We start from the raw sequence: 72089 nt of genomic DNA on the forward strand, positions 1-72089 counted from the left end.
ATTTTACTCCCTGGTCCCAGGCAAACAATGGAACTATTAGCAAGAACACATTACTATGCTGGGCGATATTTCATATGGTATTTGACAATCCATAGGGGCTACTTCTCCTTCTCCATAAATAAGATATATAATTTAATGGGTCTCTTTTATCTTACACATCATAGCAAATCTACAAGAACATCACTTAACCTCCTCTAGCCATCTTTCACCTGCCATATTCTCACAGACATGAATAAACCAAAATTATAATACTTTAGATTTTTGTATTATGAATATGTATTTTCACATGTTAAACGTTGTCCCATCCACAGCAGATTTCAGACTGTCAAATACATTAAAACTACTGATTTGAAGAATGTTTAAGACTTCCAAACATCTTGGGGATATGTAAAACATTATGAAATGGAGTGACTGTGAGCTATGACCCACATACTTCAGCTGTAAATTTCCAAAGTCAAATGTGTACTGGAAATGTTATGCTAATAATTTCTTGCCCCTTCTCATGTAACTGCCTCAGCAGATCAACATGACAGGTGTCACATGCCATGTTTTGTGAGCCACAGCATTGCTGACAGCAAGAAAATGTCAATCGGGCAATTGATCACCTATTTCTTATTGATGACTACACAAAAACCCAACCATCCCACATCCTTAATTCTTTCCAAACTTTAATATCAGTTAGCCTCAGAACTGATGTAAGCCCTTCCCTCTTTCTTAGGAATTTGAAAAACATAAGGAAAGCTCCTAAGTGGGTGTAGTTTGGCATAGGTTTTAAAAATGACATTTTTACAAATGGCATCCGTGTCAAGTTTTATTACTTGAGAACCTGGTTCTCATTTTTAAAAACACAGAATGCTTAGATAAATTACAGCCATTTGCTTAGCTGATATTTTTTCTGACACTATATGATTATTTGTGACTTTTTGAAAGAATCAATCCTCTTTGTTATACTAGGCAAGAAAATGATGAATGCTTTAAAAATATGAACTTGTATAAAGCCATGAAAAGTGGGAAAAAACTGAATAGTTGTATTCTGCTTTCAAGGCTATTGTAAAGCAAGGCTTTACTTGAAATCTTACAAAAAAAAGACTTTTCCCTATGATTTCTTTTCTGCACACCCTTCAGACATACACCTGAGGTTATGGATGGTTGCTCAGAGAAACTTCAAAAATCTAAATCTTATGATTTTACTTACTTGGTAAAGTACTTATTTTATGATTTATTGCTATTCATTTTCCAAAACTGCAGCATTTTATGTGTGATTTCTATTGTGATAATGATGAGAAACACCAGCCAAGATGCTATGTGAATGCAGAACAAGGAAGCTGGTCTCAAGAAGTAGACATCTGTACAAAATAATTTCTCTTCCCATTGCAGCTGTTCAGTATCATACAGATGCCAATTCTAAGACACTGAGAATTGTGATGATCACGTTTTGCAGGTGCTCAAAATGGACACAGCTGCTTTTAAAAGACATGGATATTTTCAAATTATCTGTGTTTCCTAGTATGTTTTACAGCTTTCCAGTCTCCCACATCTGTGCTCTCCACTTAAATTGCAAACTATTTGGTGCTGTTGCAAAAGAGCACTGCATATTTGCCCAGCATATGGGTTATTGGATTGTCCCTTAGCCCTTCTATAGTAACCAATCAAACAGAAATTTTGTCTTAATGGTGTTATGACAGAGAAATATTTGTCAAGATATGGTTGGTTAAATGAACCTTATAACATCAGTGTGCCATAGCAATACCTAAAAGTCAGAAAATTCTCTCTCCAAATTCTTTTTTGAGAGCAGAGCCAGCTAAACCTGTGTTACTCCTGAGATGTGTGTGCCTAGTGTGCTCCTGAAGACTTTCACTTCGGAGAAGCTGCTGTCTTTCCCACAGATATGTTCTACCTTAGGAATATTGCTCATAATACCCAATCTGACTGTCCTTTGCTGTGATTTTAATGAATTGCTTTCCTTCAATTCTTCAACAGAGAGTAATTCCATTTTTTTTTCTGTTTGCTCTGGTAAAACATGCTTCCTAAATCTTGTATCACTCTTTCTCTTGTCTAGATTGCCCCGAGGATTCATCCCTTTCTTGACTGTGGGACCAAACTCACACAGTACCAATTAAAAGAAAAGAATTATTTTATGTGTCTAGCTTGTGCTTTCTATGACATTCCCCTTTTTTAGTTGTGCTATGCTGTTCTTAACACTGGTTTGTCATAACTATCCACACTAAATTTATTCCTGCAAAACATTCTTACAACATAGCTATTTATTCTCTCTTTATGAGTTAGTATTCCAGCATAACTAGATATGCTGTTGCCCAAAATCTGCTCTCTGTTTCTGGAGAATCTTTCTCCTTGCAATGCAGTTGTATTTTAATGCATTCCTGACTTGCCACTTCTCTCTTAACACAGGATTTGATGGCACTTCCTAATTTTCATGGCCTTTGATAGATTCACTGCAGGTGAAATTCCTTGTGGCCAAAAGGTCTCCTTCCCAACTTCTTGACTCCTTGTTCTCACATCAGGGTGATTTATAGAACAAGCAGTATGTTCTGCTTGTATTGTCTTGCTGCCTGCAGTGGGATTTTTGAACAATATGCTCAAGTACTTCTTATTCACTGTTCTCACAAGCAAACAACCTTAAATCTCAGAGTATTATGAAGTCTTAGAAAACATAATATGCCTGACAGAACTGGCACTGCAGACTCACAAGTCTTTTAGGTACCTTTACTTCAAAACTTGTTCATATAGTTGAGCAGCACACATTTTCTGGGTTTTTTATTCTAACAGAGAAGACAACCATGACCTTCCTTTAATTTACCAAGATTTTCCATTTGATGCAGGAGTATATTCCTGTTAAAAATAATCTTGAAGATTTATGGCATTTTCCTCTAAATTCAGAGGCCAGCCTAGAGATGGTTTCAGACTGACTTTTCTGCCCCAGATGATTAAATGCTTTCTACATTTATCAAAAATGTATATATATAGATATGTATATATGCACTCCATAAAATATCCAGATGAAACAAAAACATTAATAAATCATTCATTAAAGCTCAGAGGTTATACTTATAATCAATAGGCACCAAAATATATTCATTGAGGAACAATAAACTGTAAAAGGAAAAGATATGTAAAATATTTATTGGGCATAATGAACCATAGATTTTTCACTTCTCTAAATGTAGATCATATATACAACTTTCCAGGATGGCTTCAGGATGAGCAGGAAGATTAATGGATAGTTGGAAAACCATGATACTGCTCTAACTTGGACAACAGGATGATGAGAAAAAGCCATGTTTTGGATAGCACAGCATTTATTAGAGCAGGAGAAAAATGCTCAGATGAACAAAAGAATGTTGGGCAGAAAAGTATAAATCTGTATTTATAGTCCAGTATAGTTAGCTTTGAATCTGGTCTATTAAAAAAAAAAAAAAAAAAAAAAAAAAAAAAAAAAAAAAAAAAAGTAGGTACAAAACTATCAATAAAATTTTGAGTTCCTAACCATCAAACTGAGTAGGATTCCATCAGACTCCCCACACCATATTAAAAAAATAATTTTATCTCCCTTATGGTTTGAAAATAAAAAATATGAGCTTGCAAACAGCCTGAAACAATGATTAATAGTGATTTGTGTTGCCCTAAACATTTCACTTAATTTTGCATCTGACATAAAAAAGGCAATTGGAAAAGCACTTTGTATGTGACACAAGGAGAAACCCATAATATGTCAGTCTTCAGGTGTGTGCTCTCTTACTGTGCTTCCTGTTCTACATATATGACAAAGGAGTTTGCTTTTTGCCTCTGATACACCAGGGTGGAGGAAGGAGCAGGGGACAGACATATGCCCCCCCTCACATCTCTTCACAAGGGCAGAGGTAAGCTAGTACTGAACTGAAAATTAGGCTGGGGCCAAATATTAGGATGGGGTTGACATAGACATAATTGCAAGGAATTAACTGCAGAAAAAAAAAAAAATAATTCTTTTCCTTCTTTATAGAATATCAACAGATGTACCATGAATCACACTGCAGTAGTTAAATATGTAGTTTTTCTGTCTCTATGCTTAGCAAACAATTTTTTACTGCAATCAAGGTTTTTATAAAATGCATGTTGACATGCAGTTAGTTATCAAGGTCCATGTGACAAGTCATAACCTAAAACTCAAAAGGGAAATAGACATGTAACAAAAAATACCAAAATGTTTTTACACAGCATATACACCTGAAACCATTTGGAAAAGCAAAAATCCACTGATTGGGGCAAATAAATGGAAATGCACTTATATGAACAGATACATGATTTTTAATGGCTCATTCTTTGTGGGCAAAACTATGCCCTAACTGTAAATGTATATTTCTATATACATAATACATCATGCAGAGAAATTTATGAAATGCTGTCTGCTCCTTGAAAAACTGGGTGGGGGTATCTACTCAGTCTGGTTTTCTCCTTTCATACCTTCTGTTCTGGATTTTCATTTGCTCCCCTGTATGCACTGTGAATAAAGGCCTCAATATTTCTAGAGTAAGCTAATTTTTCTAGCATCTATAAAAGGGATACCATTTGCTAGATGATTCATTAAAAAAACCCCACAGAATGGTTTATACAACATTTTTAACTAATTTCCTAATGTAATATATACATCCCACAATTTCAGTTTATCTTCATTAGGAAAGAAATGATAATATATAAAATTGCCCATGATTTTGTTTTGCTGAAGGCCTGGAATTGCAGCATGTATGAGACTTGCACATGCTGCATCAAGGTACAATAACTGAAAGAGCAATACCCATCTTGAACATTGCCACATTGACTTACAGAATTGTGCCCTTGAGAAAAAGACTGTGAGAAAAATGGAGAGCCATGCAGTGACAAAAATGAAATAGAACTGTCATCTGGCAGTTCTTCATAGTCCATCACATAAACTATTACAGATATAAGAAGAGCCACAGAGTGCTTGGGCAAAGGTTGTTAAACCACTACTCCAAGGTCAGGTCACTGCACATTGCTAAGATTGTTAGTAAAAGATAAACCAGTTTTCACTATGAAACTTGACATTGCCAGTTTTCACCCTCACCTATAATACTATATGCTAGCAGCTAGGGACACAGCTGGGTAAACTAATAATACAAGAGTTTACAAGAATAGTTCTCACTGATGCTAAGAGCATTTAATATTAAAGAACCAGAGTTTTCTTATCAAATAATGTGAATGTGCTTTTCATGTTGCCTACCTACATTTATATTCTGTTAATACATTCTTTGCTAATTCTGTGTCTATCTTTAAAAGAGTCTCTTTCATAGTGAGATTATTTCTTTGGAAGGTAGAAACTAAAAGGTCAGCCCAAGATGTAATTGACCCCCAATGACCAAAGTTTAGATCCAGATCAAGGGACTATCTTTAAAAAATAGGACCTATTAAAATTTAGTATATTTGAGTTCTTTTTATTTGCCATTTTATTTTTCAAGCATTTTGGGTAACCTTGATAATGATTCTCAATTTTCTTTGTAAGGGTAGGGATTGGAAGCTTATTTAAACAAAGATGAAAGTACTCCCCTGTCTCAAAGAGCTAGTCATTTCAGTTAGTATGAGCCAATATGAGACACATGATTAAATCATGAGAGATAGCAACACAGACAATGTGCAGATGCCTCTGATCTCAGTGAAGAAGGAGAGATGCTGGTCAGCCTTTTCCTGACACAAGTAAAATCCAACAAATACAAAACAGAGATGCAGAAACTCTTGCCTTTAAGCCATACATGAATCAGAATTGCCAAATGCAGGCAGGACCCTAATTTTCAGAAATCCAGTGCTCTTCTAGTTACAAATGAAGCTATTGAGTTTCAGCAGCTCTAAAAATTCAATCCCTTAGAATTTTACAGGGGCACTGATAGATGTTAATGTAAAACAAAGTACTTGGTCTATTGCCATAATAGAAAATGAAGTGCTGAAAACTATGTCTGGTTATTAAATACCTTAGCATTCTCAAAATGTTGGTTAATTTAACCACTGTTCTGTCTAAACATAAATGTGCTTGTGGTTGCTTGCCAGTTATTCCTGGCTAGTGCTTTGAACCTCAGGCATACTTTAAGAAACCAAAGAAGGATTATGAAGGGTTCTGTTCATTTTTTTATCATTAAATAGAATAGGAATAAAGCATGCTGCTAATCTGACTACAGAAATTGATATGTCCCTATGTACTGTACCCCCAGAGAGCAAGCATGAGATAAACAGATATGAAGAGAGGTACACAGCAGAGGCTGCTTGCATGCATACAGCAAATCTCTGCTTTCAGTTCATTTGTGGTTTTCTTTGTTGCTTTTGAGTTCGGGGGTTTTTTCCTCTAAGAGAAAATCATTGACCAAGAAATCTGCCATAGGTAGTGTGGAATGTTTATCAGAAAAAAAAATAAATTATCTACCTGAAGCAAGAAGCAAGGGATGCAAATATCTTATCAATCTGATCAGTCTCTCTAGTGCTCAAATTCCAGTGTGCCAACTAGCTATTATGTCATTAGTATTTAACACACATACTTAAAACCAAAAGATAAATATCCCTGGATTATTGTCTGTAAGGGAGACTTTCAGCTGCTTAGCAATGTTCTTGTTACTATCCTATCTTTGAGTCTCCACTCTATCATTCATAGTGAGCAGGTCACACCACCATTAGTGTTTCAACATTGTCTGAATTAAATCAGATAAGTGCTTTAGCTAGAGTCTAACTGTTGCCTTCTACAGAGTCCATGAACCTTAATAAGGCTGCTAGCTAGCATAATTCTTTTTCCTCACCTGTTAGAGGATAAATTTTCAGAAGTTGGTACAGTTGAGGTCTGTTTTTCCCTTCCCCAAATACTTTCATTTACAGCCATCTTTATATATGTGTTGAGAGGGGTTTTTTTTCAAAATTTCTCTTGTGCAGTTGTTCAGATCCACTTGAAGTTTCAAGTAAAATAATATCCTGAATATTATAGCACAATAAAGCATGCATTTTAGTTGCCATAAAAGCTTGATTTTAATACTGCAAACTTTCAGAAATGGTTAATATAAAATGTTTAACATGAGGACATTGTAAATATTGACAGATCGAGTCTCTATTGCCCTACACTCTTTTTCTACCAGCATGATATCATGATAAAAAACAGAGAAGACAACTCAGCCTCTGAGAAAGAAACTCCACTGGATTTTTGACAACTCAGAGCTCTTCTGCATGAACAGTGGACATAAGCACTGGCAGTTTGATATTCAGTGCATTATATTGAGCAAGGAAGTTTTTGAGAGATGTGCATAATGTAAAATATATGAGCAGCCCAGAAGACAGTCTGGAATATCTGTGAGCACCCTCAAAGATAGAAGCTAAAAGTCCTATAGTAGGTCACTTTTTTGCTTTCTCTCTTTGCAAGTAACTACTGGATTATTCCAGACAACACATCAGATTCTTTATCAATGGAAAGCCTTTCCTGTTGGCCAGCTCCAAGAGGTGACATGCAGAGGACTTTGGGTGACACCAGTTCTACTCTGAGGCTCCTAAATTTTCTAGTGTTCCATATAGCTAAACTCCTATAAAATACTGGTCTTGTTATCCTTGTAAAATCAATCATGTCTCAGGCCTGCTACTTCTGCTAATCAGAAAAGGACTATGGGAAAGTGACCCAGCTGAAGTGGAGGTAGAAAAACAAGTTATATAACCATTACATGCTCACATCGTGGTTTATGGTGGTTGGTTGAATTATATTTGTTATACTTAAATGGAATGCAGCTGATAATGGGCTAACTGCTTTAAAAAGCCTGGTTTTTGCAATATATTGACTCTCCTTTGCATCTGCCTGAGGACTTTGAGTTGATTTACTTCCTACATTCTAGCACATTACAGAATAATTTACCACAAAAGCCTGTTCTGTAATCTGAAAATTATCTAAAGTTAAGAAGGGCAATATTTTCATTATATTTAAAATGAAAATTACGTTTACTCTGGTTTATGTTTGGAATCTTCCTGTTGCTGGCTCTGCTATATTTAGAATATCTTGCATCAACATACCAGCCAAAACACAGGTCACGGGGAAAAGATTCAACATAAAGTTTGCACATGATGTTTATTCTGGATATGTGGACAACTATGTGTTAATTTCTGTCAGAAGTCACCCACTCATAATCCTGGAGTCAGTCCCTGGATGCCACATGATTTCTCCTTTTATTCAAAGACCTAATTTTATTTTAAACTTTTTGTTTTATTTCATTTCATTTCATTTCATTTCATTTCATTTCATTGCTTCTAGTTTGGCACAAATTTTATTTTTAAATTTTTAAATTTTAATTTTTTTAAAAAATTATGAATTTTGAATTTTAAGAGTGCTTTGATAGTTTCTTTCTATTTTAAATAAAAAAAATCATGAGGCAAATCACTGAACCTCCAAGAAAAACTAGGACAAAAATTTCGTATTTATAGGCAGTTTCTTTGAACAATTAAAGGTACATTCTTAATGAACTGGCTTACTGGTTTGAAACTTTAAGACATAAATTGTTAGGAGCTTTTCAATTTATTTGCCTTCATCTAGCTGGGGAAAACATAGGCCTTGCATTTACACTGTTCTTTTTTCTTCCTTGAATTTTGTGTTTTAGTCTTTAATAATTTATTATAATGTTATGCTGCTTCTGTATGTTGCCTATAGGTGGAATAATTTAATATTATCTTTCCTTAAACATTTCCCTATTATTTATACAAGTAGCTTTGGCTCTGTCACATAAAAACAATCACTGTGGTTTTGCATCCTTTTATAGTTCCCATAGCTTCATCACCTGCATCATTTCTGCTTCTATCTTGCCCTTTACATACCTATTTGACAGTGATTGAGTGTTTCAGTAGGGGATGAGTTCTTTGGATTATTTAAAGATGAGATTTTATCTGATCTTTTAAGGGTTTTACCAACACATGTTTCTAATGGCCTTGCTCAATTTCCTTGTATTAGGTAAAGTAATGTAAGGTGCAAGTCGTTCAAACCTCCTTTATTCAATAGAGTAACCATTCCACTAATTAGGAATCACAGTTCTTCTCAGCCATAATGTGTTCCATCTATCACTCAGCCCCTGCACCTTACTAAAAAAGTAAGGAAGATCTTGCTCCATGAAGAGAGCAAGAAGTCAGAGCTGGATGTGTCAATTTAGCTGTTCAAGGGTTGTTATTCCCATTTGGGGATGAAGCTGGCTGCCAGTGGTCCTTCAGTCAACATAAAGCCTAAGCTCTCCTGGAGAAGCTCCAGCCCAGCCTCTTGCTATTATCCAGGTTATCTCACTCAGGGCATCAAGTGTTTAAATTTGGTTTTGTCATTGTATTCTTCTAAGACTAGCCAGAGGATATGTTGATAGTATCTTAAGGAAAGCATTTACCCAGGCCAAAGACTAACCTTAATCTTCTTGGATCTTTCTGAGGGACAAGCAAAGAGTTTAGGAGCCAAGAAGTTTATTTCCTCTGGCTAAAAGCATAAAAGAAGTTTCCAAGATGTAATCACTTCTTGTCAGATACTCAAATGCCTGTGTCTGAGTTTTGCAGTGCAGTATTGATTGTGCAAAAACACCCTTGTGTGGCTTGTTTCTATATAAGTAAATGGTAAGAGGCCAATTAAGATCTTCTCACATTTGCATTGCAGGTTAAAATAATATAATTTATCCAAACAAGTTTTCATACTGACAAAGTAAAAAGCTGGGCTATTTGTTTAAGGAAGGGTAAGGATGAAGGAAAAAAAGAAGTTTACCTTTGAAATAATTTTGCTCCTTTAGTAACATATATATGACCACATCTTTTTGGCACAATCAGATACTGCACAGTTAACTACATTATCTTGTTAGGACAGTTATATTCTCTCATATGACAATGACTTGCAGTATGTAGTCACTGCCTTCTGGGGAAAGGAAAAAAACCCAGCAATTACTGTGCAGTACTCGAATCTGCCTGCCAACAGCAGAACAGTGATTTGTGAGACACATCAAGAGCTTCTGGCAAGATCAATCTAGTGAGATCCCTCTGATAGAGGAATAATGAGTTGACAAAGACCAATGTTCAGTTGGGCCCAAGTCCAATAAGATTACTGTACAGCATCATCAATATTGTCTGTGTTTGGAACTGACACAATCAGAATGGAATCAATTGTATTTTCCACAGCACTGTCACACATGATTTTTAACTTTGGCTCACAACACTGCAGAGAAGCTTGCAGATGTTGGCAGATTTTTGCTAACTTATGGGATGTCATTATTAAGTAGGAACTGTGCATTACAGTAATTTGTGGTTCTGTGTGTTCCATCATATGGTCTCTGTGTTTAGGAGGGAGGGGAAGGAAAAGATGCAGTAGCCGGAGGGATTTGTCTGTTATCATCCTCATTTTACTGTGATTGTTGAAAATATCATGTGATCCTAAAGATGTAGATTGTTTTTCAGAGAAGGACTAATTTGGGCTGTTCAGCAAAGTGATTTTGCTCAAGCATGAGAGAATGTCTCTCTTTAAAAAAAAATATATATATAAAAAATTAAGAATGTTTTGATTATCTGACAAAAGATTTAGGAGAGAGATTACCCCATTCGTGAATAATTGATGCTATCCAAGGCACTGCAATATATATTTTAAAAAAATATTTTTGAAAACAATTTTTTCTGGTCTTGTGGCTACTAGATTCTGTCACAGAAATCTGTCACCTGTACTTGCTGAGTAATCCACTTACATATCTCGGCATTTCTGCATACAGTGTAGCTCAGCATACTCCATAATAGGTAATAATACAGTAGCCTGTGAATTAGTTTAAATTAGACTTTTAGTTATGAAATTAAGATATTAATCTTACTAGTCATTAGCCACATATGAAATTTCAATTTAATATTTTTGAAAAATGAAGAGACAGTGAAAAGATCAGGTTTCCTCTACAAATATGTAGGTTTCTTTGGATGCTAAAATCTTTCTTTTTTCCCCTTTGTTCATATCATTATCTTCATTACTTGTTTCTGTGCAGTGTGTATGCTTCTTTTGGAGAATGGGATTTTAATTTTCATTAAAAGAAAATTTGAAAGGCCTGAAGACAGAAGTCACATTTTGATTTGTAAAATACAATAACGCAGACATCACAAGAATAATTTCCATATAAGTCTGTGCAGTAGAATTTATTGATGTTCACATAAAGTTGTTTTGATACATTTCAGTGTTTGTCTAATAAGAATTACTGCTTCAGACAGAAGACTTGATTAGTGTTAATGAATATTGTATTTGATTTCACTGTAGTCAAGAGTTTGATTTTGAAGACAAGAGATTAATGGCTTTGCATTACACTTACTAGAAGCTAAAGGACAGCAAACTATTCCAGAGATATCATTCAAGAGAAGTCAAACAATAGTAAGCTTTAACCATCACTTATTTGCTCAGAACTTGATTCAGTGTACTGAAAATGAACTTTGGGATACCCATTGTGTCAAATAATTTCTCTTGTATCTATCTGGCTTGATAACATTACTTATCATATCAGACAATTTTTTTGTGGCATTGCTTCTGTGGTTTATACTGTTTTATATGAAAATAAGGGAATTCCCTCCTGAGGAAATTCCATTTGAACAACAAAATGAGAAACTTCCCGTCCAAGGCAATTACAAAATTGGGCTAAAATGAATTTATACTTAGTAGTGTGGTGTAACTTTTAATGTAAATATATCTTTATCTGAAACCTCAGACGTTCACTGGGATATCTCCAAAAGTAGAGGGAGGCAGCTGGAATACACAGCTGTATCACTTACATGCTTTCTTACTTACTGCATAATTTTTTTCTGACTTCCCCTCTTTTTACAAGGTTTGACTGAAAGATTGCTTAGAAGATCAGATAGTTAAAGACACATCGTGTTTTCTGAAAAGTGTAATATACACTTTAATACAGTAATATAAGCACATAACCTATTCAGAATTTCTAAGTATGGAAGGTTTTCCAAATCTATCAATAGCTATTTTCATCCAATGAAGCTTTTCAATTAAAAACAAAAACTAAATATCAGCTTAATTTTTAAAAACACAGCTAAATATAAACATATTGAAGAAATACATAAAGATAAAATATATAAAATATATAAAGGAAATACTATTCTAAAACAACCTGTTTTTGCCAGAACATTGCAGAAATTGTTATGCATGAGAAGCAGATAGGCAAACTCACTAGAAATCAGGACTAAACTCCCTTATTTCCCATCACAGCAAATCTTTTATATGATCACTCTTTTTTTTTGGTTAATTAAATTTTAGTGCTACAGAAGCTAGTCAAAACAGAATATGCACTACTTTCCATATATTGTATTATGCAACTTAATAATCATAGCATTAATGTATTCTGTACTTAATGTACTCGTTGGTATCTGTTTATTTCTCAGCAGCTGTAAATGAAGTTTTGTCACATACTGAATCTTCCTGATACAAAAGACATCACAATTATTTCACTGAACGTGGAGGTTATGCAAAGTTTTAACAGATCTGAAGGAATAAAGACTTCACTTATGTCTATCTGCCTGAAACACAAGCCAAACAAGTAAACATTAGAGTGACAAAAATAGTATGTGCCCTTTGGGAAACACTTGCTCAAAGTGCCTCGAGAGTCAGGGGTTGTTTATGTGTGTGGGGGTTTTTGCTGTTTTTTTTTCCTTCTTTTCTGTATCTTGTGACCATTCCTTTTAGCCAAAGGTGTTTCATGCCTCATGGTTGGTATTCACCCCCTGGCTGGGTTATTAAGAACAGCTCCTGTGCTACCTCAGATTCCTTTTGAGAAGGAACAAATCACCAAGTTTTTAAGCAGTCCATATAAATTAAAGGATGACTGCTCATTCTGGGGATGGTTAGGGATGTTGATGTCACTTGCTGCACAGGGACCTAATTGTGATTTTAAATGACAATAATTTATTAAGTTTATTTTTTATAGGCTGCACGTGGCCCTAAATAATAATAAATTTATGAATAGTGATTGCATGCCACAAATAACTCTTTTCTGTTGTCAGACAATGTGTGATTAATAAGTGTCTTTTCTATTATTGCCTGGACTTCAAACAATAAATAAAAATGTGCAATCATAGATATATAAATTAGACCATGCTATTCAGAGGGTTTTATTGAGAATTCAACCATTCTTGGTTTGTCCTTCTTTTTTCATATTCTACTATATCATAACAAACCCCATTTTTGATGTGCACATTTTGATGTGTCTCTTTATATTGTTATGGTGTGCATATCCTTTATTCTCCTTTGCTGTTCATCTGTCTCTCCCTTTTCCCCCTTTTTTTAATGTGACACCTCTGAGCTGGTACCCATGGCAACACCCACTAGTAGGGATGAGCCTGGGAAGAGGCTGCAGCTCCCCATCACTCAGTTCTGACAATGCCAGTCATTAATCTAGCAGTGTCTGCTTACCCAGATCTCTACAAGTCCTCTCCTGGTCTTGCTGTCTTCCTGCAGTTGCTGCCCTGTGCACAAAGATCCAAAAGATTGGTGTTTATGATTTTCCTTTTGTTTAAAACAGCTCGGGCTGGTAGCTCTGTCTAATCCACTCTCAGTGGCACTGAATGTTAAATTATAGGGCAATCACCGTGTGAAGTAGTTTCCCAAATTTCAAAATTCAGCTCTGAGTTTCTCCAGTACCTTAATTTTAATTACAAAATAATAGGAAATTCAGATGAAAATTACAATTACTCAGGTCTCTATTGTAGTCATGAAAGTAGATTGCAACATTTAAAAATGTCCCCAAACACTAGCAATGAAATTGTTTGTTTTTCAGTATATAAAGCATTGTTGTTGTAGTTTTTTTAATTAATAAGTGGTATGTTGTAGTTTAGCATCTTGCACATATTTTGACTACTTCCATACAAATAGATCTAAGTCTGACATACAAGGGAGCTCAACTTCCATTCCCACAGAGTTCTTGACCTGTCCAGGTATGCAAAAAATACATTTTATTCTGAGATTAATCTTTGAATGAGATTTTAAATGAGGCTAAGGAGGTTATGGACACAATACCCACTGAAATATAATAGAAATTCTCTCCCTAGATCCCTTAGGTGTTTCTGAAATTACTGCTTCAATTTTAAGAGTCAAATCCAGGATGGAAGAATTACATTTTACTTTCTGTTGGTTACAACTTGTGCATTTAAATTCTGTGAAGTTAAGCCTTGGACATTTGTCTAATGTCACATATGTAATGTAAATAAAAGGTATTTAATTCAATGAATGAAAAGTTTTTAGATCATTTCTACCTATTGGTGCATATCATAATCTGTGCATGATTAGGTAGATGGAAAATTTTGCTACAAATCAATCCATTTTACATTATTCAGGATCAGTTTAAACCATTTCCAAGGGACCATGCACATCTTCTTTGTGCCACTCTGGGATTTAGTGAGGCCCTTCTGCTAAGATGTGTGTCTGTGGTCATGACTGCGGTTTTATCCATTGAGATCAAAAATGCAGATGTGCTGAAAAGTCCTGGGAATGGCTGAGGGGTTTAAACTCCTATACAACTAACAGGTATTTCAAAAATCAGATAAATGCCATTCTAAGACATGGCCTTGCACTGGGCCTCTATTTGAACTCCAAAGACCTATTGATTTTAGACAATACAGAAACCTTTGTTAAATTCTTCTATTCCGATTTATCATAAAATTTGTGTGCTTGTACTGAATTGTTCATTTAAAATGTGCAAAATATCCCAGAATATCTTTTTGTCAAAAAAGGTTTACAAAATATTTCTTTCAGGTGATATTGCCAGGCAAATATGAAGGACACTTCTTCAAATTTAAAATCAGTGCCTATCTTGACAGTTTAGATGCAGCTTCAAATCACATTGGGGCAAATCTCTTTGACATGATGATTTGGCTGGCATCATCTTCAGTCTATTTTGATAAATAAGTAAGAAGTGAATGACAAAAATGAAAGCAGCATTGGGTTAAACTCATCAACCCATTTGTTAAGGGGCAATTTGTTGAAATGGTAAAGACCAGAAATGTATATAAGCACAAAATACCAGACACTGGAATAAAAATTTCAAGATGCATTTATTCTAAATGGAAGAGGAAATTTAAATATTCCAAATGTAGTTAAAAATTTATCTTAGGGTGAATGTTAATGTGTGTTCAGTTTTTCTGTTAAAGACAGATTTATCATTGATATTTGGGGAAATATTATTGGATCATTGTAAATACACTCTCTTATGCTGAAAAAAGAAAAAAAATCTATGTGTCTTAGAAAATTATTCCACTCTTCTGTGAGCTCTGGGGACATGCAACCAAAAAAGTGTTCAGAACTTTTTGTTATGAAAATGGCATATAATTTCCCACATAGCAGATCCTTGTATTTGTTTTATTTTTAAATTTTTAAGAAGGAAAATGTGGATAAAAGCCTTACTGAATAATTTATTAGTTAAATATCTTTACCACTACTTGAGGTATAGATCTAGCATATCCATTATGTGTCTCTAGATATAAACTTTACGGTTGCTTGAACATGCCACCTGAATTGTACATTCAAACTTTAAAACCCTAGGAATTAAAGAGCCACATTTTCAACTCAACTGTAGATATGCATTTTGGGTTGGCTACACATCAGATTGCTAAATTTAGGGTAAAGAGAGAAATATACAGCTTTAAATTAATTTTGAAACAGTCAGAAATTTGGGAAGGACTTTTCACACTTCACATACCTGAAGCTATGAGAACAATGTCATATCATGGTCAATCCAGCAATTATGCAATAGAACTTTTTAGTGTTTTACCTCTAAGGTATTTGCTGAGCACTAAGATTTGTCCTGGGAAAGGAGCTGGCATCTCTTGCTAGATATGGAGAATATCCAAGGTTGATATGGGACTTGAGTTAGAGCATTTTTAGCACAATTATCTAAGGTCACTTATGTGTCTGAAGGATCAAAATCTCTTCCATGTATGAAATACAGACTAGAACTTTTTTTAAACAATCCTTAGAAAGTATCATGAAGGCAGATTCTGATAACTAATTCTGAAAATACAATGGACAAATAATAAATGACACTTCTTATTTAAAGATTTTTTTTTTTTCTCAGTAGCTGCATCCATTTAGAAAAACACTGCTCCTTGCATATGGTTTTCATTTTAAAGGCAGAAAACCAATTTTTAATTTTTTTCTGTAATGAAATTGAATTGGACATCCCTCATAAATCTTGTAACTTTAGTGGGCATTACTCATTTCACCCAAAAGCACGGATGGATGTTTTAGAGTTTCTCAGTCATTAAAATGAAAGCAATCTCAATATTACTTTCCTAGTAGCCAGACCCTTACTCATGGTGAGCTGTGCCTTCATCTGTAATAGGTCCTATTGATTTCAGTGAAACTCTTTGATTCCTAGAGCATTGCTAAACAAAAACCAAAGGGGTAAAGTCTGTCCCTTATCCCTTTCAACATATTTTCATAAACACACTACGAAACCTCATCCTTAACATCTTTAATGTATATGTTTCCATTAAAATCAGTTCTTCTAAACACATAGTAGATCAATGAAATATCTTTGATGGAAACACCACACCTAGAGATTTAAAATATATGTATAACATCTCCAGGTTTTCTGGTTGAACAAAAAAGGATTTTGGACAAGATAAAAAAAATAATTTTATTCTTGTTACTGATATTGAATGGATCCTCTGTGAAAATCTACTCAGATTCAGCAGTGAGGGAGCCCAGAGCCTTACAGAGTGGTGGAACTTGCATAATTGAGGTAGTGCTGGATCAGGTAGTGTATTACAGATAATAGTTGTGCTAGTTTAGAGATTCTGTAATACACAGGGTGGTAAATTATGTTTAAGAGTAACCTCAAAAGTACAGGGGGCTCTTTGTATAATAAATAACTCTTTATACTAGGTGGAAACTAATTAGTTCCAAATTCTGATCAAATCATGAGATTACATCCACATTAATACAAATTAATTTATCATAATGAATGTTAATAGAATTAATTATAATTAGACACCGTTGCACTGGGTGAAATATTTCATAATGGTCTCTTTCACATTGGTAGTAGATTATGTGCATATTTCAAAAATATAAAAATGCAAGAATTACATTTAACATTTTTTATGGTGGAGGCATGTCAAAGAAGTATGACATGAAATTCTGAGTCTAGTTAATGGTCCAAATGAACTTTTTTCCTGATCAAAGCTAGCTTGCTAAACTCCCTTGAACATTCAAAACCTGTTTATTTTTTTGAAGAAGAGAGACAAGATATCCAAATACTATCCAAACTCTAGGAGAGTTGACGTCCTTTCTTCTTTTTTTCTTATATTCTGACTTAGAGCCCCCACAATGCTTGATGCTAAATCATGATATAATGAGTACTGAATTACTTAGGTCTTTTCCAATTTCCATAGAAAATGGACTTTAATTCAAAACTATGCCTGGTTAATTAAACTTTCCATGATCTAATTTGATCTAATTATTTCTATAAATTGAGATGTAACCAGAGTTATATCCTAAGGTAGAATTAGGCTATGGTTACTCATTTTTACTTAGATGGAGGGAGCAGTGATTTTTTCTCCTATTAACCCTAACCTTGCTGGCCACTTAAATCAACACAGTTCAGTAACCTAAATGGTGAAGAAGAAACTGTATTTTCAAAATGTCTGTAAGGGGTAGGGGATGGTATTTTTTTAGAGACTGATTTTCCCAAACACCTTTGAAAACTAATGTTTCTTCTTGCCTCCATCTTGAATGTTAATAGCACAGGAAAAATATTTTATTTAGTCCAGGTGTCTTATTGAAAGCCCAGTACATATTTTCTCTCTTTTTCATTTCTGTTCATATGCACCAAACTTTTACTTAAATTCATTTTTCTCTAAAGAGCTCTTTTAATTTAGATTCTGCTGTTCTAAAGCATGTACAGTATGATTGGAACCATTTAGATTTTCATTACATTCTGAAAAAGGGGACAACTCTTTGCTAAGTTATTTTATTTTGCTATATCAAAACCAAAGCCTGAATCTATTTGTTCATACTAGGAATATTTTTTACCTTCTTAAAATAACTGCTGGTCCCTCTTTGTGTAGTTTCCTTGAGCAATTCTCCTTGAGTGAACCATCATTGTTGCTTACCAAAATCTTGTCATATTCAGTCAGCTGTTCCTGCATTTCCCATAAAATAATTTATTTCTGAAATCTTTGCTGACAGAGAAGCAGAGTGCTGATGCTTGCTTTGCAAACAAAAAAGGCAATCTGATGAAGTATTCAAGGCTTCTGGCTGCACTGTCTGAGTTCATTTAGAGGTTAATAAAATCAGATCTCTGCTATGCGTTAAAAATAAGTAATTAATTTTGGGATATCTGTTAGAACTGGAATATTATGCCTGGAAAGTAAGGGTAGAAAGCAGTCTGCTTTCTGGAAATGCCTACTTGAGGCATATCCTCATAGCTAATTTAGATGCCCATTTTCAGAGTGGCAGACAGTCCAGACCACCTTATGTAGCTGCCAAAGCTCTCTACAGACAATGAAGAAAAAGAGCAAGAGGATTCTGAAAAGGTGAAGGCTGCCTGAATTTAGCACTTTCCTGTCAGCATGCATTTCCATCAGAAAATCAAGTCCACATAGGTGTTTAGTTCTTATTACACCATTTCAAAATGAACAGTAGGAAGTGTTAGGTATTTCCATGTTTCTATAATGCAATCTGGTGGTTTTGGTCAGTCAGTAACACATGACAAAGACCCAGAAGGTAGCCTGACTCTTTCCTTGTGCTTTAGAGTAATCTGGGAAAAGGCCAGACTTCTAGATCAAGGTCTCTGGAAATGTGCACAGCCTCTATATTGTAACATTACTAGACAAAACAAGAAAACAAAGAAACAATTCAGAAGTGGAGATGAGAATTTTAATTTTTTACCTACCTATTGACAAAACTATTAAAACAAAAGTTATACTCTCCTGGTCTACTCTTCCCTAGCCCACAAGTCAGGTAATCAAGGCATAACTTTGCTTAGTAGCTCAGTAAGAGATCATGAGTTGAGTCCTTTACTATAAACTCTGATTTTAAGAAAAGTTATATGGAATAGGAATAATGATGTGCTCCTTCTTTAACTTGTCAGTTGTTGATCATTTGTTGATGTTCTTCAATTTCGTTTCATTAAAGCCTTATATATAATAAAAAGGCTTATATATCAATAAAACCTTTTTACATCCCTAATTATAGGTTTATAAGAATATTTTATTGTTGCACAGTAGTATCATAGATTGGGAATGTAGGGTTCATTTTCTTTCACTGTTCTTTGCATCTCCTCAAGTTGCTCAGCAATTCTGGTGACGTGTTTAGCATCAATGTTTAGCATCATCTACATACTCTGGTGTCTTGGTTTGTAATAATACTCTTTGCCAACTGGAAAATTATTTTCTGTAGTAATTTATTAAAATCATAGACTTATCCATTAAGATTAGTTTAGTAAATAACATGTATGAAGAATTAATTTTGAGTGATAATATGCTCTAATCTGACAGATTTTTCTGGGAGACATAACAAACACGTTTGACAGAGTTAAAAGGTAGAATAAAGTCTATGAAATGAATTTTCTCCATTAAAAAAGAAAAAAAAAAAAGATGTAATTTGATGTGGCAATAGGAGCTACAACATAAGCTACCTGACCTTGCCCTTGAAATGACCTCAACCTTGACCTGCAGGGACACTCTCCCTAGGGATGAGAGGTATGTTATTACATGTTATTTCATTACAAGGCCCCTGCTGAGCAGCAACTGCCAAATGGACTCAATTAAGTGTTCCTTGTGATGTGGATTACTGTCTAGTGGGGCGAGTTGGTACTAGCAAACATATTTCATTCTCTTAAAGTTTGACTGGATATGAAAAGCACGTGCGTAACTCATTCGGTGACACTTCAGTGTGTGATTTATATCTGCTCAGAAAAACCATAGCATGCATACTTCAGTTGTGCACTGCAACCTTTTCTTGCTCCCTGTCCTTCAGCAACCAGGCCCTGTTATCACACTCAAGGATTATGGAACCAGACCCAGCCTTCAGAAAAGTAACCTTCCAAAAAGACAAATTACATGGAACAATAGTCGAATTCTGGTAAACAAACTCTTGTCTAACATTGAAAATAAAGTTCAAAAATGTCACAGACACAACTCTGCATGCTATCTCAGAAAAGTTGTATCAGGGGTAAAATACTGGACACTTATGGGGGCTGGGTTAATTTATTGCTTCTTTAAAATCAATCTTCTATATTAAAACAACTGTATAGTGCTGTTGGTAAAAATGGTGACTGATTTTTCTTTCCTTCTCTCTCTCTAGGTATATATATTTTGTATTTATTAATTAAACATAAACCCCCTCATTTTCCCTACATTTTCTGTATCTAATAGTTTTCTAGAAGTTTTTTTTCTGAAGTATCATTTGAAACTTGTGGAAAAACATCTCATTGGCTGCAATGTACTTTCTATCAGTCTGCCAAAAGAACATTGAGCAGATCAGCAAGCCATTGCATGCAGAAATAACACATTTTATAAGATTTTCAAGTAACAATTTTAATCTTGTTTTTGTATCTCTGCATAAAATGCATTTTTTTTTTTCTAATTTATACACAGGAAAAGCAAGAAAATAACTTCAAAATCTGTTTTGCCATCCTACCTCTTTTCACTGTATTTTTCACCAATGAAATTTGAAGTGTAAACATTTTAAATGAAAAAAAGCTGGAAAAAAAAGCTAGCCCATTATATTCGGTGGAGGTGTCATTATTTCTGAAGGAGCTTCCACTCATTCCTTTGATCTCTGTGAAATGGGAAGAACTACACAGCATTCCTTTGGTCCTGAAGGTAAAAAAAGGAAACATTAGAGGAGGAAATAGACATGTGTAGCCCTTATTTGTATATCATAAAGAGTTTAAACCATAAATATATTGTAAATCAAAAATATCTCATTAATGCATAAATTAATGCATTTGTGCTCAGTAAAAGGAAGAAGGGCAATGGCCATAAAGAAAACACAAGAGGTTTGACCTCAACATGAGGAGGAACTTTATTGACAGAGCACTGGAACAGGCTGCCCAGGAAGATTGTAGAGTGTCCCTCTCTGAACACATTTAAAATTCACCTGGATACATTCCTGTGCAATCTGGTTTAAGTGACCCTGCTTTGTCAGGACTAGATGGTCTCCAGAGGTCCCTTCTAACCCTAAAAGTTCTCTGATTCTTTGATACTTTACTTTCTACCATAGTTTCAGATAAAAGATATTTTGCAAGTTAATTGTTATGCACTGCTTTGCCTAGAAAAATTCCTGCCTTGATATCTTCTCATGGCTGTTAGAAAACTATTTTTTTCCAATTGCATTTGATTTCTACAGACACATAGAGTTTCCTCTTAATTTTTGATGTTGCAATAACTCTTACTTTTTTAAGAGCAGTCTGGATAAAAAAAACCCACAAAACTGAAAAGACCAGAAGTTTCTTTGTGATGTGCATTGTTTGACCAGAAAGAGAACAATGAAAACAATGTTGGAATGGAAACATTTCCTCATGAATATGACTACTTTGAACACTCACTACACAAACATGGACACAAAGTATTACTATTCTGTCTGACAAACAGGGAAAAAAAAGCTTGTTTTCTTTTTTAAAAAGACATCTGAGCCACAAGAGAGAAAGAGCTATACTCTACTGCTCTATTACCATTTTTCCCCTAAAATGATGTCTGGATGTTTCTGCCTAATACAAAGGCATTTTTTCCTTTACTGACTTTTTCTTTCATAAAATAAAGTTAATGCAACTTTCCTTTACTTGAAGCTATGGAAAGACAGCTAATTCTGTTCAGTTGTACTAATCTCTGAAATTTAAGTAATTTGAAGGATGTCAATGTGTGGAACTGCAAGAAATCTGTTTTGGAAAGATTTTCATCATTTGTTTAAATATTTGTAACTGCAATTAAACATGCGGGAGCTTGCTTACAGTTACAGTTTCTATATTTTCTATATATTGAATGCATGTGGCAAATTATTACTTTTTTAAAGCTTACTTAAATCAATAAAATTGTAGAATTGTAGCCTTCCCTGTAGAATGCTATTTTTCACTGTTTCTTAATTTTTAGATATTTGAAATAGAATTTCATTTTCAGAACATCAATTACTTTTCAAGAATCTGCAATGTAGCAAGCTTAGCCAGTAGTATATCTCCCTATAAGGCTACTGAACCTTGAAAAGAGTGAATTCTTCAGAACAAGAAAAATGTTTTCTCTTCAAACTTTACACAGAATTTTACAGGGTTTGCTTTTTTTTCTGTCTTTGTTACAATTAATTTCCTATGCTCTTTTCTTCCCTTAATGATTAAATTTTAGCTTTACAACCTATGAATATTAGACCTTTCCTTTCCTTTCCTTTCCTTTCCTTTCCTTTCCTTTCCTTTCCTTTCCTTTCCTTTCCTTTCCTTTCCTTTCCTTTCCTTTCCTTTCCTTTCCTTTCCTTTCCTTTCCTTTCCTTTCCTTTCCAGAAAGAAAGAAAGAAAGAAAGAAAGAACTAGAAAGAGAGTGAGAACTGAAAAAAGAAGAGAACATCAGTCAGAGATTTCTCCATGGTGGAGCAAGTTCTCCCATGAAACACCTGCAGTCTTTGGAGAACATGATGCTGCCCAGCACTCAGAAAAATATATTGAAATCAACTGAGACTAAATCAGGTCGTTGAAATGATCAGAGTATGAATAATAAAATGAAAAAACTGTTGTCACTGTATCTGTTGCAGAAGCAGCAATTGCTTTGCCTGGGCTTGCCCGATCTCAAACTAATCCTTTGCAAGTATGAGTTACAGATTAACCCTAGTGTGCATTTAGATTTCTATGCTTGTAATAAAAACTACTTGAAAAACCAAATGTGCACTCAAAAGGGAAATTAGTATAACTGCTGTTAGGGGAAACAAGTGTTTAGACTCTTCACAGCTTCAGGATAACTGTTAATTAGATAATGTATTCTGAAAGCCAGAGAGAGATATTAAGATCATCTGATTTTTCCTCCTGCATAATATGGGATTTAGGACCTTCCTGAATTAATTACTGCATAAATTAGGATGAAATATAAAGAAAAACATCTTACCATGGCTGAAATACTTACTGTGATAAGGACTCACTCCTGTTAGACATTTGACAAACAATTCCCTGATTTGGATGACTTTTTCTTTCTAAGTAAGTTCCCAAGTCATTTTATGTTAGACAATTATATAAGGCACAGGACACTGAAATTGTTTCTAATACTGTGCATGGAATTTCTAATAATCTTTGATACTTGTACTGTAATGCAGTAAAAATGTGCATTTCATCATCTTGCATACTGGAAGATGGTAAGATAGATTAAATACTGATCAAGATTCTGGTCACTGATTGGCCTGGTTCTTTATTAATTAGGCTATGCTGCCTTCCAAAGAGCAAATATTACCAGCTGAAATCAGAACAGGACAAAAAGAAATGCTAATTTCAGTTTTTATCAGAATATTGACACATCCTTGTGCTTGCAAGGCACAATAAAACAGGCACATTAGAGGAATATAGTGATGTTCTTTTGGTAAATTCATGATTGCTAATCCCTAGATCCAAAAACTCCCTTTAATTTACCCCATAAATGAAAAGTAATTATGTTTAAATGTGGAAAGATGAAACTGTAAACATGGTTTAGTTGTCACCAAATGCCTTATTTATTTAGCTCTGAATATGTAGTTAGTATTAGGAATTACTCTTAATGAGCCTCCTTTATTTATTGAAACATTTTTTTGTTTTCAAATTTGTGTAAGGTAAATCTCTGTAAGTGTTTATTTTTTTTGTTTTTATTTAGAAAAATACTACTTAGGTTGAATAAAAATAAATATTTTTTAAATATTACATTCAGTGTGATATATTTCTTAAAATTTCTTTGTTAGCTGCAAAGATGACTGTATATAAGTATGAACTATCTCACTGTTAATTATTCTTGAGGTTTTTCTTAGTATATGTGGTGGCACCTGCTGTCTGGACAGTCATGATGAGTCCCATTATAAACTGCATCTAGTTTTCTAGACACTCACTATATTTTCTTTGTGAAACTTTAAACTCGAATATTTGCTAGCTGTTTTCAGAGAAAAGAGGACTCATTATTCTTCTGTTAACCCCTGGAGCACTGTGGAAAAATTGAGGTTGATCAACTTTTACTAGTTTCAATTTTCATGTGGCATTAGCTGCCACCTTGCAAAAAGTTACAAAATCAACAAATGAAGGGGCTTGTTTTATCTCATTTTGGAAGGATCTATAGATTATCTTGGACAGGATTGAAATCTAGCTTTTCCTATACTTAAATATTTAGTGAACTGCATAATGTGTGTCCCTTAGCAGTATTTTTTGCTATATAACATTAAGTTCATATACATAAATCCATGTTGATAATATAACTACATTTAATGTAGTAATGCATTACACTGTGGTAGAGACATGGGAAATTATTGCATTTTACTGGAATTATATTTATAAGGCATGGAATAAGGCTTGGTAAATCTGATTATTCCTTTGTCACCAGATATTCTTCCATGTTTCCATATTCAATTTAAGTAGTTATAATAATTAAAGTTTGATTATTTCAAGAAATTAAATAAGCATACTTTACTACAGGTAATCACATGTTAAGAGGTTGATGCAAACATTAGATTCTGTTATGAAGTTCCCCGCTTCAGGGAGAAAGTCAGAAAGTGCAATGTATGACAGGTATAGGGAGATGAGGGCAAGGGCAAGCAAAATACAAAACAGTCTCCATATGAATGCATGTGTGAAAGGAAGCTGTGAGCAACTGCTAGATATAGGAATACCTGTAAGAGAGAAGTGTGCAAAAGTTGTATTGCTTTCTCTAGAAAAAGAGAAAGAATTAGTGGATTCCAAGAGGTAATGGGCAAACGCCAAGTAGATAGACTAAATATTGTGTATTAAACTTATAAATTCTGAGAATTTTTAATGCATGTATTCATAACACAGATCTGCCTAAAATCATTGCATCGTTTTCATAAAATTCTGCAATTCCTGAAAGTTTGAAAATTTACTGGTGATTTCTGAAAACTTGAGGTTACTGATGATGCTCTATTTTTTTGTCCTGCTATAATGTCTCCTTGAATGGGTAGTGATCATTTATCAATGTATGGAAGATTAAAGCAAAAGCAGCAGTATCACCCCAGACACTGCTTTCTTTACATCCCAAGCAAGCATACAGTCTGGATAGTGGATGGTATTTTTTCAGGGAATGAAAGAAGGAGCAATTCTTACATTGTTGATCTTGTGTATCAAAGGATCACCAAAAATACATAATACATGTTTTTGGCTATTTTTTAATGTGCTCTTTCCTTCAATTATGTAGTAACTACACACTTATTAGCAATAAAGAAAAATTGGTGTTGATAAATTCTACCTGGAGAGGTGTTTTCTTTGAGAATTAATATAGGTTATGACACCAGCATTGAACATTTTAATTATACTCCCTAACCCTTAATTTTATTTTCTTAATGTGGATGGCCTATTTGCCACCAAAAAAGTGGAAAAAGTTGCAACATGTTGGCAACTACTTAATTGAGTACAATACTGTGATATGATCTATTTCAATTTTTTGCCTCTTAAAAATAACCTTATGAGATATATATTATAACATGGCTTATTCTAGTAGGTAGAGTTTGCAGAATATGCTTCAAAAATGACACAAACATAATGGATCTCCTCCTCCTCCTCCTACAAAATACCATTGCTCTTTTGGCTGAGGAAGAGTTGGCAGTGATAGGAACACAACTTAGCAACAAATTACACCATATGTATTTAATAAAAAAATATAAATTAAAAGCTGTCATGTAAAATAAATGGTTACTATCTGTTCCTCTGTTACTTGTAAGTTCTCTTAAAACTTTGTCGAAGAAATTTCTCTTCATGCTTCTTTGTATTTGATGAGTTTTTCTATGGAGTCCACTCACAGGGAATACAATGACTTTCAAGGAATCAATGTTGTTGCATTTATGGAGTTTTGAGAATATAAACCTACTGAGAATTAAATTCAGTCAAAAAAATTACCAAAATGGCTGTTTCATTTTAGAAGGTCACCTATATAGCTTTCCTGCAAGCTAAGAAAGACAAACCAGCCATCCAACAAAGAAATGGTGAAAACATTCCTTGCAGAGTCATCCCAGAGTCTGGGCTCTGTTGCCTAGCAATTCTGACAGATGATTTACACTTACCTGGGCATCACACACACCATGAGGTCCAATAAACAACAGCAGGATGGTACATTTCCTAATGTCAGAATGGTATATTTTCCAGGCACACTATACTGCTGCTTGGAAGGGCTCATATATAATTTTGCAAGCAAAGTTGTTTTCCTCTTGGGCAAGCCCTTTCCTCTTTTCTACTTCATCCAGTCTGCCTTAAATAATAACTCCTTGCAATTTTTCCCTGATATCCTCATCTTGCAGGTGTTTGAAAAAAAAGAAATCTTCTTTTGGTGTACCTCTTAGAATTTCATTGACCACTAACACCATGTTATGAATTATGAAAATACTGTCAGTCAGAATTGGTTGCATTTACCAATTTAAAACAAATTCCATTTCAAAGCTCTTTGACTGCCATCCAAGGTAACTGGAAAGCCAGTTTGAAAAATCTTCTAATGTGCTTTTTAAAATTGACCAAGTTTGCAGAGGCAGCTTCTTAAACAAAATATAATTAATTTCTATCTGTCTAAGCTGATCATTGCAGGCTGACAGTCCTTCTACATTCTTTGTTTTAAAACATTTGAATTTTTTTCAATAGGCTGTACCTCCCTTTCATCTTCCTCTTTTCCCTGTATAAATTGGCACTTTCTGTCTTCTAGGAATCTCATTATCATGCACTGATTCTCCATTGCTTCATAATAAAGGTGCCCAACTGATGTACCAAAAGAACTGTAAATATCTATTTTTTTTGTACCAAAGATTTCTTCCTTATAAACTTATGGTTACAATGGCTCTAACATGTCAGTACTTATCTGAATTATCCTAACTCACGATATCTATTTAATTCATTTTCATTCTACATCTGTACTCATTGGGGCTATGTAGTGACTAAGATGCTCCAAGGTCATATAAGTAACATTTGATTAATTTCTAGAGCAGCAGTTAATTTTAAAAGTCCCTGAAAGGACTGAATTATTTCATCTGAAACTCTAAGTCAAAAAAGAACCCAAACAACCCACAAATGTGAGTCTTGGGATGCATTATTATCCTTACATACACTTTCTGTGTCATCTTTAGGAGTTTCCATTTATTTATATAAGTTCAGACTCCCTGAAAACAAACCCTCAAAACCTGACATTTAAACATGATTGTTTCTTGATCTGAAACATGAAATATTTTTTTTCAGACCCTCTGAATTATTACAAAGTTTAGTATTGCAGCCAATTGACTGTTACAAAATACACGAGAAATGTCAACAGGAAAATAATTTCTCCTTTTCATCTAAGAATATGGTAACAAAATATCTGGGGGACTGATAACTATCTGGATTTGCTTTTTTACTGCTTTGGTGGTCATTGGATCATACCAACAAGTTATTAATTTCCAGAAAATGTCTCAGTCCTCTGATTTCACTGCCTAACTAATAACTTGTTTTCAAACCAAGTGATTGCACCAATCTAATCCCAGATACAGCAGCATATCAATAGCATGTTTCCACTTAATCTCAGACTTCCCTCTGATTGCATACATATTTTAAAATTTTTCAAGAATAGTTCCTTCTGTTTGCCTCAGGCTCTTTTTCCTTTCTTTCTTTCTTGAAGGTATTCTTATTTTTGCAAGTGAAAATTAGCTGGTGCGGGTGGAGGACTTCCATAGGGACAAATAGATCCCTTTCTTCTCCCCAGTATCCTCTGCTTCACACCATTGTTTATGACTGCTCTTTTATCCAGTAAAGCAGATCTGAAGAAAATAAAATTATCAGAAAAGGCATAGTGTATAAAAAGGAGGACTAGGACTTTCTAGAGTCATTGCAGGATTTGAGAGTTTCTTATGAATGTATGTTTTTCTTTCCTTTTTTCATTAAGTTAAAATTGATTCTAAGTATTTTGAGGTGCATCTTTTGATTCTAAAGAAAAGCTAAAAGCAGCATTTCCTGTGGGACTTTGGAACTGAATAACAGCCATAAAAAACCCTAAAAGCAGCTGTACACTACTGGGCTTGAAACACTTTTTGCAGGGTTGGCTTCTTTATCCTCATGGTTTAATAAAAAAGTAGTTTGTTTTTATGATAGTATACAAGATGCTTCAGGTTAATATCAGGACATTGGAAAAAAATCATGAGCCAACAAAGGCCAAATAGAAAACTGTATGAAACTGTGGAGGGTCTGATTGCAGACAAAGACAGAGAGTGAGAGAGAGATAAAAATTAAATTAAAAATATTTACTTTGCCACTAAATTCTGTAATTTTTTTAAAGTATTTTATATTAAATCCTTTTATCAGGACTCAAATTCTCTTGCTCTACAGAGGAGAGAAGGCTTTGTTGATGCTAATTACTTTTCATAAATTTTCTACTCTCATAGGGGAAACAGGGTATGCATGAGAACTTTTACATATCATCCCATAATAGCTCTGTTCATCACTGCTAGCTTGAGCCTTGATAAAGCATGCCTTGTAACATTTGCATACCTGTTACAAAGTCACCAAACATATTAATGAATGGCTTTTACAGGATGAAGTGGTAAAATACAACAAACATTTTGCAACATCCCTTCTTTTACAGGAGTGTTTTTTTTGCTGGCAAAAAAAAGTTTAAGATTTCTATTTTTATCTGTGAACTTCAAGATATTTTTATTCAGGCTGCAGTTCATTCTGTTGTATGAAGGTGAAAAGTGGCAGTGATCAAGTTTTAGACAATGAATGTTGCGAGAAAATCAATAGTCTGATTAAAAAAAGAAAGCTCAAGAGGCTTCTAACCCTAAAAAGTTGATTTGTTACTTCACTATATCTCATTGAAAGAGCAAACTATATTAGTCTTTGGATTTACCAGGCACATTATTCCTTGTGTAGTTTCAAACATATCAGCAGTAATGAGAAAGAACATCTTTAGGTTAGCCCCTGTTTTCTCCTAACATATATCAGTTAGATCTGTAGGGAGAAATACTCCACACTCTATCAGGCAGGTGAGCTATAAAACCTGCCAGAACAAGGGACTTCTTTGCACTATTTCTGACCCTGAAGAATAGACTGAAAACATCTCAGCATCAGACACTTAAAAAATGTCTGCTCCCAAAGAGCTGGTGAGAGTGAAAAAGATATTATACACAGAGCAGAAGGGATGATTATAAGCAGAAGTATGTGTAAAGGAAAATCATGTTAAATGCTAAACACTAAATTAAAAGACAAAAAGTTTAAAATATTTATTGAAAGTACTATAATGAATGACAAAGGAAAGAGTGATTAAAAAAACTTGAAAGAGCAAAAGTAAGGTGACATCTATGACTGCCTAGAGCTTCTAGGGATAAGAGGGTAGGACATTTAAAGCAATATTATCTGAGAAATTACTAAAAAAAGATTTGGGGGAAGTTTCCAAATAGAGCAGACTAGACTAAGTCAAGGACAAAGTAAGCAGAGTTTCACTGCAAAATATAAGCAACTTCTGTTCTAGCTGTGAACTTTGCTGATGAACCTCTGTGGACTCTTTCAAGGAGGCAGATTTCTGGGACTCAGTCCAGCAAAGCACTTATTTTCAATTTAACTTTAAACATGCAAGTCAACATGTTAGACTTAATTCATATAAAAGCATTGAGTAAATATAGCATTTATCAGGACATAGCCTGATAGCTTTTGGTTTCAATAAGATCCTCCTTTGTCTTCAAGTTCTTAATAAATTTAAACAGTTGCAAATCATTAAACTCTTGACTCCATTGTCTTGATACACAATGAGTAAGTGTATGTAGGCTACAGCCCAAAACCTCAGAGCATTTAAACACCTACTTCACTTGAGCAGTGTGAGCAGCTCTGCTTCCAGTATCAAGAAAAATACATTATTAGAAGAAAATAAAAGACTTTAAAGACCAGCACACTTGATGAGAAGTGTGTTTTTACACAGGCAGATGAGGAAGCTGTATTTTGGAAAAGAAATGGCAGGAACATATCATAGATGTTCACAAAATCAAGAGAAGAATGATGACTCTCATATCTATATCTATCTATCATATATATGTGCATATATATATATATAGAGAGAGAGAGAGAGAGAGAGAGATTTTATATATATATATATATATAATGTAAGAGTTACCAGGCACCAATTAAATTACCAGCAGCATGTTTAAAACAAGTATTATGAAATGTGTGCACAACATATTTTAATAAATGATGGTGCTTTTGAATGATAAGATCTACTAAATTTTATTGATCTGGATACAGTCTCTGGTTTGTTGATCCTTGTTTCCAGAAATGGAGAAGGGATACCACACTGTACTTGCCTGAGCATGTTGTCTTTTCAAATCATTGGCTCTTGGCTGCTGTCTGAGACTGTTCTCAGCTGGATTGGTCTGATCTTATGTTGGATTTTTATTTTATAATCAATGAAACACATGTACACAAGTAATTCTGGGCCCAGTAATGTGAAATCAAGAAAACACAATAATGCTGAAAGCAGAAAAAAAATCTGAATGCATAACTAATAATAAAACTCAACACATATTTTAACAATTAGCATCTCATTCATCTATGCCAACATGAATTGAGGGGATGTTTGTAAATTCATAGTTATTCATTTATGAGTTAACTTGCTTTCAGGAAGCAATATGGCACAGTTGGCTGAAATCATAAAATGGTTTTGGTATCTTATCTTCTGCTCACTGCAAAAAAAATGAGGCATCCTCTTTTGTTTGTTTGTTTGTCTGTTTGGGGTTTTTTGTAAACAAGAACCAACAGTCTTAAACCTTGGGGTACAGTGATTGGGAAACACTTTAGTGAAAAGCAATGAATAACACACTGGAGAAAGTTGTTTAGGCAGCTTTAAAACCAGCTCAGACACTTGGTTTTACAAACAGGTTAGTATTAACTCAGTCCAATAATTGCTTCCTTGTAGTTATGTAAGAATCATATATTGTTCATCAAAAAAGGTCAAACTACATTTGGGTTAGATAAAGTCATTAGTTGAATGAAGATCTGCTTATTATAGCTTATTAAAATTACCAATATATACAAAAAATTCAAACAAATGTTTGTTATTTAACTTGCATAGATACAAATAGGCATTCTGAACATGAGAGGAGGCTATATCTTGACAAGGTTTATACATCAGGCCAAAAAGTACTCCAGTGGGTCTTAACATAGTAAACCATAATTCTTGCAGAGAAAATGTGCTATAATAAAATAAATGAAATGAAGTTTAAAAAAATCCTAAAATAATAATTCCTCATTTTGGTGGAATAACTGTATATTTTGAATCACCTTGGAAAATCTGAGATTGTGATATCATCTGCATAATGGTTGATGGGTGCTAGTGTCTGGTCTGAGACAACTACATTCCAGGATTCCTTTCATTGAAGAAAACCAAGCCTTTGCACAACCATTTTTAAAATTACCCTGATTTTTTTCTTCTTTGTAATGATTCCAGATTAATTTATAAATTTATTTTTAACCTCAGATTGAAATGCTGAAAATAAAGCTTATTCTTTTCCCAGTTTACTAGCTATGGAATAGAAAAAGCATTGATTTCTTTCTCATTTCTGAAACTTAATTATGCCTAAATAGTGATATAGTGGTTTTAGTCCAGATTACTATAAGGACTGCAAATTGGTTTTAATATTATAAAGCAATTCACTATTAATACAAGTTGTGATGCCTCCAAAGCAGCTGTTCTCTAAAGAAAAAAAATTAATAATAAATTAATAAATTAGTTGAAAGTGAATCAAATCAACTGAGAAAGGACACATTAGTAAAAAATGTGTCCAAACAAATTAACAAAAAAATGCCCTAACAAACTGCAAAACTGAATAAAAACTTTAAGCAGTTTAAACTATTCATCAAGATGAGAGAAAATTAAACTATAGAACAAAACAGAATACGTAGTGTGATTGAAAAAGCTGAGAAAGCAGAACTATTACAATGGGTATAATAAACAAGATTAACAAAAAAGGGAAAATGTGAAATTCAAAAAATATGTCACATACCTTAAAATCCTATTCATTTATTATATAAAGCTGAGTGGTTAATAATAAAAATTTGTACTTTATTTCTTATACATATGAGCTTAGCTTGGAAGCAAACCCACTCAGGATTTGAAAGGCTTGGCATGATTCTAGATGTGCTGCTTTGAGAGAAAAGTACCCATTTTCCATGAAGGATAATCTCTGTTGAAGAAATTAATAGAGTCAACTGTATTACAGTGTATTGAATTGAGCTTTTGAACAAGTAACTTAAAGATGGCTCAATGAAAAATAATTTTTAAAATTACATCTGAAATGGAATTTGTTATAGTCTATGGGGTGATTTGACTGAAATGGAGTCATTATGATGACCCACCACATAACCTTAGCAATGAATTTCTTTATGTACCTTAGTCTCTGAAGAGAAACAATTCAATGAAGATGTCTTACCTACCTAAAGTTCCCCTAGAAAGAGCAATCCCTTTGCATGCAAGCACTACTGTTTGCCATAGAATTGCCTAGGAAGCTCCAGTTGAAGATATTAATAAATCACAGAGCCATTTCAAAAGACAATTCAGTTTTTGTTTCATTTTAATTAGCTGGGGAAAACAAATGAAATCCTCTTGGGAAAATCAGAGTAAAGGGAAAGGGCAAGGCAAAGAGCTGGTCAAGATTAGCTTTTAGAGCAACAGAAAGGTGAAGTAAAATGAGAAGCCTTGTCAGATACCAAAGGAACATGTTTTCACCATCAATAGTAGCTGCTAAGATGAAAATTAAGCATTGCTGTCTGTAAAATATGGAAGGTTCTGCAGTCTCTGCAAGAACAAATCATTGAAGAAACAGGCTAAAATCTCCTGAATAACTTCTGTGACATCAGGGAACTGCTTCCTATGAGCCTCAAAAAAAGCCAGAAGTAAAAGTACATTAGCAATGTATAAGTTTTGGGCTGTATTTCTGCCATTGGTAGAGTATACTTAGAAGATTCCAAAATGAAACATCAAATGTTATAGCTAAATGAGAGTTCCAACTCCTTTCCATTCAAATTTTCAGTTAATTCACAACCCAATAGCACAAGAATTCAGCTTTTTTCCCAGATTTTTTGGGATTTGGTTCTATGCCACAACCTTCATAAAGCCTGTACTCTATCAGCCCTCTGGTAAAGTACAGTAGGGTGCTGTGCTTTCCAAAAATTTCAGTTCATCTGAAATGACAGGTTAGTAAAAAATCCCCATGGCAATTTCGTCAGGATTCCCAGCTGGACAAATTCCAGCTGGACATTTTCATTCAGGTGACATAAGACTCCAATGAAGTTCAGTCAGACATGTGACTTATTTTCAGTTTGGAGCTACAAGTGACCAACTTTTGGAATGATGCTTCATTTCAGAGATAACCAAAATGCCTGGTATATAGTACAGAGATGATCAAAGTTGGGATTGCTCAGCCTGGAGAAGAGGAGGCTCCAGAGAGACCTTTCATTGCTTAAAGGGGAGTACAAAAAGACCTGGAGAGGGACTTTTTTCAAAAGTATGTAATGATAAGGACTAGTGGCCTTAAACTCAAAAAGAGTGGGTTTGTATTAGATTTTAGGAAAATCTAATTGTGACTGTGGGTGTGGCAAGGCACTGGAACAAGTTGCCATGAGAAGTGGTGAATGCCCCATTCCTGAATGAGTTCACAGCCATATAGGATGGTCCTACTCTAGTGGAAGGTGCCCATGCCAGGGGGTTGAAACAAGAGGGTCTTTGAGGCTCTTTCCAATACAAACCATTCTATGATTCTACAATGATCATGGTAGAAAGATTTTGCCATCAGTCTGCAAAGATAGTCAAATATTTTGGAATTTGAGGAGATGTCCATGAAGAAATATCAGTCTGCTACCCTGAAGTGTTAAATGAAATTCAAGTACATGTCATTCAAATTCATCTATTTGAGATCTTGTCATATTATTGAGATGGAGATAACAAATGTATTAACTATATTTTTGCTAACTGGGAAGTCTAATATTTTCTGATTCTGATTATTAATTCTGATAATTTCTAATATTATCCTATTTAATTCTCAAGTTTGCTCCAAGTAAAACTTATAAGTGTCCTGTAAAAAAGACTTCATACAGATTATCAAGTTCTTAAAAAGCACGTTTGGCCACAGGACTCAAACCTGAAGTGCAAATGTGCAGCAAATCATACTTTTGTATGAATCATTTCAAAGCAGTGTAACTTGAGTTTGGAGAACAGTGTCTGATCAGTCCAGCAGAGGAACATTGTGGAAAACAGACTACTTAGACACAAGATAAAGCAGGAATTCTGCATAACCCCATTGATCCCAAAGTTGGTTAATGCAACCCAAAAAGTGGGAAAGGCTAAGGATGGACCTCTCTCTTCACCAGGTTTTGCCCCACTGAAATCCAAATCATCTCACCCACTACACCAGCTCTGGCAAGAGTAACAGCTCTATCACTTTCAGCTGGCTTCAAGAAAAGAATGCTTTCATATGTCTATTTTATCTCATTTATAATTTGCATTTCCCTTTGTCAAAGTGAGGGGATTAAGTCCCACATGTGCTAATTTTAATATCTTTGTTCTTTTTTTCTTTGTGTAAGCAATGAAGAGCTCCTCTGGGCATTAGAGTTGAAAATCAATTCCTCTGAAATAATTTTAATTTCTCTGCATTTATCATGAAATAAATGAAAGAGAATTTGTCTCATTTGTCTCATATACACAGCAATCAGAAGATCATGAAAGTGCATTTATGAGATTTTTCCAAATTGAATCTCAATACAAATAAGTCATATCTAGGCATAACTGACCTGCATCCAAACTCAGCCATGGAGATATAAGAATTCTACTGGCTAATATCTAAACAATATGTAGTAATATCCAAATGTATTTCTCCAGTCTTTATTCATAATATCACAATTTTTTCTGTTATGTTAATTTTTAAAACATCAGTAATTGCAAACCATTTATCTTATATTACGCCTTTCAGTACAGTGGACAGTCATTTCAGTTCCTAAAGAGAGCCTGATTCCACAGGGAAATATCAGAAATAATTAAGAAGACTTCTACATACCAGTGATAGAGAAGAAATCTGTCTTCTGAAAGGTGAAACACAATGAAAAACCAGCTGACAGCTTACTTAATATTTACAGTTGAGTATGACATCAGACAGAAGGGTAGCACTGATTGATTTTAATGGCAAGCAGCTGAGCATTCTTATTGATTTAAGAGATCAGTTACTTCACAAATGGCAAAGACCATTAATACACTAAAATCATAACAGTGATGATATGAAGAATAAAAAGTGACCTTGCATTTAAATCCTCTCCTTCCAGGTAAAATGCAGGGGTCTCTGGATGGGAATGTACTTCCAGGTGAAACTTTTTAAGCATCATTATTATTTCTTTTTATTTATTACAAGGCAAAATCTCAAGAGTCATCACAAATACACTAGTCTTCATTAATATTTCATAAATTAATTTTTGTAAAATAAGAGTTTAAGAGGTAAGTATGAAAATAATTTAGAATTTTAATAGACTGTTATATTTTAAGTTTAATGAAAGAATTATAAAATTGAAATCATGATGAAATGAATTTTCACCTAGAATTACTGAAGTCTTTCTAATATGGTCCCAGAAATTTTCCCCTTTCCCTTTTGACTAAGCAGATAAAAAAAAAAAATTAAAAAATTAGAAAATGGATGAAAGGAAAGCAGTCAGGAAGAATGCAGCAAAGAAAGGTAAATAAATGAAGATTATTAGAAACAGAACTGAAGAATGCTCTTTTTGATTCCCCACCTTCCTTCTTATCAGTGCTGTTTAGATCAATTTCTTGTTAAGTCAAAGTATAGTGAAGATCTTCTGGAATTTGTATTTCTTTAGAAGATGCCAGTGATTTTTTTGTCATTGATTTAATTTCATATTTTCCATGTTACAAAAAGTTATGTGTAAAACCTGAAAATTCTTTTTTCTTCATCTTTTCAAGTAATTAATGTACAATATTTTTGAATTCTCAATAATTTGTGTGTTTGTGTAGGGCTGACCAAAATTCTGTCCCTTATTAGTACCAGCAGACTACACCAGAGAATTGTCTATACATCCATAAAGTCAGAATAAGTATATGCAGTTTTCTTCACTAAGTCATATGCAAGAATATTTGAGAATACATGAATGTGGCATCTTTTTACTCAGGAGAACTCAGTCAATCCTGAATTTTTAAACTAACTCTTGTATCATCAAATGAATAACATATTTCATGCACTGCATGAGGCAAAAAATGACCATCAATTTGAGAAACAGTATTCTTTGAGAGAATCTCTGACCAAAAAACCAATATACTTTTTTATCAGCTGAAGAAGACAAATTCAACTTTTGCAGTTAAACAAGTTTTTGTTATCGATAGAATTTTCTGTAAATGGAAATAGAAATGTCTCCAAATTTTATCAGCTGTACTAAGGCTTATAGAGTAAAACATCATGACTTAAGAACACAGAGAACTGTGGTCTCAGAGTTAGAAATATTACTAACAACAATATCTCCAGGAAAGCATCACACAAATTAGGGAGTGACTAAACTGCAACTTTATATTGAGATAAGAAGTACTCTCAGTCTGCCATTAGCTCCTTTAGAGTGAAGCAGAAGCTGTTCTACCATCAGATTTAGGAGCCCCACAGACTAATACTAAGATGTTTCTTTGTAGAGTTGGCATTCTCAAGCAACAGGAAACCTGTCTTGTAAGGGTGTGAACAGCATCTTTGCTTGCACATGGTAAATCACTTGTTGTAGGCCAAAAGCAGAAGAATGTGATGTATTATTGTGAGTATTAGAGGCAGCACTGTCAGCACACTGAGCAGGCAGCAGTGCTGTGGCCAGCTAAAGAAAGCTTTAAGTAATCTGTCAGATAAGAAGCAGATATATGATAACAGCTGTCAAAGTTGTGATTTAAGGTACAGAGAACTGTATCTTGTGTTGTAATCATAGTCATAATAAACCTAGAGCCACTGGCTCCAGTGGAGCCAATTTGAAGTATCAAAGTATATGATCCACAATTACTGTATCCTACCAACACATTGATAGGTGTATTAAGGTAGCTATACATAAATATAAATTTTATGTATTAGGCCACTCAAGAGAGAGGTGGTTAATTCAGAGGTCTCAGAATCCTTAACCCATCAGGCCATAATATTAAATTGAAGAACACCTTCTGTCAATAATCAGAAAAATACATATTGTTGTCAAAATGTATGTTGTGTGTTTCCTCCAGCACCAAGTTTAATGAAACCAAAGCACTTAAATCAGCACACAGCATCCTGCAGTTAGCAAAGGTCAGAGCTCCACCTGAATTTCACAAGAAGGCAGCATGTGTGCTGTTACCTCTTGTCCTCTGTGGCAAGTTCAAGTTCTAGCAGGATCTGGAAACCCTGAACCAATACTGCTCACAGAGGTATTTTGGTAGCTGCAGGAAGTTCTGGCTGCTGCCCTCCATGACACATCCCTGAAGAAGCCATGTGTTGCTCACAGACAGTGAATGTTCAGGTGTCAGGAAATACCCATTCCGGGAGCAGCCTCTAAATGCAGAGTCACCTTTCCCAGAAAATGTTGGATATTTAGAAAAAGCTTTATGTAAGGCCCAAAGTATAACTTCAGGCAGGCATGGACTCCAGGGAACTAAAAAACAAGCAAGATGGTAACAAAGAAGACAGTAGTTTAGCCTACATTAAAGAGAAAACTTGAAAATTATGGGTGCTTTATAGTCTTCCCAGTGACCATGAATATGTTAGAAAGTACAGCTGGATAAAGAATTTTCTCTTTCACTCAAAGGGTTTTTATGGCAAGAGAAATAAGATAGAAATACCTTTAATCATAGCAAAGAAAGGAAAACAGTGACCTTAGTAAGAAACAAAGGGCCAGATTCTGGTCTGGTATAAATCAGATGTTAGATGCCTGCCCTGGGGCATCCCATGGCATTTGAGAGAGCTTGAACAGCACCCAGCTCTCCCCCTGTGTCTGCATGTAACCCCAAATGTAGCTCTGTGGAGCTTTTTACTGCAGATTTCAAGCCTTGGACTGCTGAAAAAACGCTATGTAGAAGCAAATCTGGTTTCTCAAGGTTTTGCACGATAAAAATAAACTGTATTCTATAATGTAGCTGACCAAAACAATATCTGTTTTCTACCTGCTACCAATGTGACTGTCACTCCCTGCCAACACAGCATTATGCAAAGTAAAAGCCAAAAAAAAATCTGTAAGGATAGAAAAAATGGAGGTCTTATGCCAGAAACCTGCTTTTTTTTTTTTTTTATTTATTTGATTTGACCTTCAAAAAAACAGCAAGCAATAAGACTATTTTTACATCAAGACACTGAGGACTGATTGCAGTAGTCTGAAAGAAACAATAATTGATTTCAATAATTAATTCCTTCTGACTAAAGCAATGTTGCTGTTTATGCACTCTTCCTAAGGCCAAGTAAAAAAGAACTTTTAGCCAGGAGTGCATAAACAGTAATGTTACTTCAGGGAGCAGAAGTCCCCTAACATACTGTTGATTTGGGAAAGGCTTTTTTTTACCCCCAGGCTATAAAATTTTTTTTATATTCTCTCATGTTGCCTCAGGATGACCCTGAGATTCTCTCAAATTTATAAAACACATGAAAAAAAGTGGAATGCTATTTGACAGCATAGAAACAGGAAAAGAAAAAGAAAAAATTATAGTTTGTAGCATGTTGAAAACATTGAAATATGTTTCCAAAAATATGTGGAAGTACTGCAAAGTTCAAATGAGAGCAGAAATGAAAACATTCAGTGAGGAATTTCTTCCTTTTTTTTTTTTCTTTTTTTTTAATGAGATTAGAGTTGTTTTTACATATTGTTATCTAAGCAGATTAAGTATAGAATGAAAAGCAACTTCCCATTATGAATGTTATAATTTTTTTCCTCAGTTTTCATGGTAGTCACACTGACATTCATGTGGGGCTTGCCAGGAGTCTACCAAGAAAAATTCTTAGAAGGATTACTTTTTTAAAAGACTATCTTGTTTATAACATAAACTCTGCCAAATTCATATGAAGGGCTAGCTGATTTCACACCAAAATAATTTTGCTCAGCTTTCTTGTATCACGACTGTATCACAGTCTGGGTTTCTTTACTTGTCTAGAATTTATTGCCTAAATCTGCTGTAATATCAAAGTTTTATTATTGGTGTTACTCCTATAAAAATGACATTCCATAATATAAAGCAGTGCCTTATTATTCACATAGATTCCACATTAACTCTGTGCAGGTAAAGAACTTGACCTGGTGTGACTCCATCGGTCCCTTGGTGATCAGATTCCTGCTATATAGATCAGAATTAAAGCAAAACTAGACCAGATGTTTTTTACTATTAGATAGATTAGCCCAAAACTAAAATTAGGAAAACATACTGGGTCTGATTTACTATCAGTGTATGATCTGTAGCTGCAGAGGGAGCAATGGATAGTAGAGCAGAGGCAAATGGCAATTTATTAGTGCAGGCATGGGAGTCCCATACCCTCACCCCTGACTGCTCCAAAAATGCTGAACAGAAGGCTCCAGTCTGGTGATGAAAGCTGGTTTTTGATAGTAAAGGCTCAGTAAAAACAACACAAAATCATTTTTAAAATAGTGCATGAGAAAGTTCTGGTGGAAATACTTATCACTACAAAAAGTGTTTGTCTGCAGATAAACAAACACATATAATTTCCAACTTTGCTTAGTGTTCCTTTGAAAAGATTAGTATACCTGTAGCACTGTGATGAGCAACCAGAAATCAACATCCATGAGATTCTGTTCTTGAGTAACAAGACCTTCTTTTTACTATGCAAACTGGTTTTGTTAAAAACTTTGGATTAAAAAAAGACTTTCCATAGAGTATTCACTTTTGGCATAACTAAATTATAGCAGGAAAAGTTCATGCTCTGAGGCAGACTGTTGTAAAATTTCAGGAATATAAAAGATTTTGTCAGAATCTGTATATTAAAAAATCCTTGCATTCATATAAAAACTGCAACAAGAGATTCTCAAGATGTGTTCATAAGCCTTAATCAAGCTCCTCAGAATTCTGTGAGAAGGACAAAGATGATCATTAGAGCTTTTCAAAGCTTTTTTGTCAAATATTTTATTCACCAAAAATGTAAATTTAGGTAAACTGACTGAGTTTGTGGATTCAATTGCACATGCTGGAAACTGTATGTCTATGGGAAATTGTGTATTGTAAGACTGTTTTTAAAAAATTTGAAATGTAAAGAAAAATATACAAAATTAAAGGAAGCTGTTGTTGGTCTTGAACAAAATTAATCTGGAGAATTCTCATTCATCAGGAAAATGACAGAGAAGTTAATGGTTGTAAAAGCTTATTTTATTTTTCACTTCAATGACTGAAGTAAAAAGAAAACCAACCATGTGCTCTATTAATATCTCTGTTTTGTGCATGACTGAAGTGAAGCCTTACATATGGTTTTATGACATGACCAGTCAGGAGCAAAGTGAAGGGTGAAATTAAGTTTTCTTTTGGTAATCTGCTGGTTGGTTTCCTGGTTGGCTTCCTATTGACTCAGAAAGCACTTTATCCTTCACAGTAGCAAGTATTGGATCCTGAATATTTAGCTTTTTTTTTTTTTTCCTCCTTTAGGGCACACCAATATCAAGGTCATTTTCTGTCAGTATTAGGTGACTGCAGAATCATGTTTTTGATTATTACAGTGCCCTGAACTGTCCACATACCATGTCAGGATCATCACTGCTTTATTAATCATTTCTCCAGTATGGTATCACAGAGCCATTTAACCAGATTCTTATTTCTCAGGAATCTGGGTTAAAGAGCTGATCACAGTAAGAGTTGCCAGATAGCAGCAGTGATTATAGCAAGTACTGCAAGGTAACTGCAAAACATACACTTAAGGACTCTGCAGCTCTTGTTTAAAATCTCTCCTAGAGCAGATGGGGAATACTCTCTCAGGAGTGCATGCTCATTTCTGAAAGTATGACAGGCATTCCCAAGTGCTACATCTTCTGGGACTCTGCCTTGGAGCAAGAAAACCCCTAAAGTAAATGGAGGCTGTGCTCTCCAGACATGTCTCCACTTTGTGGTTATCTGCCTACACACATCTGTGTATTGGAAGCTGTTCAACACATCTGGGCACTGCTGTGCTCTGCCCTGTGCACTTACATGCAGCCTTGCTGGTCTAGCTGAAATGAGGGATGTCCAAAGAGGTGCAGCAGTCACCATGTCAGCCTGGCAAGCTGTCAGTTTCAAACCACTTCTGCAAACAAGATTTTTATTTCTTTTGTATGATATAAAGTATGTCCTGCTGCTGTTTTCTTTCACACTTGGAAAGTGGAGAAGTAGCTTTTGAGGGAATTATGGTAAGAAAGGAGCTGGTGAATTATTTTTCTGTTTGCTTCCATCAGTATTCCTCACATATTCTCTGTCCTACCACACCTGCAAATGAGCAGGAATAACACTGCAACTGCCAACTTGCTGACTCTCACCTAATCAATCCCTTTGTCTCTTCGTCCACAATTCATCACACCTCACCTAATTTTTTATTTCAGGTTGACTGAAACATTTCAAGTGTGTTATATCTCTATAAGATTATGTCCAAATTTTACCCATATTTAATGTAACATAAATATGCACATATATGACTGTACATAAATGCAACGTGCATTTTTGTTGCAACACAATATGCAGTAAGAACATTCTACATTTGCTAAATCTAAAGAATTCAAAGAGTCATAATATTAGATGTTAGCAATATATTAGCACAAATATTAGAAAGTTTTTGCTATTTGCAAAAGTACAGAGATAAGTGTTTCAAAAACACAGATTATTACATTGGAGACTTGAGGAGTCAGAGAAGCTCCTTTAAGGAGATGTTTGTTCACTGAAAATGAACAATAAGTGATGTATTTTCTTCCTATGCAAACAGTTCTGTAGCCTTGATTTGCACACCTTTGGAAGTTTAAACAAAGATTAGACAGAGAACTAGAAAGAGGCTCTTTGCCATTATTGCTGGCTGCTGGTATTTTAAGTAAAGATTCCGACTGATATTTCCCAACTAAGAGACTCAATTTAAAGAGATTTGCTGACTGTTAGTTCCATTTCCACATCACAGGGAGAAGCAGTGTGACAGGCTCTGCATCACAGCAGCAGAGTTTTGGCCAAGTTCCAGTTGAGCTGGGGCTGCCTTAGATCTCAGTGTGTGGTGGCCATTACACATTTTGGGGAGGCTATTTAAAACTGGCATGTGAACTAGTTCTATCAGGAGGAGAAAGTACAGGTAGTAAAGTCACCCTGTGACATCTGCTCTCCTGCTGTGGGTTAACACAGAGAAATGAAGCTATATCTGAAGCACAGAACCATTCACAAGAGGGAAATAAGCTGAAACAAATTGGAGATAATTTGATGTTTTTAAAATCGGAACAATTACATCAAGAATTTCTATGTCGTAGGATTTGTAAAGGACTTCTGCTCTGACTAAGCATTTGGCAAAACAATAAGATTCATGCAGATTATGCCAGAAAGATTATTGCTACCCTTTAAACTGATTGAGGATATCAAGCAAGCTTTTTGACAGGCAGTTGTGAAAATTATGATCAGTTCTAGTTAAAAGGAATTCTGGAAACCAGATTTGCCATAATTTTCTAGTTAATTAGAATAATAGTTTGACTCAATTAGTAGCAGGTGAAATATTTTTAAAATACAAATTTCCTTCAGTGTACAATGCCTAGAATCATCATCCAATGCAGATCCTGCCTGCTATTTACAAAAGCTACAGGGCCAGGAAGAGTACTACTGCTTCACTCAGAACCAAATATTTCTTAGTCCAGTTGTCACAATTTCAAAAGACTCAGTTGTCTAATGAAGTCACAGCTTTTTCCAGTGTGTTGTAATGTTCACTAACATGTACTCCACATTTTTTTGAACTTGCTGTGAACTCTATGGATGGTAGCTACACAGTAAAAACCAGTAGTATTGATTGACCATTAAGGGGAAAAAATCTGTTATAGTTTTACATTGCTCAACTAACAACAGAAACATAATTTTCTTATCAGTACATTATTACTTATAAATTGTACATGAATTTGTCACAAAGGGCTAAAATGAAACCAAATGTACTCTTTTATCTTAAAGGAATCCAAACTCCAGAACTGTAGGTGACAACTGTAGCATTTACTGTTAGCAAGTATTACCTCAATGCACTTGGAGATGAGGAAAGCAGCTGTGGGGCAAAACAACTTAATAATTGATTATTGGTAGGGATTCCAGTGAAAGAATGAAAAAAAAATACAGGATATTATGAAAAAAATCAACAAAAATTTCAAGAAGATATAAGTTCTGCATAAGAAGAACCTATTAGAAAGGCACTTTTCAAAGTGGAAAAGGCATATTTTTTCTATGAAGATAGCAGGTACCAGGTCAGGCTATTGATAGTACTACAAATAAAAAAGCAACAAAATAGGAATTTAGCTTGTTAGCAAATGGACTAACAGGTACCATAACATTACTTGAATAACTGATAGCACCACTACATGAGTATTTTACATTAAACATGTAGCTGTCTTCTGCAATTAGTATTGGCTGTTTTTTCAATAGAATACATTGGTGATTATCAATGATTTCTAATGCTATCTTAATTCTGATATGCTGCAGATACTAATGGCAGACATCAATCACAGTTCTGGCTGAAATCCCTTCATTTAGTCTTAATAAAGTTAAATTCTCTCCAGTTTAATGATTGAAAAAACAAACTTCAACTATCAACCAGTTTGTCGATTTTTTTGGTAGTAATACATTAAATGATTCACTGATTAAAGTTCAAGAGATAGGTTAGGATTTGGGTTTCTACTGTAGGTGCATGTGTTTTAAGGAACAGTGAAACAAAAGAAAATTGATATTACAAGAGTGCAAAGTGCAGAGTAGGCCTCCATAAAAAAAGAGAAAAGAACAGTTCCCTTCAGGCAAGCTTGTTCTTGGTATAAAAGAAGGTTCAGAATAATGAGCATTTTTCTTAGTGTTTGTTTATTTATGTTGTGTTCATAAAACAAAAACTTTCTGTGTATCTTTGAAAAATAAATGGGGCTATAGCCAAATATATATCTCACAAGTCCTCATCAGTGTATCCTTTTGATGGAAGCAGAAAAAAATAAATTTAAAGCCCTTGAATATTAGCTAATTAGTAGAGCTTGAAGAAGCTACCAAAATGTGGTGCTGTATTTTATCTGTTAGAAAAAGTGTAAGAGCTCTGCAGTATTGTCTGCTGGGAAACATCACAAAGAGTGAAAGAAAGAAAATTACAAATGACAACAAGAAAGGTAATCAAGTGTTGTACTAAGGTCTTATAATATCAGACTCCTTGAGAAGAATCTGTTTCTTGAATAAACCCTGAAAAACTGGTACACCACCAAAGACATCAGGCATGTGAAAACAGTTTCAAAACCACTCAAACAAAATGGGTTAGAGAGACTCCAAAAACTTGCAGACTCAACAATTTCTGAGAAATACAGCTATATGGTATTTTGACTAATTATGGTGATAGATAAAAACACTTGAATTTTGAAATATTTAGACCAAAGACATCTTTAATCACTCTGTGCCAAAGTGTGATTGACTGGTCTTTATTGCATATGAAGGATAAATTTTACATTTTTTATGTAGCTAACACTTCATAAGGATTCTACTGAAATTGATGTCTGAGCTCTAAGTGTGCTTGATGTGGAATGCACAGACTATTCACGGATCATTAAACCAAACCAAACATATCAGTTATACTTTTGGATGCCAAAAGTATGTTTTAAATATCTGAAAAATACCTGAACAGTATAAAAATTGGGAATTTGTCTGCTTCTTCCAGTGGGTCTAATAAAAGACAATTTGACCTGCTTTGCTAGTATCTTAATATTATTGTGTCTACAATAATGCCAATAAGAGTAGCAAAACATATATACTGTCATTGTACCTTTCCTGTGAGACTGAAATGGCCAAATATTTATACACATGACATTTTCCTCCCATATTTGTGCTTTGCCCATTTTGAAAATTAAAATATAAACATTCTGGTAAAAAAATCTGTTCTCCCCATCATGCCACAGAGTCAAAGTCTAAATCACTTTTGCTTTGTTTGATATGGTGTATAAAATACATTAAAGGTCTTTGTTTTACTGTATGGTGAAATTAAAAACCATGCAGTCTCTGTAATTACATTGTCCTTTGCCGTCTCTTTAAAAAAGAAAAAGACTGTGTTCAAATTTTCCCCCTGTTTTATTTGCACCCTATTAACAACTGTTACTAGAGCTTTAATTATGCCCCTGTGATTGCAGAGATGCGGCTGACTTGTGTCATTTTCCTCCCAGGGGATGCTTTATAATTACCAGCATCCATCGTGGCTGCCTGTAAGCTGATGCTTTTTTATTACCAGTTCAATAATCACTGCATCCTTGTGAACATCTGCTCTACAAGCCATGCATCCGAGGTCCCAGTGCCTGTCACTCGATGCTCCCTTGCTGTGGCGACCCTTTTGCCCTCACCTTCAGTTTATATCTAATTTGCTTAGCAGAGGCTTCATCCAGATTGCCTCACAGGAACACAATTAATGCTCCAGATTTGCAAACAAAGAAATTGTCCCCCCCTTTTTTTTTTTTCTTTTTTTTTGTCTTATTATCTTGATGTCATATCCTATAATTTGTATTCACAGCAGGGTGAATCAATATAAATCCAGGAAAAAATATAGTATTTGGTTGGTTATCTAGCTTTGTAATGAAAAGTAGGTAAGTGATGAGGATTTTTTTCTCCATGAACATCCATATAGTATTCTTGGACACAAGATAAATATCAGGGCTTTCTGCATATATTTTCCTACAAAAAATGTTGTAGAGAACAAGGAAACATTTTGTGTATAATAATTTTGATGTTTTCTAATTAAGAATTTTTCCATAGAATGATTTAATTGGCAGGAAACCACTGCTTTATAAACACATAACTATTCATGCATGTTTAGATTTTTCTGTGGAAGTACATAGATCCTGAGTGAATGCTTTTTGTTGAAAGAGGGTTATTGTTAGTTGCAGCTATGGGTCATGTGGAGATGTCCAAAGTAGCTGGAAAAACCATCAAGTTGCCTAGTTGGTTCTGTAACTCATGGGATAAAGCCTTTAAGCCATGCAGATTTCTGCCAACATAAAATTTTATATTGGCCTGTCCTATCAGGCCTTCCATGGTCAGGCAAGGTACAACAGACCTTCAAATGAATTGCAGTGAATAATGTACAGCACAAAATCAGTAATGTTGGTGTTTCTCTCAACATGAAGCTGTAACTTTTATGTCTCTGATTAAAGCTTTTCATCTAACATAGCAAAATTCTTAAAGCAGTGAACACTGATACTATCTCTTAGGAAGAAGGATGCCAGAAAATTAGTAAGTGCTGCACATCCATTTTGAAAGGCAGTAAAGTACTAATTGGAAACACATACTTCTACTTAGTGGCTATTTCTCTATAGTTTCTGGTAATTTCAGCCTTGTTTCTTGTTAAAGAGGTCTATTTCATATAATAGCATGATCAATGGTTGTGAAACATTATTCAGTATGTTTCTATAGAAATGATCTGGATATTAATTTATTTAAAGGTTTGAACACAGCCTTCAAAGGGCTTATTACAATTCCCCTGAGCCAGTTAAAATATATATAGCTATAACTTTTGTGCCTAGGATGGGCCTGGCCACATGCTAGAAAAGAAACCATGGAAGACTGTGGTCATAGAGCCATAATCCTGCATGGCAGTTTGGAGGGATTTGAAACTGAGAGAAAGTCAGGGAGGCTTTTGTGAGAACTTGCAGGAAAACACAGCTTCAAATATCCATTCAAATCGTGTGATACATGGCCTCTCCACCTGTGTGTCAAGATTTCCTGCCAATTAATTTGTTTAAATTCTGCCTAGAATGGATCTGGATGAGGGAAGGAGATTTGAATTACCTGTCTTATTGTCTCCTATTTAAAAAACTTAAAAATAGAATAAAAAAATTTTGGAGAGTGGGGTATACTAATCTGATCTACAGAACTCACAGCCAACATGGTGTGCATCATTAAAAGTTAATGGTCAGGATATTGTGATGGACTCAAGTAGCCAGAGGTCATAGGGCTTCCAAGTATAAAACAGGGATCATCCCAGTCTCTGTTTTCATCCACTCCAAAGAGCACAAGTGAAACAGAGTTCAGAAGTGTGTACCAAACACTTCCAGACTTTTTTCTCTATTTTACCTCTAGTAGGAAATCTAGAAGGATGCAGTGTTCCTATATCAATTATGCAAAAATATATTTAAAGAAAAAAACGACAAATCACAAAAAAAAAAACAAAAAAAAAAAAAACAAAAAAAAAGACAAAACCTGCTATATCAAAAACGTGGCTTAAGCTCAGCCATGGCACTCCAGCTCATTTTGTGCCTGCCTGGAGGAACCTGACTCAAATCTGAGCAAGGACCTTCCTTGAAGGGAGATGTAGAAAGCCCAGCAAGGTATGGTTAGACCACAGAGCTGCCTCAGCATCACTCATGGCCCTCCCCTGATCAGGAAGAGTGGCTCCAGGGTGTAATTCACTCCTGGTGGGCATAACCCTGTGTCCCTTGCCAAGTCTGAGAATTGGGTCTTGCTAAGGGGTCCTGCAGCTGCTCTGGCTGCCAGCTGCCACTGCTGAGGCGTAAATCTGCCTTTGTCTCTGCTAGGTGCTCTGCCTCCCTGTCTCCTCATTATTTTCCAGAGGGAAAGCCTTTTCCATGACCCAAAAAAGACACTCAGCACTCTTAAAGAAACAGTGTCCCAGTCTTTCTTGTGCTGAGAGGCAATCAGGAGCTCAAAGCACCTCTCCTCTGAGTAGGATTGCACTGCTCAGCTGAAACTTTATAGCCTTTGGGTTAAGCAAAGCAGGGAAAAAATGCCTTCATTAACTTATTTATGGAAAGACCTTGTCTGTATGACATTTAACACTTTTTATAGACTGTAAAGTGCAGAGTTTAGTCAGCTAGCTACTCGACTTGAATGGTTTTTCATCCCGTGTTCTCCAGCACCCAGTGTTTCAATGTTATCTATAGATGTCACCTGCAAGAGATGTACCTCTTTTGCAGGAAATGTTTTTGTTTGGTTTTTCTTAAATTAATGCTCAATTCCATAGAAGATTGCTCTTGCATAATCTTGTTTTTATGCAAGATATGATGAAACAGAATTTATCTTTCTAAAACTGGTAACTTCTTAAAAAGCTGATTTTTTTTTTCCTTTGGCTTCCTATTGTTGAGGACTTCAACAAACACAGTTCTTTATAACCTTTTAATCTATCTTCCATTACAGAGATGTTTTTACCATGACTGCAATTCATATACTTGGAAGTCACGTACTTGAGGCCCCTTTTCCAGAAGACATAAATCCCATTGAAATCAGTTGGACATAAAGAACTTATTGCTTGGCTAAATAAAATGAAAACTTTAGAATCCTAAGAATAAAAGAATGGTAATGAGTCATCAGTCTCCACTTCACTAACCACTAAAATTTCAGAAAATTGTTTTCAAAGATTCATTAATTAACCTTTTGCCATTAGAACTAAGAAATGGAAAAAATTCAAGACTAGAATAAAGTTTCACAGTTTGATAAGGAACTAACAGATCTCAGAAGACCATCAGGTATGACTGATTTCACAATAATTGTTAAGTAACTGAATACTAGTGCTTAATAAACAGGAGAATATAAGCTTTTAGGTAATACCTCATTTCTATTACCAAACACTGGATAACAAAACAGAATTTATGTGGTAACTTCCAAATGTAAGTCTGTTTATTTTAGCTAAAATAGTTTTATGCTCTAGTGGAGTAAACATAATAAAACTGACAGAATGCTGGGTTCTAGTTCCTACTTTGATACTTATTTTATATAGCTTTTCTTAGGCAAACTACACATATTTCTTTTATTTAATTTTTTGCTACTCATCAAAAAATGTGTATGGTTCATAAATACTCACAACATTTGTTTATGTCAGGTGTTGTGTTAATAACCAAAAATGTGTTTCTTCTTTAGTAGAGTCCCCCTAAAAGTCTTAGTGAACCATGTTCCACTTATTAGATTCTATCAATCTTTATTTTTTAAAAAGTACTTTGCAGTAAGATACACTGACCTGGTCTTTAAGAAATTATATTATGTATATAATTATTAGTAAAAATAGAATTAATAATTTGGAGTTAGAGGTTGGAAGCACTGGTTTGGTGCACAGATTTAACATGATAACTCATTTATAGTGCTTGTTCTTGTTTCTTCCAATTTGAATATATGTAAATTATTTGTAAAGCAACTTCTTAAAACTTACAATGCAAGTGGGCCACACATATTTATAAGTGAGTTTATTGACTTGCATGAATAATTGCTTTAATAATTTATTAGAGATCTTTGAAGATGTGACTGTTAAGTTTCTTGCAGGATATATGGCAGATGGGTGCTCTTTAGAGTATAAAAATTATTTGGAAGTAGTAACACTGTGGTGCACACACAAAAATAAATGGAGAGAAAGCAGCATGGAGTGTAACAAGGATAATGAACACATATATGATATCAGAAGATTTACATTTAAAGAACCACAGATATTGCCTGATAAGGCATCCTAATTTCATAAAAATAGTCTTTGGAAAAAATGCACTAGAAGACTTAAAAACCCTAATATTAAAATAAATAATTTTTCCATATGATATTGAATAAAACATAATTAGCTACATAATAGAAAGTCAGATTTAATTTACAAATATGAAATAATTGTTATAGTAATAACTAGATAGTAAGCATTGAACAATGTGAGCAGTGATAACTGTCAGCAAATAAAAAGACTGAAAGTTATCAGAGAAAAATCATCATCATGATTTTACTGTAGACAGTGTCTGATGGTAGAACACAAAGACAATACCATGGGAAAAAAAGTTTAGTAAACAAACAAAACTTCAAAGTAGGACAGTTTTTAAAAGATTCTGTTAATTTTATCCATCTCTTTTTAATTAAATGCCCCAATGATACCTATATCCCTGTCTTTTAGATGAATACAAGCACAGGGATAGGGCATAGAGACAAAGTAATAAATTTCCTGAACTCTGGAAAAATTATCATTATAAAGAAGGAAATATAAAAATGGAAAGTATATTACAAGTAAATTGTGAAATGATAGCACCGAATTAAAGCCTATGTAGTTGTAAAGACATTTGGAGAATTTTATTTTTTTTCAAAATGTTATTTAATTTCCAACTGTATTTGAAAATTTCTGATGGCACAAGAAAACCTTGAAGGTCTAGTTCAATGTTCAATATTTCACACAATACATTTCATAAAGCCAGTTTATTGAATGAGCTTGAAACAGGAAGTTATCTATATTACATACAGATATGGACATATTTCTAATTTATTGAAGGTAATAATTATCTGTCTACTGACTCAGATGTGCTTTTGATCAGGTCTTTTGATACTCTTTGCTTTCTTGTACTTCATGCATGTAACTATTGGCTGCTCTCATTACTTTTTTATAAAGATCCTTAAAGAATTCTCCCTTTAGATTAATTATTTCTCTTTTTAATATATGGAGACAAATCCTAGAAGTTTATTTAACTTCTTAATGTCAATCTTTTTCCAAAAGTGCTGTACAAACAGAGTTATGACGAGTCCTTATATTGCTTGAATAAGCATTCAGGTGGCTGTTCTCTAAACAAGGTACATACAACATTTGACAGCAAATAAATAAAAAAAACAAATTTGTAACATTTTTCCTCTAAGTCAAACATAAATTTTGGAAAAATAATCCTTTTCCCATTTTTTAGGCTGGAGAGAAATTGTCCTCATCTACAAAGATTCGTCTGGTTTTAAGTCAAAATTACTCCCCTTTGTCAGAAAAAAGATCTCATTCTAACTATACAGATGTCTAATTCTGCAAAACATTGAAAATGGTTGTAATCTGAAGTAGAAATATCCTAGATTATATTTTCATTAACTGAGTTATCCATCCATTTTTCAGAGCATCCTACGTCATATTTCTTTTTTCTTCATTAGAAAACAGCCTCTTCTCACACAATGATTATTCAAATATTACTTAAATTGTATTAAATGCTTTTCTTCTTCAGTTTGCAGTATATATCTCCTGTCCTAAAAGTGTAGAATACTTTCTAGAAAATGTGGTGAATAAGTCTTTAAACCAATGAAATTGGTCGAGTGTCTTTCCAGCAGCCCATTTAGAAGCCATTATCCATGGAGTTTGATGACAATCTCCCTAGCTGTTGGGAGTATTTTTACTTGGGCACCAAAACTCAGACCAATAAAAGTATTTATATGACAGATTCTCAGGATATGGATAAGTAAGGTTCTATAGCAACTCATAAAATTTAAAACTGTAGTGAGAAATCAGTCACATGAACATATAAAAACATCCTCTACATGAAGATTTTGCATGTTAAAGCATCAACAATATAAACCCAAAACCACTTACAACCAATGAATTAAAATCCAAACAGCTTTGCTGAAATATTACAGAACTACAAGAGAGTGTGTTTCAGAGTCTTTTTTTAAAAAATAAAAGTGGGTTTGGTGGGAGAAAGGGAAGTGTTCAGGAAAGCAGAGATGAAATATGACAATGCCCTAGCCAGAGCTTGGGTAAAAAGCAAATATCATTACAGTTTCTGAAAAAAAAAAAAAAAAAAAAAAAAAAAAGACTTTAATATATCTAGGGTTTTTAGTGAGAGGAGAGCATAAACTTTGTGTTCATATTTCATGACCCTTTTAAAAAATTTTATCCTTTTCTTCCTTCCTCCACCCCCAAAAATTAAAATCTGTGAGCTTTTACTGTTCATTGACTGCAGTATTTCAAAGACATGCTGGTATAGTGGTTTCCTGGCTGCAAATTGAAATATTTAGATATTTAGGTTTCCTGGAACAAGACATTTTGATCTTGTTCAAGTTAGCTCAAGTAATTAGTTTTTAAAAGTGGAGGCACTGAGTGCAATGGCAAAGGCAGCATGTAAAACTGAATTAAGGTATTACATGTGCAATTCTAAAATAATTTCAATTAATAAAAAATAACAACAAAGAATTTGTTATTTTTAGGAAATTTTAGGAAAAAAAGTCAAATTTTTTGGCAGTATTCAGCAGTTTCTGCACAACATGGAAAACTACAGCCAGTTTTAATACTGCACAAATACTTATTTGATCATCAAAATTAGCAATAACTATGAGGTAACCAGGCTATCTATACAAAGTACAATCATACAAAATTAAAAAAAAAAAAAGACTCTTTGATGATGTAAAATAGGATTGTGTCTCCAATAAACCAAGTACTGCATAAACCAGCTTAGTAGTGTTAAATACAAGCCAACACTAAGAAAACTTTGACAATACTCTTTTGCTACCAACATCAAACAATCTTGTTTCATCAGAGACATCATTCCACTTTCTTAATAGGCAGTAGTAACTAGGCATTATAGGAAAAATTTTATGAGACTGCATATTTACAAATTGAAATCTCGGCATAAAAGTGAAAACTAGGCAATCAGTAAAGAGAAAAACTCCTAATTCTTTTTTCTGCTGCTCATGTTTCTCTATTTCTTTTTGTTTCTCTTAACACTAGAATTGAGAGATGATTGGAATATTCTACTGTAGCTCCTCAGGCTTAGAATAAATGGAATTTAAAGTATCCCATGTTACACTTTCAGGAAGACCAACAGCCTTGAAATTTTGAATATTTGAATTCAAATGTATTTAAATGTGTTTTCTAAAACACCTGACTCAAACACACCCTAACAGTTACTGCTTGGAATGAAATAGGCCCAGTCACATACCAGAGTTAGCAAATGTATAAATACATATATTATGTTTTAAGGATATTATGTTTTAAGGATATTCCCAAAAAATGGCAAATGTGATTTATCAGGCTTTGTTTTTTCTCTAAAACAACCCAAGTACCTCAATCACAGTAAACTGATTTTTGACAGTAAATTATTGCCACTCTCTCAAGAAGAATGACTGCAAAATACCTTACACAAAAATGTTCTATGTCTCTTCATACTTGCTGAAGCATCATGTTACAAATCTGTCTTAACTGTGTATTTTCATGATATCATCAAATTCCTTTCATAACAATAGAGATGGAGGCAGTACAGTTTGTTTATATCTTTGTATCAGTGAAGGTCCTGTTTTCTCTGATCTGAAATATGCACTGTGCCAACTGTTTCCACATAGTACTGAACACCGGGTAAAATAAGAAAATTGCATTTTATGTGTTACAATATATGTTGCTTATTTACACACAAAAGTATTACATATTGTACTGTAAGCATAATTATGGATGTAATTTATTCTAGAGTTTGCAATAGATTTGGAACTTCTAGAACTTAGTAAACACTAGTAGGAAAAAAATCCATTAAGGAAGAGATTGTGCCAGTAGAGAGTTATTTGTGTAATTAATATAATATAATAGGTTGCAATATTATTGTAACATTACTGTATAATGGTTGATTGTAATTGGTCCAATATATCTTTAGACTGTATAATAAAGTTTTCCTATAAAAGCACTATAAGTAGAAATATATTGAATGTATGTCTTTTTCTTGAAAACTGGAAACAAAATTAGGTGGGATTTTAATGTGGAGGAATTTGTGCTCACCAGGGATCTGTCTCTAAACAGGAAAGTCAAAGTGGTGGTGAAAATGGCTGAAGATTTCCAGGAAAAGGCATTGTTCTCTTTCGGGAATAGGCTAGTTTAAAGCATTCCTCTGCAGGAGGGGAAGTTCCTCAGCCCAGGTGGGAATACAAGGTCAGTCAGAGTGAATGCTAATGACTGAAGATTTGTTGCTGCACAACTGTAGAAACTTTTGTAATTTTTTAATAGAAATATCTTGCTAAGTAGCATTTTGGCATTTTCGAGTTGTAGAGACCTGGAATAATTCCAATTCGTGTAATTACATTGTTACTTACTCTCTCCCTCCTTGAAGTTTCAATTACTTTCATCATCATTCTTTCACATCCTGTCCAGAACTACCAAAGGTTTCTCTATTAACAGGACTTATGTTCTAAATAGAGCTAGTGACAAGGACTTTTAATCCATAATGGTTGTTTAAAGAACAGAATCATGGAAACAAAATGAGACTCATTTTTTCCCCAGTTATTTGGAAAATAAAATTGGTCTAAGAAGAAATATAATTTAAACAATTCTTTTCTTGCTAAGTTAAACATCATGTTTGACCCAAATGATCCCTTTTCAATTTTATGGTCCACTGAAACTTTTGTGACCAGCATATTTGGAATTAACAATGAATCAATTATTTAAATTAATGGAATTTCAACCTAGATATTATTTCATTAGACAAAGAAATATTCTCAATGGATTATTTGGTATTTTATGGTGTCAGTGGCAATATCTTGGAAGGGTCTGCGATCTAATCTAGGAGGTGACACAGCATTTGCACTGTAGCCCAGCACAATGTGGCACAATTTTCCCTATATTGTTGCTAGTGAAGGCCTGAAACCCCTGAGTCCTCTGACATACTAATATTTAAATAAAGCCTAAATGATGAGCTGGAGTTACCCACATGGCTTAAGTATACAAAATTCTTTAAAGTTAATAGCAAGTATCACTCCAGTCCAGAACTTGCCTCCATCATGTTAAGATACAAGACTTGGTTACTGCTGCAGAGCATCCTGATCTCAGTGAGAGCAGGGGGATGCAACAATCCCAAATTTCCCCTTCTGAAGGCCCAGAGTTACTGTGGTCAGAAGCAAAAGTAAACTGCTACTCTGGAGAAATCCAGGCCCAGGCTAACATGGAAGTTCTCAGCATTGAGAAACAACTCATCACAGTGCTACCTTTGTAGAACAGATTTCACCTAAAACATATGGAAAGCAAATCAGTAAATAGTTTTTTTCTCCTTTAAATGATACTCAGAAAGTCAACATTTTAAAAACAAAAAGAAATTTGCATTTAAAATGTCAGAACCTATTTTCAATGTGTATTGAGAGCAAAGGAAATCAGACACATAGAAATTTGAAACTTACTTTTTCTCTGCAACCTAAGGCATCACTTATCTCTGATCTGATCTGATCTCAATGAAAAATTTGCCAAGTACAATAGAATAAGTTACAGAGAAAAAGGCAAATTATGGCACATACCTCAAGATATTGTTGGGAATTTCTTCTTTGAAAGCTAGAAGCACTTTTATTCAAAGCATTTTCAATTGTGAGGCTCATCCTTTCTTATCAAGATATTTTTCCCTTAGTTATGCCTTTGAGTCTGAGTTCAGTAGCCCCCAGATCTCTGTACTTATTTTCAGGCAAGAACCATAGTAATTCCCAAAGATAAAAACACAGCAGTTTCACATGGCAATGTTTCAAATATGGTCTATTTCTGAAACTATATGTGTTATCTAAATGTTCCAGGAAAAGTCCATCTCTTAACAGTGAAATACGGAGGTTTTATGTTATGTTGTTAATGTGATACATTTAGTCCAGATGATAATAACCTGACACACAAAATGTCCTAAATATCTTGAAATGTAACCACAGGAGACATGTACATCAAACATACCATACTAAAGAAAAATTTTGATTGAACAAGCCCTAAGTGAAATCAATTCAAAAGTTTTAAAGAAGCTTCTGTTAAAAAATATTCTTTAACTCTAGATGAAGAGATTTATTGTGGCATACATACTTTCAGAATGAATTCTTTTTCTCTTGTTTCTGTATTTAAGTTATCTTATTGATGACAGCAATTCATTTTTATTTTCTAAATTATAACACTAACTGGGATAAAAGAAACCCCAGATTCTTACCAAATAAATGTATCTTCTGTTCTCAGTTTTAAGCATTTCTGCATTGGCCTTATTTGCCAACAACCAAAGTAACAACACATTCTAAGGGTTGCTATCCCAAAAAGAACCAAACAATACAGTATTTCCATGCTTATCTCTGCAGGACCATATTGTCTTCTAAATTATTTCTATTAACTAGCTAAACTTAAAAAAAAAATCTCCATTTTCCAAACTTTTCAGAGCTGAAACAAATGCTAGTCACATCCTGAAATCACAAACATATATTCTGTTATCAACTAAGCAATTTTTAAAGAGAATTAAAGGACTCTTCTACCTGTTTTCTGGAAATAAAACAGTAAGAATGCTAACCTAATTTGGAAACCAGTTCATGATGTAGATGTTTCCAAGTATCATCTCTTCCTAGGATCTGTAGCTGGAATGGAGACCAAGATTTGTGTCTCTATGGAAAATGCATGCAAGATCTAAAGATTTCCAGCTATTTCCATATACAGCTTGCAGGAAAAACAGACCCATATTTTACTGGAATCTGTTGGGAGATATGCTTTTATGAGACATTGTTTTTGACTTACTGCTAGTTTCCCTCAAGCATCTGTTCATCTCATAGCCAACTGCACCCACCTCATCTGCCCTGATGTCCTCAGTCCTGTTGTTCTGTACTGGCTTACTCAGTTCTGTGGGCTGTCTCCTCTGCTGATGATTGCTTAGGACAATTTTTCTGAGAGGGATAAGAGCTGCCAAGGATCAGTTTAGTGTCTGTCTGACAGAAAATTTATGATGAAAGCATAATATAGCTTTTGTTATGGCTGCGTGCTTCATTTCATTATGGCTGCACTTCAAGCATGTGCCTGCCTGCAGAAATCCTAACTGCACTTTGTCCTGTACAGAGGCTCCAGAAAGTGGGATATCCATGTATCACACAAATTCTGGACATTTGGGAAACCTAGCTTTAGCCTTAACAGCTATACTGAGAAAAAATATTGGAGCTAATCATTGCTCATTACAGGGTGGGTGGAACTAGATGAACTTTAAGATCCTTTCCAACCCAAACCATTCTGTGATTACATGATTCCAAGCTGCTGTTTCCACAGTAATGCTACAAACCTCTGTGCGTCATTTGAATTTTTGAGGACATTGTCCATTGTTCTTTGCACTGCAGTAGCTTGAATAGCTCAGTTTGAATGATATGTTGAATTGTTTTGACTGGTAAGTGGTCTGTCTGCTAAGCTCACGAGGGAGATGGTAAGAAAGTCTTGAGGCTTTGAAATGTAACTTGAAACCTTACAACAAAGTAATTAGCAAGGAATAAGACAGAAAAGGAGGCAGTATCCAGCCTCTGGCATCTACATTTGAGTGTGTGAATGCAACTGGTCTGCAGTGAAAACACCACTAAACTTGAGGAGCATTTAAAGTGTGTCAATGGGAAACACCACTCATTTTAATCTACTTTATGTGCACAAAAGGTGAACAATGCTGATCTATGCCCATTTAGGGTTTTTCCTCTCATTCTCTCAATACCATTCTGTAAAAAAAGAAAATCATGTTAGCATTAAGATCTTTCAAATTTTCGCAAAGATACATTGATGTATATTCACAGTTAGCCATGAATGGTAAGTTTACATTAATACATATAGTCATCACATTTTTGGAACTATTTTGAAAGCGAATTTATTCTCCTTTAAGTGTTTTCAGGCAGCAGTGGTGGTTCACCTGTCCCTGCACATGCCAGTTTGATTCAGAATCTGTTCCACCAAAAAAAAGCTTCTGGTTTTGGCAGTACTGAGCTTCCAAAACTTTCCAGGGTCCCCATCTGTGAAGAAAATGGACAGAAGATAAAGGAACAACCTCTTAGAACTTTGAGTCATTATTTTCACTGATAATTTCAAGGTTAAATAATGGGAAGTATACCTAGGCCTACACAAAATACAGCTAACTGCTTTGCATTTCACTCAGCCCTTAGAATATGCCTGCACACCCAAGCATCTCAACATCACTAACCTCTGTAAAATGCTATATGAAAAAGTGGCCTAAACAAATGAAATGTTGATCTGCCTTTTATTAATTTCATTTTTTATCTTCTTGTGTACAGACGTTTGACAGCTGTGACATTCATGGGCAATGCATTTGAAAAAGAAGACATAAATATTCAGAGACATATTAGAATGCTGTTCAATGTAAGCACCTGTCTACTTAGTGTTGACAGAAAATCATTTACTTTGCTTTATGCATGTTCTCTCCAGAGACTACTGAGGTCCTATTTTATTTAAGGAGCTGGTCCCAACATCAGTACTAGCTCTCGAAAATGCAATATTTACATCTAATTGTATTTATTAAGGAAACAACTATGGCTTATATTTTCTGTAATACTGAAACCATTTTTTCAACCTCTACTTCAGAATTTCCTTCCCTGGGGAAATGAAAGAGGAAAGGGAAAAGGGAATGAGGAGTAGAAAAAGTATGACCTCATGATGTCTTTAATTATAGCATCAAAGAAGATGGCACAGAATGAAAAAGACAATGAAAATGGTACATATAAAGATATGTAATGGAAAAGGGATCACTGCCTAATGTTTCTGATGTCCAATGCTCATATAGTTCTGCTAACTTTAAGAAGTGATATAAATAAAGCTTATTTTAAAAAAAAATTAAAGGGAAATGGATGCTCAGTGTCAGGGTATTTTGAAAAAAACTTCAAGTGTTAGGAAATGTAGGGTTTTTTCCTACTTTTTGATAATACACCAAAAGATCAGTGGAAGCAAGACTCATCCAGTGACTGGGTCTGCTAGAGCTCTCAAAAACCAACCAACAACAATTAAAAAAAAAAACCCACAAAATCCAAAAACCCCCAATCCCAATCTTCACAAAATCTCTGTCCTGAATCAATAAAAACACACATGAGAAATCTGGAAGTCATGAATTTTAAGCCTGAGAGAGTAATGACTCCCATAAAATGTACTTCTCCACAAGGGAAGATCATTTCACAGTAAGGCTCTATTTTCCATAACAAAGAAAGTATGATGAGCACCAAGTCAAGTTTCTACAGACAGCAAGTGTCTCACTCAGCCTTGTGGTTATCTTTTTTCTTTTCCTTAGATGAGTTGGAAATTTTGGTGCGTTCACATGAAAATTTCCTTTGAATCTCGGTATCCAGACTCAGGATTACAGAGGGGAGAGGGAGAGGGAGAGGGAGAGGGAGAGGGAGAGGGAGAGGGAGAGGGAGAGGGAGAGGGAGAGGGAGAGGGAGAGGGAGATGGAGACGGAGAAGGAGGAGCAAAAAAGAAAAAAGGGAAAAGGAAAAGGAAAAAAGGAAAAAAGGAAAAAAGGAAAAAAGGAAAAAAGGAAAAAAGGAAAAAAGGAAAAAAGGAAAAATAAAAAGAAAGAGGAAAAGGACAAAAGTAAAAGGAAGGAATAAAACTCCTAAGAAACACAGCCTGATGCTTGGCCCAAACACTCCATTTTATTTCACCTGAGCGCGTTTGCAGCGATGTTATCTCAGCGCTGATCGCACGGCGCTGTGAGTGGGGGAGGTCTGGGGAGCGCGGAATTCCTGGAAGCATCCCGAGCCCAAACGCTGCCAATGCTGCCACCTATGGACCAGAAGTGCCAACACCCGCCGGGCAGAGCTGCGCTGGAAGGAGCCGAGCCGTGCCAGGCTCCCGCACAAGCCCCGTTCACCTGGCCAGCTGATGGAGCGGCTACTTTGGCTTATCTAGCTCAGCGCTTTTACATAATTTAATTAGCACCATCACACAGCAACCCAACCTGTCTGCAGAAATTATGAGCTGCGACTCCACACCCCATACGAACTCTTTTGCTCAATTAAAGATAAGAAGCTTCTTATAGAAAGATTTTTTTCGTTTCCTTAAAGCACACACAAGGAGCAATGGAGCATGATATGCCTTTTTCACATTCAGGTAATTATGTAAAGGCAGTAGCATTAAAAATACTTGCTGAACTCCAAAATTTACACTGCTATTGCAGATATTTAAGCCTGTCCTTTTAAAGATATTGACACAATTTTCCTATTTTATGGAAGAAACATGGGTGATTAGACCTAATGTCTTCAGATATCTTCATGTCACTCTCCTAATATTAGCACTTGCTACTAAAATACCGTGATAATCTAGAAAATTAATTTTTAAAAATCTGTTTGGGAATAACCATCTGTATTTACACCTTTAATTTGGTATTTTCATTGTATTTCCATTTGAAATTTTATATATTTCATATAACTAATCAGCATTGCTATTTTATTTTCACTACTGGCAACTTCTCTCCCTTTTCAATCTTACAGTCCTTACTAAGATGATTCACCTAGCTGGAGTAAAGTAGCCTCTAAATAGATTTACTTTTCAGCTGTTAAAAAAAAAATAAATAAAATTCCTCAACTAATCTGCTAATGCTTTACTGTTATACAGAAAATAAAGCAAGATGAATAGGGTGCAGTGGAGAACAGGCTGGTAGGCTCTTACCTATGCAGCCATGGAGGGGCTGGAGACCACAGAAGGGTGAGTAAATCTTAGGTGCCCCTTTCTACTCCCAAAAGTGTCTCTGCATATTGCAAATAAAATGCAGAAGCAGAAACCTGACAGGATTCAAAGTAGACAAAAATGGCACTGGCAGGCTCAAAAAAAAAAAATAGGATTTCTGTAAGTTATTGGCCAGTTATAGTAGAACCTAAAGGGGTTTTTTAGCACCTTTCCAAAGCAACTGATGTTCCTAATGTGTTGTAAGTGAAGATTAAGGTAAATCATGATATTATTTGCCATATCTTGTACAATCAAGCATCAATTTGCAAAGTAGTCCATTCTACAGTTACACACATCCATATTTTCCATCTTTCCCATCTGAGCACTAGTGAGCTAACTTGCTATAATGGCATTAAACCTTCAGGTCTTGGGAAATATCCCAATTAAACTAAATTTTGTTCACATTTATTTTCATGCTACCCATGTACTAAATGAAGGCCCTGATATAGCTAATAAATGAAAACAGGCATTGGTAGGCAATGTGGAATGGAGAATCAATCCCACAAACTGAGTAAGAAGCACTTGAGAAGTTAGAATATCTTCTATATTTTCTTGAAAGTAATACTGGAGTTATTTTTAAACATATTCATTAGTAACTTCTTATTTATTATGCACATGCATAAAAGTGAGAATGAGTTATCCTATTAAAATCAATAGAAGTACTTCTGTGATTAAAATTTCATTTATGCTGAAATAGGCCTTACATTCTACATACACTTCCATTCAATATGTGCATATTGTGAATATTAAATAATGTTAAATTACTCCCTTTTTCATAATAGAATCAGCTTGACAGTTACAATGTTCAAGCACTAAGCAGCACATATTACAATGGCAGCTCCCTATCATGCAGTAATTTTCCTCCTTTTAATATTCTTGAAATTTAGCTCTCACAAGTAGGTGAAATGATTCTGTCTTTGAAAAGTAATTTGGCATGCTCCTTTAAACTTTACATCTAGTCAGAAAGACTCATGTATCAATGTCTTGGAGTAACATGAGTTTGTTGAGACTTGCTGCTGCTCATTTCTCTTAAGGAGCAGAACAAGGATAGATAAATTAGTTCATCCTAGATTCCCATTTGAGAATAATAAATGGGGCCACCCCCTCCACCTCTACCACCACTCTGGAACTCTCTTTTTTGCTTCCACAGCAGTGGAGTGGAAGGTTGGAAGGAGGACAAGAAGACAAACAATTTTGTCTTTCACTTCCCATTAGATACTGGTTGCTCTGGTTTTCCTCCTGAGCTTAAAGAGTACTAAAGGTGAGGGTAGAAGTAGAGATCTTAACTACATTCTTCTTGGGCACCATGACAGGTCTAAGGTCTGCTTAATAATTTAATGAAGTCAGGAATTCATAGATTTAGGAGGTGAAAGAAAAAATTGCCTGACTAGTGGTAGAGCTATAAAATACTGAATACAACACACCTTGCTTTCATTAAATTTCACTACCTTGATTTAGGCAAAGAAAAGGACACCAATGGCAGTTCATGATCATCACTCTTTTAGGAATTAGGTATTGGGGCAGACTTTGAGCTCAGAAATTCTGGGACAGGGTCAGACCTTCTGTCTTTTTCTGGAGGTGTCAGGATCTGTGTGCAGTCTTCCTGGAGTATAGATTTCCATGGATGTCCCACAGCTAATTAAAACCCTCCTACTCCTCAGGGTATTATTAGAATTTTCTACCTTCTGAAAAACAAAATAAAAATGTGAAATTATTGCAGTCCTGCCACCTGAGGCAGGTGTAATTGTAATTAGTAACTGTATTTCTGTAACGCAAACTCAGATTTTCTCTGTACAGAAGGATTTAGAAGGAAAGATGCACTAAAAGAAAAGAAAAATTATCAGGCATATTATCTGTGATTCTATTGGTTATGACTTTATCTGACAGCTCACAGGAATGTCACAGTAAACAACAATCCAAAGAGAATAATACATTCATAAACATTAAAGATAGAAAAGTCCATTTTGTAATGACAGTTTTGTGATAGTGCATTTTGATATGTTAGGCAATCTATTGTTTCCCCCATCTTATTTTAAGTTTTTCTCCAAATCTACATCCTTCATAGATTTTTGTTTAACAGAACAAAGTTTGTTCAGTCTGCTTTAATAGAACAATTCTGTAATTAACACACCTTTCTGAAAAGATGACTTCATTGGACTTCAGAAATATTTAACTGTATTTGGTTTAGATTGGCTTAAAAAATCTGAATAACTTGAATTAAACACTCATTATTAGAATACTCTGAACAAATACTGAAAAATAAATACTTGCAATTATGACTCGTTGTTTTTTGGATTAACAACTTTTTAAAATACTAGCTTGATTTAGCTGTAACAAGTTCATTGATGTAAATATAATAGGACATTCCTAAGGGGAATTGCAATTCTAAAAAAAATTTAAAATTCCATATTTACTGCAATAAATGTTATGCCAAAAAATTTTATAGCTACCAGAAACACAGAATATACTATACCCAAAGCTAGAAAATTGTTCCAGTACAAAGCATGCCTAATATATAACCTCCCAAATATACAGTGTATCCCTAGTAAAGATATAAATTATGGTTGCAAATGAGACCACAAACAAAATTTTGCTCAAGGCATGAATCATAAATTCAAACAATAATCATCTCCTGCATGAGGCACAACTACTTTGTTTACTTCTTATACCCTGTTTCCTAAACATGAAGATGAAAGTAGGTCAAGTAAATTTAGCATCTTTTCACATGAAGTATGTTATGATAGCGGGTGGCACAGCCTAATTTACAATTACATGAGTTTACATGAATATGAAAATATGTGTTTTCACTGTGCTGTGTCATTACACATATTGACATTTTACTCACAATGACACAGAATCATAGAAAACACCCAAGATTTGGAGCAGGGAGGGAGCAGAAAGGGAGAGAAATATTTACCACAGTTGCAGCCTGAATAAAATATCAATGTATTAAGAAAGAACTTTATATGATGTTGAGTGTTATTTTTATAACTGCTTGTAGGTATGTTTATGCAGTGAGTGACAATGGAAGAAGAGGGAAACTGAGAAACCACTGTTTTATTTGCTTTCTTAAAAAGTTTCAGTTTTGTTGTACCTTTTAATCAACGAAAAAGCTTTTCTGAGAAAATTTCAAAATTTAACAGCCATGTTTCTTAACATTGGATCAAAATGCAAAAGAAACTTTAATTCAAAAGTTGTATTCTAAAAATTTATTATTCATCATTCTGCCATGAAGTTTCAAGTACGACTCATGTAGGAAACTTACCTGAAATACATAAGTGTTTGGTATTATTATAATGATTTTCTTTAATGGAAGGCAGAAGGATTTTGGTGTCGAAAAAGAACATTATTTCTGGAACAAACAGGTTAAAAAAAATGTTTCTCGTCAGTTGTGGATTAATATCTTGCTGAGACATTAGTCTATCGAGACCAGAATATGGCTTGTTTTGCTAAACTAAGCCTTCTTATTTATCCAATTTTATTGGAATAAAAGGTACTTCAAGTAACATAAATTCTGTCTTCAAAAAAGCCTCATTATTTGAGTATATGGCTGGATGAATAAGCTTATTTAATAAAGAAGAGAAGAGTAATGGGAGAAGGTGACATACCAGGAGTTACTTCCACAGAAATCAATAATTTTATCACATTAGTTGTAGAAAGTATTTAAGAAAATGCTGTGTTCTAGTATACATTCATATTGTCACAAATCTAAGCCTAGCAGAAACTGCAAAACCAGTGGATTTCTTCTTGAACCACAAGGGTTAAATCTCCAACCCAACAAGGTGCTCTGAAATTCACTCATGATCCAGGAACCCAGTCACACATCATGATGTGCAGTGCTTTGCTGAGGTACAGGCACCACTAGCACAGCCTGGCTCTTAAACTGTGCTGAATTCCTGCAGGAACTTGTCCAGTTTTAGAGGCATCCCATTCTAATTAGGCTTCATTATGATTTGTTGCATTATTTAAGTATGACATGGTGTTTTGAAATTTGGAGTGGAGTGGTTTTTTACAGTTGAGACCTTATCTACAATTTCAACCAAAATCACTTTTTCCTTGTCAAGCTATAAAATTCTAACACCAGGGAATTATATCTAAAAAAAAAGTGTAAATTAAAAAAACAAAGGAAACGAATATTTTCTTCTAGTTTGATCAGAATAATCCCAAATAACTAAGGAGAAATACAATCATATGTTTACTGTGTTTGCCACAGCAGATGAACTAACATGAAATTTTGCTGCTTTTAAGACTTACCCAAATACTATGAACCAAAATTTAGTCAGACTCTCTCTATATATTTTAAGAGGTGGAAAGAATAAAGAGGCTCTGCAACAAAGGTGAACATTATGAGTTATGCAGTTGTTTTATATTTCCAGTGTCTGAGTAACTTGGTTTTATAAAGAAAAAGTTGTTGAAATCAGATGTGATATTCTGTAATATCTATCTTAATCAAGAGATTCTATCATGGGCTTCTTCCTTATTCATTTGGAATTGCTTTACATGTCTATGCAATTTCAACAATTACTTGCTAAAAAAAAAGCACCATTTGGATGCTGGACTTTTATTTCTTGTTGCAATGAGGCAGCTGATAATAAGAAGCAGCAACAAAAGCTGAGGAGACAATGCCTTTTTGGACAACATATTCTTTGCAAATCACATTTTGAACATCATAGATAGTAGTGACTTTTTGTAAAAGAATACACTCAACATGTGTATTCACTGGCCAAAATAAATTATACTTTGTAAGCAGGAGAATTAAATCACTAAATAGTGAATAAAGTAATTCTAAATATATTTACAAAAGCTGCAAGATGCTATATGTACTAAAAAATGGCAGGGCATAGTTAGTTATTCATCAGCTGCTTGCTATCCCAAGTTATTTGCTAAAGTTAAATAAGAACTGACTGAGGCTTTGGAATAAATAATGGTATAGAGTCAGTACCCAACATATAGTTATGTGGTATTCCCAGCATTATCTATTTAGTACCTTGGCAAAGCAAACCTCAGTAAACATGCTTGTCTCTTTCTGTTAAGAAAGCCAAAAGAATTGCAAAATGAGTTGGCATTTTCACTGCTACTGACACTTGTTCACTAGTTACTGACCAAGATACATATTTCAGCCTGACCACTGGAAAGCTTTCAAGGATGAACAACTTTTAGCCACAGTATAGAACTGTGGCTCTTCACTGTTGAAAGCCTATATTTCACCTCTGCACTGAGCTTTGCATGTGTTCTAATTCCTTTTCCTTCCAGGATCTTTCCGTGCTTCAAAAATGTCCTCATTGAGAAAAAGAGCCAGGAGAAGCAAGAACAGCAAAGGTTGACATCTTCTCCTATGGAAAACCATAGCAATGACATTTTACCTGTACAAAGTATTTGGCTTCCTGCAGCTGACTTATTAAAGTGCATGTATTTATGCTAAGTACCTTGATACCTAAATTCCTTTTAAGCTTTTGCTTTGCAGAATATCCAAGTCTACAGCCAAACCTGGCCCTGGTCAGTAACCCAGGAAAACAGATTGCTGCAAAAACCTGCAAGTCTGGGCTAAACTACTGCCAGCTAAGGTGTAATGTCACCCTGGGGGAAGCAATGTATTCTTTCAGCCAGCCTGCAGATACTCAGGGAGCTTCATATCAGACTTACAGAAGTTTGTTTCCCAGGGAGAATTCCTTTTTCCTTATTTAACCCACCAAAAGCAAGCAAGATCTATTTCTGGGTCAATAAAACCCATACAATTTCAAGAAGACATTTTCCCTGCCAGCAGATGAACAGTCTGCTGTTGGACAGCAGAACCAAATAATACTGTCTACAATGACAATTATAAAGAATGTTTCATTTTGAGTATACAAGTACAACCAACAAATTTTTCATGGCTGTTCCCAAATTGATATCTTCCCCTATAAGGAAATAAATAAGAATAGATGAATGCTTAACACTTCCAGAATATGTTCTTCCTAAGGATCTCAAAACATTTATAAGCTCCTTTCATTAAGAATTTATTTCTGGACATACATTCAGCACACATGCATGCTGTTTTTATCTTAAGGGACTTTACCAGAGAGCTGTCCCTGGCCAGGAGATTACAAAACATTAATTTGAAATTTCCATGAAATACTACTCTTTGATGTCTTTCCCATATCCACTTTTTGTTGTTGTTGTTGTTGTTGTTGTTGTTTTTTGTTTGTTTGTTTGTTAGTTGGTGTTTTGGTTGGTTGGTTGGTTGGTTGGTTGGGATTTTTTTAAGACTAGGGTTCCCAAATGCATTTTGTTGTAAAAGCCAGAGTCAAGATATACTCCTTTGCAGGGCAAGAAAAGAGAGGAAGAATTAACAAGTAAATATGACATATCTCACATTAGTTCCAAGCAAAATTTTTACTAATTTTAAAACCAAATAAGGTGGGAGGGGGTGGTTGGTTGGTTTGTTTGCTTGCTTTTTAAGCACTATGCCTAAACTCCCAATACTTTGAGCATTTCTTTGTGCAGAGAGCACAGACAAGTTTTTCCAGTCAAACAGAAAGGTCAGGTAGGTAGTTATTCCCTGTGCCAAAGTGGTGACAAACTAGAGTAATATCTAAGAATTTTTAGGTTGAATTACAAGTGAAAGTTAATGTTGCTCTGTAGTTATTAAACAGAGGTTTTCTGAATAAGGCATGTCCTCAAAATCAATGTTTTAGTCAGTTGCTAATGTGTGAGAAGCTGTGATGCATGATCAGAAGTTGGGTACTTTCTAAGTGTCTAAGAGCTGCCATTGAATAAATCACTGATGTTACTGAATAGCCAATGCAGCTTGATAAAGGAAAATAATGAAATTAATAAAGGAAGATAGAGAGGAAATATGGAATAATTGAGCCATGACATATCTAAGGTTTTGTTAATTGCAAAACACAAGGACTTACATTTTCAGGAGATTTTAAGAAATATGGGTCAAATCAAAAATAATTTCTGAAATATGCATGTTTAGAAAATTTCACAGGGCATCTATTTGCTAACAGACCTTTGAAATTACATATTTTTGGAAAAAATACACTGGTAAGCTCATTACTATTTTTCCCTCCTTTAATCTGCTCGGCAAATGTTAATAAAAGTCCAGAGTACTACTCCTAAAGTGCAAAGTCCCACAACTAGCCTCACTGAAGTTTTGAGCTTTGAAGATTTCATTTACTTAAACAATAAGGAATAAAACCTTGTAACTTACTGAGAATTCAGCTAAAGACAGGAACTGACCTTTAAAATGGCCAAGTGACCAAGCCCTTGGCAAGACTGCAGAGGAGTGCAAGCAGTTTTTCCCCCAACAGTAGCAGTGGTTATACATCAGGATGTTCACAGTTTGTGTTTAAATCTTTTTAAATCTTCCCTGTTTTTTAAAGAAACCCCTATGAATTCAGGGAAACCGATTACAATGAAAATTGAAAGTTATTGAAATTCACATCTTTTAAATAACTAGTCAGCTTTTGTCACACGTGAGTCACCTTCATTACCTGTGTCACCAGCAATTTACAAATCTTTCACACACCTGAAGCATAATATATGAGACTTTTATTCATATGTGGTATCTCCTAATGCAAATCTGTCTTCAGTGTAAAACCAAGGCTTCTGTGCTGTAGGTGGAAGGAAGGGTGAAAAACACTGTACCAACAGATAACCATCTGGCAGATTCCCTTTCTCTCTCTGCTATCTCCATGTGATTTTTATCACTTTACAAAATGTCATTAAGCAAACAGAGAAGACCACAAGCAAACCTTTAGTTTCACAAAATCATGTTTTATAAACTGTTGAGAAACACTGACATGTAATGAAACCCTATTCCCTATATGCCTTCCTCTTTGTAAATGATTTGTTTCCCTCCCTTCATGTATAAATAAACAGAAATGTGTCTGTATATTTGTAGCTTTGTTTTCTCTCTTTCTTCTTTTTTTTTTTTCATTTGGTCATCATAATCAAGGGCTATTACAGCAATAGATCTTATCTTTAGAATGGCAGTCCCCTTGCACCTTCAGTTCAGATTTTTGTTTATGCTTGGCTGCAATTGTGGCTGTTTCTGATAGTTTTAGGTCAGCCATGACAGACTATGGGTGACACTAAATAAACAAGCTGGGAGTCTGTGACTAGGAAGGAATGATACTGGTTCTCAGAGTCTGATTTTCTCTGGTTAATCAACAATTTATTCAGAATAACTCACTGTGAAAAGCAACTGTTTGCTAGACTACACATATTATGTTGTAAGGTTAAAAAAAAAAAACAAAAACCCCATCACAACTCACATAGGAAAGCAGAAAGAACAAATCATGCTCAGTCTTGTTTTGTTTATAGTAGGCTACAGAATTTATTTGTTTATTTAATTTATGTTCAGCTATTTCTTCCTATCTCCTCCCTTCCTTCTCTCAGTTAAATTCCAGGGAAGTAAGCTGATCTGAACACAGTCTGTCAGAGAGTAGATAGGACACTTCCTTACAGCCTGCTCAAGGGGGATAAAAAATTCAATGGCCAATTTACTAACTATACTTATGGAAGAAGAGGTAAAATAAGATCTCATGAGAAGGGGGTACCTGCTCCAGTTCTCTTGATTTTACTGTCTGCATTGAAAGATTTTATGCATTTCTTACAATTTCTGTTTCTATATCATTCTTCATATTATTATATCGGTTTCTAAACTCAGTTTTCATTTTTTAATTTTTTGAACTGTATTGCTTGCCTCCATGGTCATGGAGTAAGCCTTTAAAAATGTGTACCCTAAGGCTGAAATGCCAACACAATAATAGTAATAAAACCTTTTTTTTTATGCATTTATTTTTAAACTTCAGGAATTTTAAGTCAATCTTGTGATTAGGAAGAATATGAGAACAGACTCTTTAAAAGCCTGAGGCTGGTGATGCTGCCTACCTGGGATTATGAATGCATTTTAAATTCTCATTTTTAATACGGTGTTTTTACCTGGAATAATAAAGATTCATGTAAATTACAGAATAATAAATCATCTTCATGCAGTATGCACTTGTTTAAAATTTGGCCCAGAAGTCCAATGCAGGCTGAGAGTCAGCCATGGAGCTACCCAGGGGTAAGCAGTGTCACAGTGAAGTTTCTAGAGAACAGACATTTCTTTCAGAAACCAAAACATCATCCTGCACGTCTTCTTGCAAAACTTTCACAGAGTAGTGAATAGTTAGAAAAGCTGCTTTACCTAAACTTCCACAGAAGTGGACCTTCTGAAACTGGATTACCTGTTATGTGCTGGTATATGAGAAGAAATGTTTGTGAAGAGACCCTTTACTAGCACCTGGGAAGATCTAGGTGCCCTGTTTATAATTCAACTAACATGGCCCACCAAAGTATGAGCTAAACTATTTCTTAAGCTCACCTTGGTCATGGCAGCCTGATGCAACATCTAGTAGCTGCCTAAACTAAAACATGGAATTGTATGGAAATAGTGTAAATCTTATTTTCTTGAGCCTTGCCTACTGCTGGAGCCTATCCTGATCCCTTTGAAAACTAACTACCAGATTATCAGTGTCCAAGTTTAACATTGCCTAGGGCTATTTTATTTTTAAATTGTTCTATATCCACCAAAATAATCTCAGCTAAGTCTTCAACAAGCCAGGCCTTTAGAATCAAGCCTTTGCCAGCACTACTATGGTTTAATTAGCTGTGCATTTGCCTCCTGGCCAGATCCAATAAATATGCATGTATTGGCACAGCTGCATCTCAGCATGCATACTTAAATTAAAAATGTTTCCTTTGATGCTCTGGCAATCTTGGCATTCATTCACTTTGCCAGAAGCAGTATCAAATCACAAAATACTTGTCCAGTCATCATCATAATGTACAATCATGAAAACGTGTTAGCAGTTTAGCTGCTCACATTACGTGTGCAGTAACCTGAAATTCTTCATACTTATGGTACAGTTATGGAGAAGGATGCTCCCATGCTTCTCATGACTGAAAGGTATTCCCACATGCCAAAAAAGATGTAACTGGTCAAACACCTGTCTTCTGTTGAGACTACTTGCACTAATTTATTCTGAAAGTGTTATTTTCATAACTGCAGTTGCATTTCCTATTTAAAAGATGAAGAATTAATTTGTTTTGTTTTCTCCATTTGACATTAGCATCTTTATGGAACAGTGACCTCGCTAGTCACTGATGATAAATTATTAGCTATTTTTACCAAAAGAAGGAAAATTGAATGTTATACAGACTTTTTAAAGGACACACTGAAAGGGTGGGTAATAGTGTACATTTCTTTCCACTCTTAACCTCTCCACACTAAACTCCAGTCTAGTCACAGGAGCAGAGGAGGTAATTCCTCTAAGACAGACATATATACTTGTCACAGCAATAGGAATTTCAACCAACCTGAAATTACCAAGCAACACAGCAAGGCATCTCACAGTATGTGTTGTGGTAAGGAGTGATCTGAGGGATATTAGGGAAAATGATCAGATCAGGGGTTGCACCAGCTTTCAAAGCACTTTCTTCTCTTCCTACTGAGATACCCTGGGAACTCAATAAATCTCTTATATAAATACTTAACATGCTTCAAGTCCACAGTGGAAATCCACCAGCTTAAAAATTCTGACATGCTATCAGAGAGCATGTAGAGAAACTAGATAAATAGTCACATTCTCTGTATATGGTTAAGGTATCCAGTTATTTTTTCTGAAATCTAGCATGGTTGACATTCATTTTTATACAAACATCAAATATGAACAAATAAAATCCTTGCAATGAGATTTTTCATCATGCTTATCAGGAATTCTACTGGCAGATTGGGAGAAAAATATTTATTGAAACCATTAGCTGCTTGGAGTTTTTAAATGGGAACACAAACAAAAGATAGAAATAAAATCTCTCTTTACATACTACAATTTTTAACCTACCAGAAACAAATCCAGAGCTCACTCTGAATTTATGGAGCTAGATCTACTATGGTAAAACCAGAACAAAGAAATATTTACTGGTCACCACATTCATTAAAAATTGTAATCAATATGTGTTAAAATATATTTTAAAAAATGCTGCTGTACCACACTGTACAACATCTGCTAAATCACCACTGTTTTTTAAATCTAGTTGTCAACACAGTTTTGCACATGGTTTGATGCATTCTTAAACATCACCTCTTTGAAAGTTAAAAATCCATTGGAGAGAAAATATTCTTGCACTAAGATAGCAAATAGAGATTTAGACATATCAAAGATACAATTGCCAACACTGAATTTTCTCCTAAACATTAAAGATGTAAGTAAGTAAGAAAATTAAGAAAGTTATTATCTGAGAAACCCAGTAGGATTAGAGACTGAAAACTAAACTTGATTTTTCAACTCAGTTAAACTTTAGAAGTACCAATGCACATTTCCATGAAATACAATCTTTCACAAGCCTTACATATGCTGTGTATTATTGTAAATCTAGAACACCTATTTGTTAAATGATCCATTTGTAAATGGTCCTTTACTGAGTAGTGAAATATTGAATTAGGCTGGTAGAAAAATAACCTATAAGCTTCAAGGGAAACCCAGGAATTCATGTGCTGGGTTTAGATTTTTTTTTCTGCTCCAAATTTTCCCCCAAATCCCCAATTTTAAAATTCTTATTTGGGAAATAA

The sequence above is a fragment of the Oenanthe melanoleuca genome, chromosome 5, assembly GCF_029582105.1.
Source record: "Oenanthe melanoleuca isolate GR-GAL-2019-014 chromosome 5, OMel1.0, whole genome shotgun sequence".
Taxonomy (NCBI): Eukaryota; Metazoa; Chordata; class Aves; order Passeriformes; family Muscicapidae; genus Oenanthe; species Oenanthe melanoleuca.